The sequence below is a fragment of the Quercus robur genome, chromosome 4 (assembly GCF_932294415.1).
Source record: "Quercus robur chromosome 4, dhQueRobu3.1, whole genome shotgun sequence".
NCBI classification, from domain to species: domain Eukaryota; kingdom Viridiplantae; phylum Streptophyta; class Magnoliopsida; order Fagales; family Fagaceae; genus Quercus; species Quercus robur.
The window spans coordinates 72001566-72073654 of record NC_065537.1 but is presented as its reverse complement, the minus strand read 5'-3'; the positions used below and the strand labels follow the sequence as shown (position 1 = coordinate 72073654).

At 36.8% G+C, this 72089-nt stretch overlaps 4 protein-coding genes and 1 pseudogene across 5 annotated transcripts in view; 4 read left to right on the top strand and 1 right to left on the bottom strand.

The window, feature by feature from the left end:
- The window catches only part of LOC126723590 (uncharacterized), a 3121-nt gene extending 78 nt beyond the window's left edge, over positions 1 to 3043 (top strand). Inside the window, exons 1-7 of the mRNA XM_050427157.1 lie at positions 1 to 257; positions 451 to 537; positions 647 to 889; positions 1527 to 1691; positions 1801 to 1854; positions 1961 to 2107; positions 2472 to 3043. The exon at positions 1 to 257 is cut by the window's left edge and continues 78 nt beyond it. Of these exons, the coding sequence (XP_050283114.1) occupies positions 69 to 257; positions 451 to 537; positions 647 to 889; positions 1527 to 1691; positions 1801 to 1854; positions 1961 to 2107; positions 2472 to 2834 (1248 nt within the window). The 5' untranslated portion in view covers positions 1 to 68 and the 3' untranslated portion in view covers positions 2835 to 3043. The remainder of the gene's footprint in view (positions 258 to 450; positions 538 to 646; positions 890 to 1526; positions 1692 to 1800; positions 1855 to 1960; positions 2108 to 2471) is intronic.
- Positions 3044 to 6599: 3556 nt separating this feature from the next.
- LOC126724540 (probable LRR receptor-like serine/threonine-protein kinase At3g47570) lies at positions 6600 to 7799 on the top strand (annotated as a pseudogene).
- Positions 7800 to 25517: 17718 nt separating this feature from the next.
- On the bottom strand, positions 25518 to 28475 carry LOC126722533 (receptor-like protein EIX2). The gene has a single exon (XM_050425685.1). The coding sequence runs from the start codon at positions 28473 to 28475 to the stop codon at positions 25518 to 25520; it is 2958 nt and encodes a 985-aa protein (XP_050281642.1).
- Positions 28476 to 41299: 12824 nt separating this feature from the next.
- LOC126723589 (uncharacterized) lies at positions 41300 to 44256 on the top strand. Of its 2 annotated transcripts, XM_050427155.1 has the most exons (4): positions 41300 to 41854; positions 42945 to 43124; positions 43201 to 43592; positions 43682 to 44256. In XM_050427155.1, exons 3-4 carry the CDS (start codon positions 43203 to 43205, stop codon positions 44192 to 44194), a joined length of 903 nt encoding a protein of 300 aa, XP_050283112.1. In that variant the 5' UTR covers positions 41300 to 41854; positions 42945 to 43124; positions 43201 to 43202; the 3' UTR covers positions 44195 to 44256. The 2 variants fall into 2 exon arrangements, with proteins under 2 accessions (XP_050283112.1, XP_050283113.1); XM_050427156.1 differs by having other exon boundaries at positions 42945 to 43592.
- A 25612-nt stretch (positions 44257 to 69868) lies between these two features.
- On the top strand, positions 69869 to 70787 carry LOC126722531 (probable LRR receptor-like serine/threonine-protein kinase At3g47570). The gene is made up of 2 exons (XM_050425684.1): positions 69869 to 70202; positions 70690 to 70787. Exons 1-2 carry the CDS (start codon positions 69869 to 69871, stop codon positions 70785 to 70787), a joined length of 432 nt encoding a protein of 143 aa, XP_050281641.1.
- Positions 70788 to 72089: the final 1302 nt, after the last annotated feature.

The window sequence follows — 72089 nt, the reverse complement described above, 5'->3', positions numbered from 1 at the left end:
AGGGGATGACCAAAGCTAGCTATTACACCACAAATCCGCCACTTGATTCGAATATTAGCTAGTCACTCATGGCTCTTCCTTGTGGAAGTGGGAGGAGGTGGACGAGGGCAGTAAAGATGACATTCTGCTTGTTCTTTCTCATACCAATGTCATCGGTTGGAAATAGAAACACTAACACCATATTCGATAAGAAACAAAAATTGGAGGTTCAGCAGCAATTGAAGCGCCTTAACAAGCCTGCTTTTAAATCCATCGAGGTTATTAATCACTTCATATAACATGTTTGTGTTCTATATTGTATTTTCAACTTAGTCTTAGAAGAGTCATTCACTTTTGTGGGTTGTGGTTTCTTCATAAGCCCCATGTACAATACCAGTGTAATTTTATTACAACACTGTGAATTTAGACTAATATCTATGTATGTGTGATGAGAAAATGTATCTGACACAGAGCCCAGATGGAGATATAATCGACTGCGTTGATATCAATAAGCAACCAGCTTTTGATCATCCTTTGTTAAAAAATCACACAATACAGGTAACTAGTTTAATTAAGTAAATTTCATTTGGTATCACGAATAATTTGATACTTATTGTATGTATGGTATGGGCTGGGTTTGCATTGGTATCTATGCCGAATGCAATAGATGAGACCAAGTTCTTACCCAGAAGGGTTTTCATTTGATGAGAGCAACGGCGTCTCTTCAAACTCCGAGCCCAAATTTACTCAGCCATGGCACTTGAATGGAAGGTGCCCAGAAGGAACCATTCCCATAAGAAGAACTAAAGAAGAAGATTTATTAAGGGCAGGCTCTATAGCAAATTATGGAAGGAAGAAACACCGTTCCATCCCTAGTGCTCAATATAGTGCCGGTCAAGTTATCCATGAGGTACTGTTTAATTTTTAGGACAAGAATTTGTTGCAAACATGTTTGTAGGAGTTGCTACAAACAATATTAGGTGTCAACTTATGAAGCCAACATGTGTCTTGGGTCATGTGCTTGTAACATGACTGGCCAAATTTCCCAAATTTCCTTAATCATTGGTAGCTTTAACCATTAGGCATCAACTCCCCTCTCTCTCTATCTCTCAACCAACCCAAGTAAAATATAACCCAACCATCTCTCTCTTTGCTGGTCCCTCTTTCTCACTCTACCACCGTTCACCGCCGTCTTTTGGCAACAAGAGCCTTTGTTACTCATTCCCCTTACCATGTCTCTCATGATCTTGGGTTTAAGTTAATGGATGGGTTTTGTTTTACTTGGGTTTAAGTTAAGTGTTATCTATGGTTAAGGGAATTTGGGGACTTTGGCTGGTCATGTGACAAGCACATGACCCAGGACACATGTTGGCTTTATAAGTTGACACCTAAACATGTTTGTAGTAACTCCCACAAACATGTTTGCAGCGAATCCTTGTCCAAATTTTTAACCAATATTATTAATAGGTTTGAGCTCAATGGTATCTACTATAATGAAGGACTCAAATCGACATTCACAACCTTTATTTTTGTGGTTGAGTTTCTAGTATGCAGTGCTTAGTGAGCAAGGAGATAAGTACTATGGAATGATGGCAGAGATGAACGTGTGGAATCCCCATACCCAGGAAACAAATGAGTTCAGCTTGTCTCAATTTTGGATGACAGCTGGTAAACATGGTCAAGATCTTAATACCATTGAAGCCGGCATGATGGTATATATAATTTCATCATCATCTTTTCTCTTAGGCGCATGCTAAACAATTAATTACTAATAATTTTCCTTTTTTTTTTTTTACAAAATTATTTTATGTGGAAAAACAGGTCTACGAACATCTTTATGGAGATAACAACACTAGACTCTTCACGTATTGGACTGTATGTGTTTTAATATTTGACTTCTCTGCCAGCACTAGCCATGTTTATATATACTGTTTCATTTTTGAAAAGCGTCTTTTAAAAAAAAAATTTATCATCGCTGCAGGATGATTCATATCAAAACACAGGTTGCTACAATCTGGCGTGCTCTGGCTTTGTTCAAGTCGACAACCAGATTGCGATGGGTGCAAGCGTCGCCCCTTATTCCAACTATGACGGTACCCAACGTTCAGTCAAATTCTATGTTTGGAAGGTAGTACAATGTTTCAATTTAATTACTTTATCAAGTACTTTTACTTTTTGGATACACATAGTAACAAATGTTACAGATATGTTCGAGTTTCTTCTGGTTTTAGTTGTAACAGTGTATATTTGAAATTCTTATTTCTCAGTTTATGTATTTTTATATACAACTTTTTAAATTTAAAGGTTTAATTTTTTTTTTCTATACACAATTTATTTTTACCTAACTTATTTTTTAAGACGGTGAATTTAAGTGTCCATGTTGTTCTACACAAAAAGATTCATTTTTTTTTTTCTCTTTCATTAATCTTTACACCTTCATTTATCATTCAAAATATCACGGACTGATTTGCATGACATGTGCAATGAGGTAGGACATTAACGGAAAAGGAGACTGGTGGATGAAAATTGCGGACAGAGACTTTGGATATTGGCCATCTTCCATATTCTCGATCCTGTCTGATAGCGCTTCATCAGTTCAATGGGGAGGAGAGGTGATAAACTTAATGCAAGATGGGCAGCACACCACAACACAAATGGGCAGTGGCCATTTCCCTGAAGAAGGGCTTGGCAAGGCTAGTTTCTTCAAAAATCTCAAAGTTATTGATGGTTTAAAAACTCTCACGGGTCCTCGGAACAGTCAAACAATCATTACGAATCCCGCTTGCTATAATCTCATAAATTCTGGAGACTCATTTTATTTTGGTGGTCCTGGTAGAAACCCCAATTGTCCATGATCATTTAGATTATTGTTTCAAAATAAGGAGAAAGAGGGAAACATATGAAGAGGGGAATCATTTTCTTGTTTTCTTCATGTCACTCCAAATGTACCTAAAAGCCATATGTCATATGAAACTCTCTGATTCACTAATATAAAAAAGGTTATTCTATGGAGTAGTAAAATTTTAAAAAATTATCTAATTTAATATGGTGGAATTTAAGATTGTATGGTATAGTATATATACTCATACTTTTCTCCATTCCAAATAAAGAGTTCCCATCCTCTTCTCCATTCATTCTATCTTCCTTGGTGTGCTTTGAGATTGTGTCTCTTCCATTATATGTGGTGTATTAGTGTTTGGGAATGTGATTATGTAAAGGCCCACCAACTTCAAAAACATGGTATCAGAGCTAATAGATTTGTGGTGAGAATGATATTTTCCAACTAGATGGAATCATTTTAATTTTCATGGGTTACCATTTTTTTTTTTTTTTTTTGATAATTGGATTATTTGCAAGTGTTTCTCAAATACCAAAATGTGTTAGATAGTGGTAAGTGGTAACATGACCAAAAGAATGTTAAAGGGCATGTGAGTGTCCCAAGAAGTTTGGGATGAATCTGCTTATGCAATCTATTTGACCAATTTTTTTCTCACATAAGGATTGTACGAGGAAGAACCCCACATAGCAAGCTTGAAGTAAAAAGAAACCTACAATTTCTCGCTTATGTTTGTTTAGAAGCATTGCATATGTGCATGTACCAGATCAAGAAAGGTCCAAGCTTGATAATTATAGTGAGAAGTATGTGTTTATTGGTGTGATCCAAGCTCTAAGGGTTACCAAAAATCAGCTGGGATGTGGAATTTGATGAAGAATGCATATGGAATTGGAGCACTCAAAAAGAAATCCATAATTTCTTTTTATGAAGTAACAAACCTCATATTTTTTTAAGGGAGCAAACCTCTGTTTAAATCAATGAAATTCATAATTTTGATTACTTTTTAATGTTAAGTCTTTGTTAACATTATTTTATTTAATAAATTTTTTAGATGAATTTTGAAAATCCAATAATTGGATTATAGAGTATTTTATTCTTAATAAACATACCAAATTACTTATCAATAAGATGTTATGTACTACCATTCATAAAACAATCTTGTATATAATATTAAAATAAAAAATTGAAATTTAAACATTTTTAAATTAGATTATTATTATTTTTCAAACCAATATATTTTGTAAGCATAATACTATATAAAAGGAAAAACGCATATAAAAAAAAAGCATTCAATAAAAAAATTATAAAATTATGTAATATTAAGTATTAACTAATTAAGAGTTTACACCGTATCTCTTGATGTGTCTAGCTAGGGTTTAACCCTCCCTCCCATTGAAATATTTTTAAAAAGAAAACAAACAAACAAATTTGTTTTGTTTTTTTTTTTTTTTTTAAAATAGGGAATTTCAACCTATAACCACTTATTGAAAATTACCCTTATCATTAAGCTGAAACACCCATTAATTTTTCGTTTTGACGGGAATTTGAACCCTAAATTTTTTTATTTGATTATAAATATTTTTAATAATTGAGTTAACTAGAACTCATAACAAACAAAGAATTTAGTGGAACTTAATCCATCCTCATGTTTTAGTCCTTGTTATTAATTAATGGTGCTATGTTTTCTATACCAAAATTCCGCACTCGTGTTTGATTGATCACTAGTGAGAGCAACCCAAGCAATCCTGACTTTTTAGCCATTTGGCCCATTATTCCAAGTCTAAGTCATTGTAACTTGCAACTTACGACGGCTAAGCAAAGAAGAATAATGAGACCAGGAAGACCTGTCCATCTAGATGGACAGACTTCACTTGCAAGTTGCAATAGCTTCCAAGTTCCAACAATAACAAATTGGTCCCAATGCATTTGAAAATGGGCAACTCATGACTGGACAACAAATTGCTCATGTACATCTTTCTTTTTTTTTTTTTTTTTTTGGGTGGTCGTGGCAAGTTTGAAATTGATTATGGGAATGTATGATGCAGGGACAAATTTTGCCCAATGCATATACATTCACAATATATAGATTAAACTCTTTCAAGCTTGATGCATGCATAATTTTAGTCATAGAAGAGAATTAATAAATGGTAGCACATAAAGTTGTAGAGAAAATCTTTAGAGAAGACGACCAAAGGTGTCACATAGAAATCAAACTAGATAACGCTTCCTAAGGCGCCTTTATTCTATGCCTAGAAACATTTTGGGATGGGTAAATGCTAATCTAATGTGATGTTAAGAACTAAGAAGCACCATCATTTTAAATTTTAAATAAGGCATGAGAAGAAACAAGGAGTGAAATAGTTTCTTTGGGAACATTCCATCATCTCTTGGAAATTTAACTGTGTTGATGATAAACTTGTATTTATATAAGAATGATCTTTAAGGAAAAATCCCTCTAACTCTAGGCAAGTGCCAAAATTTTGTTTCTTTTGAATCTTGCTAATAACAATCTCATTGGTTTAATATCCCCACAAGTTATTCGTCCCTCATTCTCACTGGTTGTTTTAGATTTGTCTAGCAACCAATTCATTGGTGTCCTTCCTATGGAAATCAGAATTTTAAAAAATCTAGAATTTTTGAATATTTCTGAAAACATGTTGTTTGGTAAAATTCCAGCAAGTCTTGGAAGTTGTGTAAAGTTAGTGTAAAGTTGTGATTTACAAATATATATTTTGTTGGCTTTTATTTCATGCCAAATTTGATTATAAGTTTATTCAATCTTTTGTATCCTGTATTTATTGTGGGATTTGATTGTAAGGATTGTGTGATAGAGAGAGAGAGAGAGAGAGTGAAGACACAAGCAATTGAAGCTAGAAGATTTCTCGCGAGTATCTCGCGACTAAGCATCCCACGAAGTGAAGCATGTGCCTTGCACATGACTGGAATGTGAAGAGTCAGTATAGATAGAGACAATTGTATTTCACGAGTAGCTTTTGAGTAAGGCCTTCCCACAAAACACCCGCGAAACATTCTGTTCTACCAGACTATACTATCTGATACACACTTTTTGTACCCACACTATTTATACCCTCATTACCCACAAATGTTAAGGAGTGCTTCTGAGAGAAAACCTTAGCCAAACACCTTGAGAGTTAGAGATTATCATACCCATATATCTCTACACATAAGCTTGTGGATTTCCTCAACTCCTACCTCTCCAATTCCATACCATTAAGAGGTTGATAGCCTAAACACTTACCACACCCTTTTAGAGTGTCCAATGAGGTTTTGGTACTGCTGGAAAGCATTGGAAGAAGCCAAGGATGACAAATGCAACATGGAGCTTGTTGAGGGATCTAGAGAGCTAGACAAGACACGGTTCCAAGAAGCCTTGTTGGAGTAGGAGCTTGGAGGGCTTAGGTACAGCAGGTAAATTAGGCTTGGAGGGTGTCTTACTAACCCATGTATCCCAACTGATTATCTAGTGGATCAATTACCGCTTGGAGGGCGGCGGAGAGGTTTTTCGCCGAGTTCTTCGGCTTCCTCTTCGATAACACATCTGCGTGTTATCTATGTTTGCATTCTTCTTCCCTACTCTTTTACATTTTATTTTACTGCTATGTTTATATGAATATGTGTTAGAGTAGCTTGTTTGTTTATCCGCTCGCATTTACACTATTTTGCACTTAGAATTAAGTTAGTGTAAAATCTATTGAGCCATAACTTTGATTTAGGGGTCTAAACAGCTCTTGTGTTTTTAATACATTTTTGAGCTTTCAGTTATAATTTTTAGACATAAGAAGAAACCTCTTCCAAGGGATCATTCCTCTGTCTTTGGGATCATTAAAAGGTCTTCAAGAATTAGATCTTTCTAACAATAATTTGTCAGGCCAAATTCCAAACTTTTTGAAGCACTTTGTCTACTTGAAATTTCTCAATTTATCTCTCAACCATTTTGAGGGTGAGGTGCCAATAGAAGGAATTTTGAAGTACAAAAGTGAAACCTTCATTATGGGAAATGATAAGTTCTATGGGGGTATTCCTAAATTTCAGCTTCTTAAATGCAAACATGAAAAATCCAAGAAGAGTAAGTTGACCCTTATGTTGAAGTTAATAATCTCTATATTTTTTAGGCTTCTGGGAGTAATTTTGGTTGTGTCACTTATACTTCTTTCTTCTTTAAGAAAGAAAAGGAAAGAAAATACCTCTAGTGATTCAAGAAAATTTCCATTGAATGTGTCTTTCCAATGCCTCTTAAATACTACAAATGGATTTTCTTCTACTAATTTAATTGGTGTGGGTAGCTTTGGGTCAGTGTATAAAGGAAGTCTTGATCAAGATCGACACATAGTTGCTATCAAGGTGCTCAACCTTTCACGCCATGGAGCTTTTAAGAGTTTCAAAGCTGAGTGTTAAGGCACTAAGATATATTAGACATTGAAATCTTGTAAAGGTGCTCACAACATGTTCAGGTGTTGATTATAGAGGTCATGATTCTAAAGCATTGGTATATGAGTTCACGGAAAATGGTAACCTAGAAGAATGGTTGCATCCAACACCAAGAGTAGATGATGCTCATGAGGAGAAAAGGAATTTGAGTCTTCTTAATAGATTGAATATCGCCATTGATGTTGCTAATGCATTGGATTATCTTCACAATCATTGCCAAACACCTATTGTTCATTGCGACCTCAAGCCTAGCTATGCTCTTCTCGATGATGAATTGATTGGACATGTAGGTGGCTTTGGCCTGGCAAGATTCCTTCTCAATGATACTCAAGATTTTTCTTCTAATCAATCAAGCTCCATTGGGGTAAGAGGAACAATTGGTTATACTCCTCTAGGTGAATATCTTTATCATTTCTTAATTTTAATTGTCTTTTTTCCCATTAATTATTACTATAGTTTTGAGCATGAAAGATGGTTTTATAAGGGTGCATTATAGTTAGGAGATATATGTGTTGTAACAAAATGTTCCATTTCTCTTTATCTTTTTTTTTTTTTTTAATTACATGTCATTGAAAAATATCATTTAAAATTTGTATGATTATGTAGCCCCCCCCCCCCCCCCCCCCCACAAAAGAAAAAAAAATTTTTTGGATGAAAGCATGCTCATATTACAGTATATATAATGTTCAAGTGCAGAGAATGGTATGAGAAATGAAGTGTCAACATACGGTGATGTTTACAGCTATGGTATATTATTGTTAGAGATGTTCAGTAGGAAAAGGCCAACTGAAAACACTCTCCAAGATAACTTAAACCTTCATGACTTTGTTAAAGCAGCTTTGCTAGAACAAATAATTCACATTATAGATCCCATTCTTCTTCAAGAAAGAGAGGATGAGGAGACAGTAATGAATGAAACTCGCAATGAGGATCAAAAAAAGGAAGTACCAAAATTCAAGAATGCTTGATTTTGATACTTGAAATTGGGGTTGCCTCTTCCAAGGAATTTCCTAGAGAAAGGATGAGCATCTGTACAGTTAGAGTTGAGCTGCATTCAATTCGAAAAGAACTTATTGGACGGAATTAGTATCACAAACAAATAATTCAAGATACAGGTAAAAAGAGATTAGTATTTGTTATTTTAAACTGAAAAGAGATTAGTACCATTGTTGTGGTTTCCTCTCACTAATGCGTTTAAAAGTTATCCTAGTTTGAGTTCTCTTGTGGATTATTGCAGGTGGCTTTGGAGGGGAATCCCTCACATAGAAGACAAACATTGGTTTAGGAAAGTGAATAGATGTACTGATGCATTGTCTGCTTTGTGGAGAATAAAAGCTGGCGATTTAGTTTTTTCCCCTTTTCTATTAAGACTTAAGACTGTTGTTGATTTTTGATAATTTGGTGGACATTAGTCTTCCCCTTGTATCTTATGTTTAGTACCACTTGATATTGTAAAGGTCATTCTGCTATATTTACCTTGTTCCTTCAGTTTAGTACCTCTTGAAATTTGAAAAAGTCATTCAATAGAATGAGAAATTATAAGGTCCTCATGGTGAACAAGTGATGTGGTCCACCATTCTAATAAAAGACGTCCACTTGTTTAAAATTGTAGAGTTTTAAATAAAAACTAAATACTGACTCAGCAATTTTAAACATTTTGAAGTATTTTACTGGAATAGTGGACAAGTGACTTGGTCCACCATAAGGATTGTATAATTTCTTTAAAAGAATAGCAGTAACTGTATTAATGAACTAATTCACTGGTTACAAATGTCTCAAGGAAGCCAATTACTTCCTCCAACCAGACTTGAGGCTAACCTATCCTATTTGCTAACTGAGTTAACGTAATAAAATTCGATTAATATTCTTGTCATATTCCTTGCCAGTTGTGCTCCTTAGTCCTTAGGGCTGAGCTCAAATCACGTAGGGTATTCATTTGGGCTTGGGCCTCTCTGTCAATGACGAGGCCTCCTGATGCTTGGATGGGCCAAGTCCAATTGGGCCTTCAAACCGACCTATTCCCCCACAGTAACTTCAACTTCTTGTGTATTCATAGGTTCCAAAGTCTCAATAAGATAATGATGTTATCATCGAAAACACCACGTGGAGCTTCATTCCCAAGCCATTGAAGCCAATATATCAACACCGATAGCGTCTACAAGGTCAATCAAAAAACATGCACTAATTTCTTGATCTCTGCCGCCATGTCATGCCTCAGTTGCTCCTATTCGTAACACACAATACTTCATCAAATTCCAATTATTTCATCCAATGCTCACATGTACCCCAAAAAAAAAAAAAAAAATGGTCCTAGAAGAGTGGTATTTGGCTTTGAAATTTCCTCCAGTTATGTTATTTTATAAAAGCGGAATTTCCGCTAATCATCCACTATATTATTTTACTAAAAAGAAAAAGAGACAGATACCTCCATCAGCTGTCTCATGTGTGGTATACTTTAATTTGGATTGCTATATATAAAAGTATGGTATACTATGTTATAAGACCAAGGATTTGGGGGCTTTGTATCACTTAGGGGTCAAGAAATTGCCTAAGTAACCTATACTAGAGTCGGTCCTGTGAATTAAAATAATTGTTTCCTAAGATAAAGTTCATTATATTGGATTCACAATTTATATGAGATGATGTAGTATTAATTTTAAAGTGTGTTCGGGGGCCTTTTTCGGTTGCCCAGTCACGTGAAGTCCATTGGAGGGATGACCTTACTAGGCCTGGGTTCTGTTTGGGGAGTTGCATCCGGAACTCAACATTGGGCCACGTGGTCCAATGATTACCGACGTATTTTTCAGCCTACAAAACCATTAAAGCCAAAGTCTAAGAATCACAATAGTGGTCGAGTAAATATATATTATGCATTTGATATGATAGCTTTGATTAGTAGTTGTAATAACAGTTGAAATAAAGTAGTGTTTATTTAGAGGTAAAGTAATCATGTACTCAATGATGTAAATTTAAAGATATGGAAGCAAAGTCACTTATCTTTGTATAGTTTATAGCTCTAGTTGTGTAGCATCAGTGAGCTGATAGGATTCCAACAGAATGCCAGCCGTAGAGGCTAGTTAAGCTTACTCCTCTTATCATGTATTTAAATGAGTTTAAGCCTTGGTTGATAGTTGTAATAGTAGTTGGAATAAAGTAATATATATTTAAATGTGAGGTAATCATGTACTCAATGAAGCAAAGTCACTTATCTTTGTATGGTTTGTAGCCCCAGCTGTATAACGTCAGTGAGTTGATAAGATTCCAACAGAATGACTCCAGCGGTAGAGAGGCAGTTTGCCATGATGACTTCAAGATTAAAGAGGAAAAATGGGTGCAACTGGAGGGAGAGAGAGTATGCCCAGCTATGTAGGGGTTGGTTAAGCTTGCCCCTCTTATCATGCACTCAAATGAGTTTTTCTCTTGACAATGCTCTTTTAGTTGTTGTGAAGTTATGAATAGTGTTGTCTTCCATGAGAAGGGCTTTTGTATGAAGTATTTGTGCCTTCTAAAGAATGGCTCTATGTAAGATGGATTTGTGCCTACCATGAGAAGGGTTTTGATATGAGATCTTGGTGTCTTCTAGGAGAAGGGCTTTAGCATTAGAAGTTTATGCCTTCCATGAGAAGGGCTTTTGGTATGAGTGTTTGATATCTCTTGAGAAGCGTGGAGATGGTAAAAGATATAGATGTTTTATGGGATGTAGTATTTGTAATATGTATGATATATGGAAGTATGAGAGATATGGAGGTTAAAGATAGTAAAAAAAAAAATGAGATTATAACCGCTAGAGAAGTTGTAGAGATTGCTTTCCAAGAGGAAAGATTTTGTAAGAGAAGAGTATGGAGATGTGTTTAGGTATTTGGAGATAGGAGAAGTAAGATAGGTGTATTTTCTGAATATGGAGAGTGAGAGAATGAGTATAAGAGGGGTAATAGTGTTGTAGTGTGTTTAGTAATGTTGCTGGGATTTACTACTGGGATTTTCTGCTAGAGGATGTATGAGAGCTTATGAAGGAATTTATGAGCTAAGAGCTGAAAAGTTTAGTTCCTCATTTAGAAACTAAAAAACTCAGAAGCTCATATCTTCATTAAGAGTTTAAGAAGATTAATAGAGGGAGAGAGAATAGAGAAGTTTTATGAGAGAGTTGTTCTTCTCTGTTGGTGTTCCTCTTTGAGGTGTTGATGAAAGGTCCCCTTTAGAGTTGAGTTTAAGGGGGTTTTTTAGCAAAGAATATCAGCTAAAATTTGTCTCAACTAGCAATGAATTTTTAGAAAATCCATCCTAAGATTTGGCCAAAAATGGTATGTATAGGTTTAAGGTGTTCTTGCCGTTTTGGGTAAGAGCTGCTAGGGAAAGAGCAGCAAAAAAGGAAGGTATTTTGGCAAGAAAAGATAATTACTTTAGTTGGTTTTGGTTTTAGCCAAATGTGAAAAATCAATAATGCTAAGGCTGCTAGGTCAGCTGTTACATCTGTTCTGAAAAAGCTATCCCAACTGTCAAGAAAAGATGTGACAGCTATCATGAGACAGCTGTCACAAGATAGCTGTTGCTTTGGGCAGAAGTAGATAAGGTCAGCTGAGTGATTTTAGATTACTGGATAGGACATTCAGCATTCATTTCATGGATTTGGCTGAAAATGGTAAGTTCTCTTTTAAGGGTATCTTGCTATTTTGGGTATAGTAGCTAGTTGCTGGGATTTCAGCATTAAATGACTGATGATATCACTTCCAGCCAAGTGTCAAGTGCTAAATACACTGCTGGGGCTCTGTTGGAAATGTTTCCTTTTTTTGGTGTTTGTGTTTTTGGTCCAAGGTTCTATTACAACACATTTTTAGCAAGTAATAGAAGGATTGGTTGAAAGTTAATGAAACTTTAGAGATTTAGTCAAGGCCTCATTGTGTTGTGACATAATCTTGGTGAGTAAGAAGACTATTTAATGCTCTGCTTTGGCAGTTGGCAGAGACATATATGGTCTGATTGTGGCAGACAGCAGTTGGGTATTAGAGATATTATGAATATTTTGTATATAGTTGGAGATTAAAGATAGCCAATCAAATTAGGCCATGTGTTTGAGTTGGATTTTAGTTGAAAGTAGTAATAAGATTTATAGAGAATAATATAATGAAGTTTCTAAATTTGTATAACAACAGTTGGGGATTGAATGAACAGTTATTTTGTTAGCATTTAGATCACTGGGAATATTAAGTATTTGTCATATGACGAATGTTAAGTTTTAGGAAAAGAGCAATGGGGAGTCTTATCATTTTAAGTGCTATGTGACAAGAGATGCTTACCATATGTTACCCACTACACATGGACTCGTCAGAGTTCAAGGAGTTTAAGAAGACACACCAAGCAACATGTTTCTTTTATCAACTTTGAATCACTGGAGCTTTATTAAACATACCTCTTGGCCCTCCAAACCACAACTCCCAAAGTTTCCCCGAAGAGATTCATGAGCTTGGATCATAAGCCGAAGATGAGATGACGTACCTTGGGTTTTATTGTCATTTTGTGTGAATATGGGCTTTTGTTGAAAAAGCCGCTTTCCATGAATATGAGAGAGGTAATATGGGCCATGAGTTTTGATTCATTGTGTGAGCCTAATCCATATGTTGATGTTGATGATATCATGGGTTATTATCACAATTGATGAAAAGTAAATGTGGACTATGAATCTGTCTCTTGAAGTAAGTATCTCATGGGTCATGTGAGCCAAATCCATGTAGTTGAATGAAATATGAGCTTATTTTGGGCTTTAAATAGTTTTACCCAAATAATCAATAATATGTTGATGTGGCATAGGTTGCTAATGAAGTAGTGCCACGTGGGGCAAGAAAGAGTCCTCAACAAAGTGTTGAATAATTTTGTACTTGCACACTTATACCAAGTTATTCTCATTTGCAACCTCTATCCATGTTGGATGAATCACTTGCATAAAGTCTAATATCTCCATTTCAAGTTATTATCATTTGGTCAAAGTAAAAATGTAAGAATCATATAATTTTCTAAATTACGACTATTTTGCAAAGTTCTTCTTGAAAATCCAAAATCAACTTTTTTTTTTTAATATATATATATACACATTTATAGTTAGGTAGAGGAATCTAAATCCTAGTTATCATGTGAGAGTTTGAATAATTGTATATTAAAATGTGTATAATAAAGTACAGGGATATGTCTTACATATAAATAGACAAAGTGTGTTGTACAAGTAACCTACAACTATAGACCTAAGCCCATTGATTTATACTTTAACATTATTCTAACAATTGGAAACATCAAAATATGTCAATTGAGCTACAAGACTTTTGGCAAAAAATTCCATCAAATTTTCTTCTATTATGAACATGCATATGAGATTTTTTATCAAAAAAACTAAGGCAAATTACACTCTACCCACTTGAGGTTTAACCAAAATTTAAGTTACTTACCTGTGGTTTGAAATTTGATATTTTACCTACTTGAGGTTAGCTCAATTAGATTTCTATAACCCATTTCCGTTAAAAAAAAAAGCTAAATATGTGATTTTGCTCCACTTTTATGTCTCTCTCCTCAAAAAACACAAAAAACATAAAAATACAAGATCAAAAACTATCCATCAAAACACTTGCATTATAGAATTTCAAACCACAGGTAGGCAGCTTAAATTTCAGCCAAACCACAAGTGGGTAAGTTGTAATTTACTCAAAAAATTATTTATCACTCAATTAGATAAACTCTTTTTTTTTTTTTTTGGTATAATTTTAAAGTAATTATATTATAAAAAAAAAAAAAAAAAAAAAAAAAACTTAAACAGATGAGAGAGTTATTATTTGTTTTAATATTTTGATATTTTGTAAGCATAATAAGATATAAAGAGGTTACGTAATCCACCAGTCAGGGAAAAAATTCAATAAGAATGATGGGACCACGAAGACCCGTCCATCTTGATGCTGCACCAAGCCACCAAGTCTTTGGCTAGAGTACAGAAAACATCAACTGTTTCTAACAATAATAGGTTGGTACTAGTGTATTTGATATTAGCGGATTCACTATGATATCAGACAAATTGAAAGAAATGGTTGGGCATAGGGCCACTATTGTGGTACTATAGGCAGCATAGTGGCCCTATTTCAGCCCTATTGAAGCATAGTGCAGTAAACCAATCAAGTTGTTCACAAACTGCTCAGACTTGGCATGATAAAAAATCCGTTCATATTTGTCTATTTATATATCAACCTAACTTTGAACCTTAATTTTAGTAAATATCAACCAAATAGAAAATATCAACCACGCATTTGCAACCAAAGCTTATTTAAATAAGTTTTATGTTCAATTTGCTAAATATGCTAAAATATATGTGGAAGCAAAAACATAAAATAGTGACATAAGAACACACAAGGGTTTCATGATTTAGCTTAATGGCTTACATCTAAGGAGAAAAACCTTTAAGGTCTACATCTTTGATATATTAGTGTAGTACAAATTATATATTACAATGAGCTGCAACATGGGTATATATAATAGGCTACATCCTAGACTAACCATACACTAAGTATGGTTAATAGACTTGTAGGACAAGTATAAGATTTGGCTTGTACACAAAATAGAATTGGGCTTGGGCTGATACTATTAGGCTAATATATCTCTAACACCCCTCCTCAAACTCAAGGTTGTGAGGATCCCCTGAAGAAGCCTTGAGAATGCCTTGAAACAATGAAAATAACCATGAAGATGCCTTGAAGAAGCCTTGAGAATGACCTTGGAAGAGACCGAATGAATCGAGCACTATGAAGAAGAACCATGCAAAAGAGGAGGAGGACATCTGAAGAATGCCAAAAGAAAGTGACAAAGGTTGGAGAATGGCGACATCAATAACCAAGAAAGGCTATATGATAGGTTTTAATTGGGGAACCTAAGGTTTTAGTCTTTTAAAGCTATTTAATAACCTAATTATTCACTCAGTATGTGTAGTCCACCATCCATGCATGGTACTACACCAAATAATTACGATGTGAAATTCCTTGAGGGGCTCTTACTCCAATTTTGATCCTATTTCACCTATTCAATGATGTCGTGGAAGCCTGAAGAAAGTACACATGATACTCTCTTATTAGGATAGAAACCAAACTGTTAGTTTCTAGTAGTAAACCTCAAACCCACATGGGGTTTCCTTGAATCCACAAGGAGATAAAAATTGGAATACACCAGAAGAAAATTTAACAAAATGTCTATGTTTATTGATAATAGTCTGATCTGCCTTTGATGGCTACAAAACATATAAATACTGAGAAAAACATCTAAAACCCTAATTTGCACTAATTACACAATTAGGTGACAAAATACCGGAACAAAATTGAGTTAAATGTAGAATCATAAACTACTGATCTTAAGAGTCGTCCCAAAACAAACGAGACATTATTCTGACTTTTAAACCAAAAGTTATTAAGGAAAAACAAATATTACTATAAATAGCAAAAATACTATTTTCAGGGCCTTAACGAAGGAATTCGCCTAAATTTTGGCAACAGAGTCTGAATCAAAATGTCGTTTCCCTTTAGCCTACCAAATTTCATGCAATTCCAACATTGTCGCCCCAATGGCCTCTACTGGCACCCCCCTTTAAGCTTGCGTTGTGACTTCTTACGCCCCTACTGCTCCAAGAAGGCATGCACTATCTATTCTACATCAATCTCCCCCACTTGAAAAGAACTTGACCTTGAGTTCCCATTATCTGGTACATCAGGAGAATGATAATCATACAAGTCAGCAACGTTGAAGGTATAAGAAATGCTCATGTCTAGAGGAAGAGCAACTACATAAGCATTGTTATTGATCTTCTTAGTAATCTAAAATGGCCCATACTTCTTGTCCTTCAATTTGTTGTGGGTACCAACAGGAAATCTCTCCTTTCTAAGATAGAGTAGCACTAAATCCCTAACATTAAAGATCTTCTCATGCCTCTTCTTATCAGCAACTTCCTTGTACTTGGCATTTGTAGCTTCAAGTTTCTACCTCACTTCCTCTTGCATGGCTTGAATACAGTCAGCCATATTCTCTACTACTTGACTCGCTCTTGGAAGCTCAGGTAAAGGTACCAAGTCCAAAGCATGTTTTGGGGGCACACAGTAGATGATCAAATGGAGACTTACCAGTGCTTCTGCTGACTGAGTTGTTGTAAGAAAACTCTACTTGGGACAATGCAAGATCCCACTGCTTGGGCTTCTCGCCTGAGATACAACGGATCAGATTCCCCAAAGTGTGATTAACCACTTCTGCCTGGCCATCAGTATAAGGATGACTGGTGCTGCTATAATTCAAGGAAATGTCAAAATGCTTCCACAAGGTCCACCAGGAGTGACTAATGAACTTGGTATCCTAGTGAGAGGTGATGGACTTTAGCACTCCATGCAAATTCACAACTTCTTTAAAAAATAGATTGGACACTCAAGTAGCATCTGAAGCCTTCTTGCATGCTATGAAACGAGACATCTTCAAGTACTCATTAATCGCAACAAAAACAAAATCAATACCTCGTTGGGTTCGAGGAAGACCTAGTATAAAGTTCATAGATAGATCCTCTAATGGTGCTTGCGGAACTAGCAAAGGCATGTATATATAAATAAGTATTCTAAGATTGACCCTTGGCAATTGGCAGATTGAACACTTCATCACATGATTTCCAACATCCCTCTTGATTTGTGGCCAATAATACCACTCTTCCACTAGTACTATAGTCTTATCTTTGCCCACTTGTCCACCCAAACCTCCATCATGCAACTTCCTAATAATCTGCTTCCTCAATGAACTTTTAGGGATGCATAATTAATTATCTCGAAAGAGGAAACCATCCTGGATATACATACTATTGACAGCAGTATGAGTTTGTTGACACTTACCCCAAATATCTCAAAAATCCTCATCATTCTTATACAACTCTTTGAGGCAATCAAACCCTACAACTTCAATAAGTAGAGTGGTCAACAAAGATGCTCGCCTGCTGAGTGCATCTACCACCTTATTAGTGACATAAGACTTGTGCTTCAATGTGAAATGGAAGCGCTATATATAAGCTACTCACCAAGCATGCATCCGGTTAATGCTAGCTTGACTATTGATGTGCTTTAATGCCTGATGATCTGTATATAATACAAACTCCTTCTGAATCAGGTAGTGCTCCCAATGCTTAAGAGTCCGTACTATAGCAAAGAACTCTAGCTCATAGGTTGACCATTTACTTCAAGCTTCATATACTTTCTCACTGAAGAATGTTACTGGTCTGTTGTCTTGTGAAAGAACAGCCCCTATTCTGATCACAGATGCATCACACTCCACTTAAAACACTTTATTGAAGTTGGGCAATGCCAAAACTGGAGCGGTGCTTAACTTCTCATTGATCAAGGCAAAACTCTGTTCTACCTCCTTCCCCCATGAGAACCTTCCCTTCTTTAGACACTTAGTAATAGGGGCCACTATGCTACTAAAATCTCAAACAAACCTTTGATAGAAGGTTGCTAGCCTATGAAAGCTTTGCACATCACTCATTGTCTTTGGGGTTGGCCATTTTCTGACTACACGAACCTTGTCCCCATTAACATGAATCCTATCCACACTGACCACATACCTTAAGAACAGCAACTTATCAGTCAAGAAAATGCACTTCTTCAAGTTGATATGCAACTCATTGCCTTGCAACACCGCTAATACTTCTCGCACATGTTTATAGTGGATTGCTTCTGTCTTACTATAAATTAGGATATCGTCAAAATAAACTACCATAAACTTTCCAATAAATGGTTTCAATACCTAATTCTAAACTTCATGAAAGTGCTGGTAGCATTGGACAATCCGAAAGGCATCACCATCCACTTAAACAACCTCTTCTTTGTCTTGAAAGCTATCTTCCACTCATCTCCAAGTCGGATCTAAATCTGGTGATACCCACTCTTAAGATCTAGCTTTGTGTAACACTTGGACCTACTCAGCATATCAATTATGTTGTCTAGTCGGGGAATAGGAAATTGATACCTAACTGTGATCTTGTTGATGGCTTGATTGTCCACACACATACGCCAGCTCTCATCCTTCTTTAGTGTTAATAATGCCAATACTATACGTGGACTCAATACTCTCCCTGATCTGCCCCTTACTCAAAAGCTTATCCATCTGCCCCTGTAGAATTTGACCCTCTTGAGGATTCATCCTGCAATATGGCAGATTTGATAGAGTAGCTCTAGGAGCTGAATCAATGCAATGCTGAATGTCGTGTATTGGTGGCAAACCTACAGATAGCTCTTTTAGAAAAAGTTCTTCAAACTCCTTGATCAATGGTTGAATTACCTTAGGTATCTCAACAACCTTCTTTGGCTCTCCATCTGTCACCCCTACAACATACACCTGTTTCAACTCCTTACACTTACAGTCAAACTCATCCTCATTGTTGACTATGAAAAGTGATGGCTTCCCCTCCACTTTAGAAGTTTTTGGTACACTGCCTTCCTTAATAGGACCAAGGACAATTTTTCTGCCATTCCTAAAGAACAAATACACATTATCCTCACACCTATGAGTAGCATCTACATCATACTACCAAGGTCTAGCCAATATTAAATGACATGCATCCATTTCAACAACATCACAAACTACTTCATCTACATAACATTTATCCATAGAAAAAGTAACATGACATCGTTAAGTAACAAAAGTTCCCATACCTTTCTTAATCCAACCTATCCTGTATGTAGAGGGATGCTTTTCTGTCTTCATTCCCAGCTCGGTAACTAAACTCTTCGACATGATGTTCTTTACACTGCCACTGTTAATGATCAAATCATAGGCCCTCTTACTGATGGTGCATCCTGCTCGAAAAATCTCATTCCTCTAATCACCGTAATCCACCCTCAGTGTGAGCAACAACCTCTGAATCACCAAAGACCTCCCTAATGGCATGTCTTCCTTGTCTTCTTGGACCTCATTGGGATCATAGGCATATGGATCAACATCATTATGCATCTCTTTACCCTCTTGTTCACCTTTTGCCTCACCCTCTTCTACCACCACTAGATTCACTACGGCTTGCCTAGGGCAAGTACTAGATCGATGTCCCTGTAGCACTTATTCCTAGTTGGCCTAGCATAGGGGTTGGCGTTCGCTATCTGCTGGATTGCAGAATCTGCTACTGCCACTGTGGACTGGTTGACCCGACTACTCTCCCTAACCATGTTTTGTGATCATGGCATAAACATGGGCTGTTTACCTTTGTTGGTAGTGGAACTAGATGACTCCGCATTGCGGTGGAAAATTTTCAAACGTGTCCTAAGATGCTGATATTCTATTTTCTTGGATAGGATTACAGCCTCATTTAAAGTATATAGGGTCTGTAAGGATACCTGATCTCGGATGGAAACTTGCAATCCATGTACAAATCTGGATATCCATTAATCTTCAATTTCCTCTAAATTATTGCGATTTGCCAACCTATCAAGCTCCTCCATGTACTCATTAACTATCTAAGTACCCTGCCTGCAATCTTGGTACTGTCTAAACAACTCCTGCTAGTAATCTAATGGTAAGAACAGATCTGCCATTAATCTCTTCATCCTCCTCCATGATCGTTTCGAAAGCTTTTGTTCACGGGTACGGTTTAATTAAACATGATCCCACCAGACAGATGCTCCTCTCTTCAATTCGTATGCCACCAAACACTTGTTTGTCATCTACAGTATATATATATATATATATATATATAATCAAAAAACTTCTCCACCTCACTGACCCAATCTAGATACTCTTCAATGAAGACATTAGCATTCAAGGATGGTAACTTTACTGTCATCCGATAGTCCCTCTGCTCCTGATAATCTCGGCCAATATCCCTTGCAAAACCATGATGATTCCCAAGGACTCTCTCTACATACTCTTTTTCCTCACTATTCTCTTCATTATAGTCTTGCTACTTGTTCCGATTTGGACTGTGATGCGGAGGGCCATGCACTCGACTAGCTATCACGTTGTTCTTTGTCATCACGATTAGGGTTTCGGTTAAGCAGGGTGGCAAGTGCTTCTCGAATCTGGTCTAGAGTATGTTGGGTTGAATCATGAAATTGTTGATTTTCATCACAAAAATCAAGGAACGCATCCTTAGTGAGGACTGGGTTGTTGACGTCATCACTACCGTCATTATTGTGGTGGTCACTATCTCGCTGGTTAGCCATTACACCAGGGTAAGTCAAGGCTTTGATACCAATTGATGTTGCGGAAGCTTAAGGAAAGTACACACGATGCTTTCTTGATGGGATAGAAATCAAACTATTAGTTTCTAGTAATAAACCTCGAATCCACGAGGGGTTTCCCTAAATCCACAAGGAGATAAAAACTAGAATCCACAAGAAGAAATTTTGACAAAACATTTGTGTTTATTGATAATAGTCTGGTCTACCTCAGATGGCTACAAAACATATAAATACTGAGAAAAACGTCTAAAACCCTAATTTACACTAATTATGCAATTAGGTAACAAAATACCGAAATTTACCAAAAATGGAAAAATTGAGTTAAATGCAGAATTATAAACTACTGACCTTAAGGGTCGTCCTAAAACAGATGAAACCTTATTCTAACTTTTAAACTAAAAATTATTAAGGAAAAACAAATATTACTATAAATAGCAAAAACATTGTTTTCGGGGCCTTAACAAAGAAATTCGCCTAAATTTTGGCGACACTCATGGCTTTCCATGAGTCTGGATCAGAACACAGTTTCCCTTCAACTTGCCAAATTTTATAAAATTCTGACACTATCACACCCGATGGCCTCTATTGGCATCCCCTTTGAGCTTGCATTGTGACTTCTTGCGCTCCTACTGCTTAAGAAAGGCATGTGCTATCTTATCTACATCAATCAATAGGTTAAATCATCTTCTACAGGAAATACAATATATCAACAATAGTGGCCAAAGGATGACCAAATGGCAAGAATTCCAGTCTCAACCCCTTCAATAATTCTAGGTCTAACTGTGTACTAATCAAAATTCCAAAGTCCAAATGCATGTACTTCATCAACCATCCACTTTGTTATTTTCCAAGCACGTATGTAGTACTTCATCAACCATCCACTCAGACTCCCCCGTGATGGACTTTTCCAACCCATTTTCAAGACCATGTGTGGTACTCCATCAACCATCCACTTTGTTATTTTCCAAGAACGTATGTAGTACTTCATCAACCATCCACTCAGACTCCCGTGATGGACATTTCCATCTCATTTTCTAAAATACTTATAACAAGGATTTTACTAACGTATGCCCTAAGGGTGTTTGTTAACAAACCATATTAAGAAACTTTTTATGAAAAATTGTCAAAAGTCTTTTATCTCAACTGATATATATATATATATATATATATATACACACACACACAAAAATAAATCTCTATATGATCATTAATATATTGACATAAAATATTAAGTTAAATATGTCATTTGAATACATAAGAGTAAATTGAGACTTAAATAAAATATAATTAATAAATTCAAATATTGCTGTCAAGAGTGTTTTGTTCAACTAGTTAACATCTTTTTGTTTTTCCAACGGAGTCATGTAAGGGTCGAAATCACCCCCTTCTTTGATTATTGAATTGTCAAAAAACAAATCAAATATAAAAATAATGTTGTTTTATTATGAAATTTGTTTTCAAGAGAATAAAAAATGAAAAATCATGTACGTCTATAGGTGCTCTTACTCTAAATAAAACTTAAATATTATTTTATGTGTGTTTATATATATATCACTCATAGCATTTAGTGTTTTATTTGTATTTTTTATTTAAGTGGATCTATCTGAGTAAGAAAGATTTTTTTGTTTGTAGAAGTCAAGATGGCATATCTTAGGGGAGGGAGGATAAACTTATAAATGTAGTAACGTTATAGAACTTTCTTATCAATTAGACGTTATCTACTACTCAATTCATAAACTCATTTTTGTGTATAATTTTAAAATAAAAAATAAAATAAAAAAAGATTGAAAGTTAACTATTTTATAAATCAGATAATTATCATTTTTTAAGTTCTTGATATTTTGTAAGCATGAATAGTGTAAAGTGATAATGTAATATTAACAAATTTCATGAAGTTATGTAATATTAACAACAGTAAGCGGTCAGAAGAAGTTTTATTGCTTAGTTGACCACTTGATGTTTTCCCTCTCCTGTAACTATCAATTATCAACTTGATCCATGCTCGCAGCCAAGCATTCCTGATTTCTTAGCCATTTTAACATTGGTTTAAGCCATTTCTTGTCTTCGTCGTTGTAATGGCATGGCTAGAAAATAAAAATGATGGGACCAAGAAAACCTGTCCAACTCGATGCGGTCCCAAGTCTTTGGCTACAGAAACTTCAACTCTTTTTCGGATTCAGTAGGCCCTTTTTCTTTTTGTTTTTGTTTCCTGCTAAGTTTGAATTGATTATGGTAATGTATGATACAGAGACAAATTTCGCCCACTGCGTATTCACTCACAACAACAGATTAAAATTTTTAAAGCTTTATGCATAATTTTAAATACAGAGGAGAATTAAATTAATATGGCGAAATTATACTATTAGTTCCTGAAGTTTATCTTGTATGCACAATTGGTTTCTCAAGTTTCAAGTGAGCACAATTGGTCTCTCAAATTTTCAAAATGAGTCATTTAAGTCCTTTGGTTAACTTCCATCAGTAGTATTGTTGAAGTGGTTAATGAAATAATGACTTAACATTTTTTAAATGATGTGACATTTGTTTTTATTAAAAAATTACAGATTAAATTTTTAGATTTGATGCATAATTTTAACCACAGAGGAGAATTAATAAACCCTATGACAGAAAGTTGTACGAAAAATCCTTAGATAGAAGACGACCAAAGGTGTTACATAGAAAACCAAACCGGAACCAAATTCCTTTTCCATCACAGTAAATCACGGCAGAAGATCTGTACTGACTCCTTGTTAAGTCATTAGATTAGAGTAATTTATTAGACACCCATCACTTCCACCAGCTAGCTTTCAGCAAGGCAAAAGTCTATTTTGGAATCTTCCAGTGGTCTAGCCAGCCAACCAGGGGAGAAAAATCTTGTAGCAATCTCACAAATAATTATACTTCAGTTGTTAATTGTTACCATTATCAAAAAAATAATAATAGTAAGTAAATATTTTTCTTTTTTATTTGAGATGTTATTATTTCTAAGTTATGGCCTTCATTCCATGATGATTGCTCTTATTATTATGTTAAGCACTAATCGGTTTTTAGTATAGATAGAGTTCGTATTCTAAATATTATTCGATGACATGAGATTTTACCAACTATGCTAATTGGAACACGTGTTAATAATAATAATAATAATAATTTTGAGTTTTGAAGTCAATAATAAAAAGAAAAGTTATACTAGTAAATAGTAGCAACGGCATAAGTTAATTATTAACTAACTATTCATGCATGCGATGAGACTTTTTTTTTATTTATTTTTTTTTATTTTTTATAGTGTCATAATTTTTTTTTTTTTGAGTAAAGATGATAGAGTCATAATTTTTATTATATATATATATATATATATATATTTTTTTTTTTTCTATTTTGAAAATCTAACAGTAGAGTGACCCTATTTTTTAGGCAATATTTTAGTTAGAGTTAGAATTATATTTTTACCGGATTGTCATTTAATTTTTTTTCTCTATTTAAACATAGGGGTGTAGGGGCATTTTTGAACAAAAAAATGGGGAATCCAAACTGAGAAAGCCCCTTAAATAGTAGTATAGATTCTATATTTAAAAAATCATCCGTGTAGTGTGTAGTATGTATAGTTGCTGTAAACTACCGTAGCTTCGTCCTTGTTCACCATAATGTTTAGTATAATGCATGACAAAAGAATAATGTTACAGTTATCACAAACTATTTTACAACAGTAGCGGAGCCAGGATTTTAGTCTAGAGAGGGCAAAATTAAAAGAAGATATTAAAAGTGGAATTAATCTAAAAAATATTAATCAACAATAATAACAAAATAAATAAACAATTGTAAGCAAATATGAATATATTTCATATTATTAAATTAAATAAACAAAAATAGCCAATTCATAGCTACTAAAAACTTTACAAACTGATGGAGTAAAAATGTGATTAGTGTTACTTAAAAAATATAATGAATACATGTTTGAAATTATATTTTGTAATTGGTGACATGCCAATTTGTAAGACATAAGTAGTAAAATTTATAGTATCTCTAGCATCATTCAAGGATAAAATGTTGTGAAAAGTATCATAAATAATGAAAATAGTGTAAATAATGATAAATATATATATATATATATATATATATTGAAATAGGTGCAAGTTTCATGTAGGACAAGACAAAGCATAGTTTGGTGTTTGAGAACTTTTTTTTCCTTTCTTTTTCCTGTGTCAGAGTCATTTTCAACCAAGTAGAAGTCCTTTTTTTTCTTTTTCTTTTTTTCCTCCATGTCAATAAGTAATTGCTTTAGACTACTAATGTTAGAAAATTTTAGGAGGAGTCAGGGGGGGCAGGTGCTCCCCCTCGCCCCCCTCTGGCTCCGCCAATGTTTTACAATGTTTTTATAATCTATTAATGTGATAAATTATTAATAGTTTTTATTTGTGCCCATTATCAACATCACTTTTTTACATACTAATAACCACTTATCACATCGGCAATTCGTAAAAAAATTTATAAAATAGTTTATTTTCCATTACAATGTAGTTGGCCACAAGTGAATGCTCAAAAAATATTATAGAAGTTCAATTGAACATGTAAGATTCATCTTGTGTTTGAAAGATTTATTTATTTTTCATGTTTATCAATGTTCAAGTGAGGAGAGAGAGAGAGAGAGAGAGAGAGAGAGAGAGAGAGAGAGAGAGAGGAAAAGAAATGGATCAAACTGAGAAAAATTATACAACTAATTACTCTTAATTATTATAGTGAGCTATCTATTTATACTAATCAAAATATCACGCCTGTGCTTTTTCATTGATACAACTACACAACTATCTATGTTACAACAAACAAACTAACATAACTTAATCTCTAACAGAGTACTTCTCCACGTGCATGAACTGAAAAAACATGTACTGTAAATCATAGGATCTGCAAGTACTGGGACTTCCACATGATAATGAAGCAAAACTGCACCAATAAATAATAAAGAGAAATTAAAAAGAAGAAATGAAGTCACAAAAAAGAAGCTACAAAGTGATTTCTTTTTTTAATTACCTTCAATCTTTGCGTCTCTATGCTTCAATCTTCCCTTGCAAACGGGCCATATTAACTTTGATAGCCACAAAAAGCCTATCTTTCTTTTCATCAACAAAATGGAAGTAAGCATGTCTCCAAGACTTCTTTATCACCAAACTACCGCAAACAATCCAAAATCCCACAATGAACCCCAATATAACACTTACATAGAACCATAACTTTTCAGACCTGAATTCCTCATTGTCTTCATCTACAGCTTTTGTATCCCTATCACTTGGCAATAATGAGCAATTTGTTATCAATGGAGGCCCGCAGAGTTTTGGGTTACCCTCATAAATGGATGGATCAATGAAGGTTTGAAATTGGTTGGCTGATGGAATATGTCCAGAGAAGTTGTTATATGACAAGTTCAAATGACTTAAAAAGGTAAAAGAAGACATACTTGGAGGAATGGGATCTGAAAGATGATTGCATGAGAGGTCAAGAGTTTCTAAACTATGCAATGCTCCTATATTCTCTGGTATCTTTCCGGTCAATTGATTCCATGACAAATTTAAGGCAGATAGTAATGAAAGCTTTGTTAGTGCTTCTGGAATCTCTCCGGTTAGATTGTTTCTTGAAAGATCTATAATATTCATCAAGAAAATTTGGCTGTAATATTCAAGTTGGGTACCCTTTGCAGTCAAATCCATATGCTCCAAGTAGGTTAGTGGAAGAAGTAAACTTCGGATTGGTGATGTACGATATTCGACCAAAGATTTCAAACCAGCCAAATTGCCCAAACAAGCAGGTATAGATCCTGAAAAATTATTATGTGCAAGGTCCAAAACATGTAGATGAGCGAGAAAACACAATTCTTCCAAAATGGGTCCTGAGAGCATGTTTCCTTGTAGGCGCAATTCTGATATTGAAGGTAGCCTTTTTCCAATCCATTTTGGCAAAGTCCCTGAGAATCTATTACCTCCAACATCAAGTGCATATAAGCTCAAGCAGTTTTGCAAGGTGGAAAAGAGATCTCCAGAAAAATTGTTGTAGCTTAGTTGCAGCCAAATAAGAGTAGGCAGTGAGCACAATGAGGTTGGGATGTTACCCAATAGATTGTTTCGCGACAGATCAATGGCCGCTAAATTTTGCATACTCATCCAATGCCTGGGGATGTTTCCAGATAAAAGATTGTTCGATAAATCAACAAACCACAAACCCGTCGGCCCAATGGCCAATGAGGGGATACTACCATTTAGAAAGTTTCCTGCCAGGTCTAGGGCGACCAAATTTTTCATACGTTGGAAGATGTTTACTGGTAATGGTCCAGAAAGAAGATTTTTCCTCAATAAGAGATATGACACACTAGGCCACAGTGGGAGTGAACCAGTTAAATTATTGTAACTTAGTTCTACCCACACAAAAGATAATGACTTAGGAAGGTCTCCCCTCAATTGGTTGTGAGAAAGATCTAAATGCCAAAGCAAAGAAGAAAAATTCCACAACCAATTTGGTATTTTAGCTGAAATTGAAGAGTTTACAAGGGAGATCTCAAGAAGATTCTTCTGAGTTTTGAGCCATGCCGGGAATGCAGGACCCAATTGGCAGTCTTTGATTTGGACATTTTGGAGACTAAAAGGGGGAGTCCAATCATGTGTCACATTGAGAAGTAAGGATTTCCTAGTTGATGACAAGGAAAACCAAGTTAGTTTTTTGAGATTTAGGAAATGAGTTTCAGTCATGGTACCTTCCCAAGAATTACTGAAGAGATCCAAAGTGCTCAATTCAATAAGTTGTCCAATAAATTCTGGGATGGTTCCGTTCATCAAGTTGTAAGAGAGATCTAGTGTCTCCAAACGTGATAAATGTTGTATACTTGATGGAATTGGGCCTGAGAATGAGTTGTTGGTGAGATGGAGCTCTCTTAAATGTGTAAAATACCCCAAGGAATGAGGCAAAACACCACTAAGTTGGTTTGATCCCAAATTTAGTTGTTCTAGTCTATGGTTGCGACATCCGGATAATGCTTGGATAAATTCAGTTATTGGGCCACTGATAAAAATATTGAACGACATATCTAAATTCTTCAAATTGCATAGGCTAGCCCTTGCTATGTTAGGGATGGGGCCTTTTAGATCACAATAATTGATCCTGAGATTAATGAGGGCAGTAAGATTAAACAACCACGGGGGAATAGAAGAAGAGTTGAAGCCATTATTTGAGAGATCAAGGACCGAAAGGGACGTAAAATTCACAAATGGAAGAGTTTGAGGGAGATGATGAAGACCACAACTTGACAGATACAACTCTGATAGTGAAGGAAGCATATTAACAATGTGCAGCCAATGAGTTTCTGCTTTGCTAAGGACTATGTTTTGCAAATTCAAGTATTGTAAGGAAGAGAGATTGGTGAGCCAATATAGATTTGAAACCGAAAGAGTTTTGTCAGAAAATTGAGAGGGAATGAGATTAAGATAGCTCAAATTTGTTAAATTTCCAAGACTGGGAGACACTACTCCAGAAAACATTGTAAAGGAAAGATCAAGGTATGTCAACTTCTTGAGAGAGCCAAGGAAATATGGGAATGATACTCCTTGGAAATTGATGTTGCTTAGGTTTAAGTAACTCAAATATTTCAGATTATGTAAAGAAGGATCTAACTTACCACTCAAACAATTAGGCTGATCAGGAGTATATTGGCTTCCTCCTTCAAAACCACATAGATTTGAGCTTCCAAGATCAAGCTTTACTACGTTGCTCGTTTGATTGCTACAACCTATGCCTTCCCAATTGCAACAATCTTGACCCACCCAAGAAGAAAGCCTATTGAATGGATCCTTAAGACCTTTTCTGAATTTTTGAAGGGCTTCTCTCTCTATCTCAATGCAACGCACGTTGGCATTTACAGCAATAGAATTGGATGGTACAGCGTCAAGTGAAATAGATTCGGTTATCAAAAGAAGGTAAAGAAGATTAAGAAGAAGTACAAAGGTGGTATTCATGTTGGCCATTTTCCCTTATCTCCTTACAAGGATCGTTGTTATGGATGCTTATTTATAAGCATGCGGATTGTCTATTAACTTTTCTTTTTTTTCACTTGAATTATTGGTACTTAGAATTTGCAGGATATTGTTTATTATAGAACAGTTTTGTTTAAGAAATAAATATAAATTAATTTTGTTTCTGTTTTACTTGCTAAATTATTAGTCTTCTACTTATATCAATGGATACTATATTGTTAAAAAAAACATTTGTTTTCTGAGTGAACAAGCAGTAAAAAAGGAAAAAATAAATAAATATATATATATATAAGAGGTTATATGAAATTAAATAATGTCTTTTATATTTTGTTATGCTTTTCATTAGAAACACACACGCATATATAATTACATTTGAATAATAAAATAGATGATAAAAATAAAACAAAAAAATTTATTTTTTTCAATGGAACAAAGTTTAAGTTACATGAAGAATGTACATCGATTGGGATTAAGTTTTTATATATGAAAAAAAAAAACCCAAAGTTTCTAATAGATTATAAAATAATTTAAAACAATAAATAATAATTTCCTTTGAATTTCTTGAAACTTTTGATAATTAAATTTTAATCAATGTAATGATTTTATTTGAACAAAATTTAGCTACAAAATTGGTTATAGCCTAAGGCTACAACTTCTCAATAAACTAAACATTACTACATATTTTGAAAATCTAATCATTGAATTATATGTTCTTTACACTTTTAATACACATGTCAAATTTTGTGTCAATCTAATATTATTATATGATCTATAACCTTATATTTTATGCATAATCTTAAACTACAAAAATTAACAATTAAAACAATTTATTGATGGAATAGTTATTGATCTTTAATTTTCTTGAAATTTTGCAAGTATGAAGGATATAAGAAGAAGATGTAATCCAATGGTGAAATTCTTAAAATTCACCTTCAATAAAAAGATCTTGAGTAAGTTTGTAGCCTTAGGCTACAATCAATTTTGTGGCTAAATTTGTCCATTTTATTTTATGTAAAACTTCGGTTCACTTAAAGTAAATTATCTTAGTAATTTTTAATATAATCACTTGACAAAATTATAGCATATATACCACATAATGCATGCACGATCTGTAAGACCTAACTTAAAAAAGATTTCATTCAAATAGATATAACAACTGAAAAATTGGAGTGCAAAATATAACACATTTGATTCATTGCTAATTGCGAAGCCATGCCATGCATGAGATCCATGAAAAATGATGGTACGATCATCTATTTTGGCACCACGCACATAATTCAAATTTTTTATTTATTTTTTCAAAACTCACCAAACAAATACTATAACTAAATAGAAAAGACACTAGCATTTATTCTTTAAAAAAAAAAAAGACTCACACTATATATATTAGCCCTACCCTCTTCTTTTCTTTTCTTTTCTTTTCTTTTCTTTTTTTTTTTTTTTTTTTTTTTTTTTTTTTTTTTTTTTTTTTTTTTTTAATAAAGGGAGATGTATGTTAACATGTGCATGTGTACTTAGTATTATGTCTTCCAACAATGGATAAAATATATAACTTTTTTTTTTTTTATAGAAAGTTTCAACTTATATTATCCATTTCTAATAATAGTTCTTTATCATTAGATTAAGACACCAATTGATTTTTAGTGTAAACGGGGATTGAACCCTAGATCTCTTATTCAATCATCAGAAACTTTACCAATTGAGCTAACTGGAAACAACTAAAATATATAACTTCTAATTACCCAATTTTGTTTTTTTCTTAGCCTTTTCTTCTTCTTGTGCAATGAATAAAACAATACCTATTTGTATTCTATTATGTGTATTTTATTATAAAGGAACCTTTTATTTATGTTTTTATTCTTTTTATTTTCATATTAGTATTTTGATTTTAAAATATACTTAATAATAAAGTTACTTAAAGTAATTTTTTTTAAATATTAATATACTTATAACTAATCACATGAAAAAAAAAAATTATGTGTTTTGATTGAGTCACATCAGACAAAGACAAGATGCATGCAGTATGCCCCCAACATTTATTATTAAAAAAAGATATTATTGCAAATAATTAAACTAATATAAAATAAATAATATTAATAAATACATATAAAAAAATTGGTACTAGAATTTAATGGAAGTAGTATTTCTTAAGCTTTTTGAAACTTTCAATAGAGTTTCCTTTATAGCAACCATGTTATTTATTTTAATGTACTTATCATGCCATATTACATATGGAGAAAAAATTGAAACATAATAATAAAACGGGAGAGGAAATTGAAACATAATAAGAAAACAAGAGAGGCATCCACTTAGCACAACCAAAACCAAAATGTAAAGAACACCGTTGTTAGGGACATATTTTATGTAATTGGCTAATCCTTTGACAAAATGCACTTTACTTATAATTGGGTAGATCTAGGATGTGTTTAATACTGCAAGAAGCAAGTGTTCAAGTTAAGTATTGAAGTCATGCAAATCTAACCAAGAAACAAGTGAAGAAAGTGCTGTTCATTAAAGCTTGATAAGAGTCTCGACAGAATCCTTTCTATCGAGATTTAGTGTTGAAGATCAACAGATTCTCGACATAAGCTATATCTATTGAGAATTATGAAATCAGAAATTTCAGATTTGATTTTCAGCCAATGCTTATGTATTTGTGTAGGGTTTCTTTTCTCACAACTCTAGACATATATAAAGATTATTTTAAAGGCCGTCGCACATGCATTGTGTGACTGAGGCAGAAATTGACCTAGTTCATCATTCTCTCTGAAGAAACTATTGTGTCTTTACGCCAAGCGTTTTGTGACAAAGGAGCTTCTTGATTTTCATTGTTGATTAAGTAAAGAACTTTGCAGCTAACATCTTCTTCAAGTTGGTGGAGTTAGTCACAAATTGGGATCCGTGCATCATTGGTTAGTTACGTACTATACTCCGTGCATCATTGGTTAGTCACATATTGGGATTCGTGTATTGAACGGAGAGATTGCCGCTATAATACAAGTCCAATTGGGTATTAGGGTAAGGGTTCAATTGTAGGTTAGTATTTCAGGATAGGCCAAAGGGTTTAATAAGATTTCTTATACTTATAACCGTTTGTGATTGATAATAGAGGATTCTTGAGAGTGGTGACCTTAAATTTACCTGGTAGGGTTTTGTTTCAGTGGTTTTTCCTATTCCTAAACAAATCACTTGTGTCAAATTTATTTTTCACTGCATTTAGTTTAGTTGGTGATTTGTTTGTGCTACCATGCCATTACATGTAATTGAATCTAATTAATTAACTTGGGTAATTAATTAATTTGCAAAGGGTTAATTCATTTTAACCCAACAAGTGGTCAAAGCAGGCACACTCTGATTAGGTTTTAATCTTTGTCGTGTGATCCATTGATCCCTATTTATCATGGATAGAGGACAATCTCTTATTATACCTCCTTTATTTTATAGCACTAACTATGCATATTGGAAAGTACGCATGAGAGCCTTCTTGCAGTCTTTAAAAGAGAAAGTATGGCAAGCTATGGAGATTGGCTGGACTAAGCCAAAGGAAGTGCTGGCTGATTGGGATGATGTAAAGATCAAAGTGACAAACTTCAACAGCAGAGCACTAAATGTCATTTTCAATGTAGTCACGAATGAGGATTTTAAGAAAATATCCTTGATTGAAACTACAAAGGAAGCATAGACCATTCTCCAAACAACCTATGAAGGAACTAAGGCCGTTAAAGATTCCAAGCTTCAAAGACTTACCACAAGTTTTGAAGAGATCAAAATGGAAGAGGATGAGTCATTCGATGAGTTCTATGCCAAACTCAAGGACATAGTCAACTCAGCCTTCAATCTTGGGGAAACTATTCCCGAACCCAAGGTCGTAAGAAAGGTGCTAAGGTCTCTACCTGAAAAATTCCATACCAAGATCATTGTCATTGAAGAATCAAAGGATATTGACTCGATTCCTTTGATAGAGTTGATTGGCAACTTGCAAACCTATGAATTGGGTTTGACTAGACTTGGGAAAGGAAGCAAGAGTAAGAGCATGGCATTGAAGGCCAAAAGTAATGAGATTGATGGGTCTTCAGATGATTAAGATTCCAAGATGAAGTCACACATCACTAGGCAATTCAAGAAGTTCAATGAAGAATGCCAATTTGAAAAGTTTTGACAAGGACCATAAGCAATCTAGTTCTTCTCAATTCAAAAGTCAAGATAGATAGAAGAAGGATACTAAGGATGGCGATCAGTATACTATTCCCTTCAAAAAAAAGTGCTTCGGATGTCAAGGTTTTGGACACATGAAACAAGAATGTCCAACATATCTCAAGTTGATTGGGAAAAGCAAGGCTTTTGCTGCTACCTTAAGTGATATCGAGCCTGAGACTGAGTCAGATGACAGTAATAATGAAGGAATCTTGAGTGCTTTCACTGCCACAGTGGATCCTACTGAGGGGATCGTAGAAGTAATGGATGAAGAAGAGGACTTGATGGAATCTAAGTTTGAGAAGAAGGATGAATAAGATGACATCCATACAACCTATGCAAAATTTTACAAGGTTTCTAAAAAGTATGAGAAACCGTATAGGCTAGCCACCAAGAAGCTGAGCGATGTGGAGCTAGATCGAGAGAAGCTCTCTACCAAGGTTGATGAAGCCAATCAAACCATTGGAGTACTGCGATTTGAGAACAATTTTTTGGCTGAAAAGACTAAGAAGCTTGAAGCGGAGCTGTTTCAAGTCAGAGCTCAATTTGAGAAGACTTCCAATACAAAGCTCAATGAGATGTTAAGTTTTCAGAAAGCTGCTTCTAACAAAATCGGTTTGGGGTATAAATTCTCTTCTCCAAATATTTCCTCTTCTAGTAAGATTGTTTTTGTTTCACCTACTAATGATAATGATGCTGAAAATAATGAAGCTAAAACTGAAATAGCTAGTGAGAACTTAAACAAGGGCAAATCTATTCTAGGAGCACCCCCTAAGGTTGAAAAGAAAGAGACTAGAAATCCTAGCAATAAGAAGGATAATAATAAAAAGTCTAAACCAAAGAAGTCATATTTCTGTCATCATTGTGGAGCTTTAGGACACACTTGTCCAAATTACTATAAGTGGTTAGCCACTCAACAAAGCAATAGTGTGTCATCATCTGGTGGTCAAGGTTAGATCCCACCATCTTTAGGTCCTCTTGGAGATCTTCTCAAGGCCCTCATGTTCCTTTCGAACTTGAACGATTTCAATTCTTTCCTCTCTCCTTAGGATCAAAGGTTCACACAAAGGAAAGGTCCTTCCAAGGTGTGGAAGGAAAAAGGCTTAGAGTGATTCAATTGCTTTTTCCTCTCTCTCCCTTTATTTTTGCATTACTTGTTCATTTTGTTTTCTTGTTTAGAGTCAGTCTAGTTTTATGCTTTATGTGTTTTCTTTCATGTTTTTGTTTTGGTTGTTTTCAGTTTTTCTTTACTTTGTTTTTCATTAAAAAAAAAAATTGAAAAATCAGAAAAATACAAAAACAATGTGTTTGTGTATATTGGTACTTGTGTACCTTGGATGGCCTTTGAAACAAAGTTTCCAAACTTTGTATCTCTTGTAGCTTAGATGAGCATCTCAATGCACAACTAAACAAGTGAGCTTTGTGGCTCGTGTTTGTGATGAATATGATTAAGATTGTTTCTTATATCTTATACTCATATCACTCTTTTTGACGGGAAGAACTAGAAAATCCTAAGAGAAAGGCATAAATAGCCATCTCACCACTAAAGGCGGCCAATCATGTATAACATCTGTGTGCTTTGGCATAGCAAAATTGTGATGTTTTGGCTTACATAATTGGATATTTCTTCTCTCTCTTATATGCTCATGTATGATATGTTCAAAAAGAAAAAAAAAATATGCAAAGAATATAAAAGCAAAAAGAATCAAATGCTTTTAAAAATGGTTGCAAGTGTGTTTCTAGGAGATGTAGGAGTTATAAAATGCACCTTGAAGGTGATAGTCCCCATCAAGCAATTATGCTTATGTGTGAGTGTATTAAGATGTTCTCATATCTCAAATCGTCATAATATGAGAAACTTGTGCACACTTGCTATGTTTTCACACAACACGTATACTCTTTGCTACTTTTGATACACGTGCAGATACAATGTGATTTGGCCATCACAAGGAATACATGTGTTAATATATGCTCACTAAACTGTCTTAACTTGTTTTTGAAATATAAAATTGGTTAGACTTATTTTGTGTGTGTGTGTGTGTTTGGATCTATGGATGCTTTGCATATATGTTGAGAGATGTTTCGAGAGCTTAACATGTTGATTGGATCTTTGGTTGAGTTGTTTGCTTGTTGCATTCTCCTTGCATTTTTCCTCCTTGAAAAACTCCTTTTCTTCAAGCTCGATGGCTTCTCAACAGATCCTCGACAGATTCCTTTTCTATCGAGCCTTCTATCTCTTTTCTCGATAGATCTCGACAGATTCTTGATCCATCGAGATTTCTAGGTTTCTTCTCCATAGATTCTCGATAGCTTCTTCGATCCATCGAGCCAAATTTCTAAGCATTCTATTTGCTCGATAGATTCTTAACATATTCTCGATCCATCGAGACACTCTTTTGCCATCGACAGATCCTCGATAGCACCTTGACAAATTCAATTCTGTCAAGATTTAGTGCTCAACAAATCCTCGATAGAATCTTTGATCCATCGAGCTATGTTTTCTATATATAGCTGAGATGCGATTTCAGTTTCACTTTTCTCTCTTCCCTCTCGACAAATCTCACTTCTCTCTTGCCCCAAACACTCTTCTCTAACTCAAAACTCCTCACCCACTTATTCTTCAGCCTAGATCAAGCCTAAATCTCTTGGTAAGTGTTCTTAATCCCTTCATTTACATGCATTCATGCATTTTAGACCTAGGTTTTGGGTTTTTGAGATTTTTGTAAAATGTTTATGTTGGGTTGTGTTGATTTGTTGATATATGATCATGCATTGCACTCTCATTACATTATAACAATGTTTCATGCATTTTAGAATTGTGTGCTTGATTATTGTTTTTGAGTGCTGTTAGATTTGGATTGGGTTTATCCATGATGCTTTTAAATTCTCATATCACATGTTCATGCATTTTTCATGCATACTTTCTTTCTTTTCTTTGCTTTTCTGAACTTGTCTCTCTCTCCCAAATAGACTACGCTATGGCACCTAAACAACATAAATCTACTCTGACTCGGAATCTTCTTCAAGGTTTCAGGTCTTCTTCTTCTGATCTTCCCTCTCATATTCGGTTCTGTGATGAGAAGGTCCAGTTGGACTTCTTTGAGAACTTCTAGAAATGTGGTGTTCATCCGGAATGCCGGGTTATTCTATCAAACTTTTTCGACACTCCTCTCCCTGAAGTCATTTGGACTCAGGGTTGGAAATCTCTACTTGAGAGACCCACGAGGTGTCCTATCGTGTTTATATAGGAGTTTTACTCCAACATGCACGACATTGATACCTTTGTGCCTCAGTTTGTTACTACATTCCAAGGTATACGTATCATAGTTACTCTAGATCTTATATCCGAGGTACTACACGTTCTTAGGGTAGCGCATCCTGACTACCCTAATTGTGATCATCTTCAGACTGTGTCCAGAGATGTATCACCGTGATAAGCTCATCTTTCCTTCGGCTGTCGTGTGGATCCTTCAGCATTTCTCCATTCCTATTCCTCTCTCTCCTCTCTTCACCACTATGGGTGCCATCAGCATCAGCTCTGTCCAGCAAAAGTGAGGCTCAGCTTCGATCGAAGCGGCCACACATTGAGACATTCGATCCTACAACTCCTGCAACTCCACCTTCTTCGACTCCGTCTTCTTCCACTCCTTCCTCTTCCGCGGCTAGTGGTGTGACCCTTGAGGCCATCATGGCACAGTTTCAGCGGATGGAGGCTAACTTTGGTGGTCGTCTTGATTATCTCACAAATGAGATGTGTCAGATGAACACCCGAGTTTGTCGCATTGCCCGTAGAGAGGCTCGCATGGTTGGCTTTGCTCCTTCTCCCTCTCCTTCTCCAGAGGTCTCGACTAATGATGAGGATGATGCTAGCTCTTCTGGTGATGACGAGATGACGACCTCTCAGTGACTTACCCTTTGTCATTCGTGACAAAAAGGGGAAGTAGTTTTCGGATTAAGAGTAGTCTTATACTTAGGGGGAAAGTTAGTATAGGACATTTTTTTTTTAGGGGGAGTGTATATCTTTTATAGGGATGCAGTGAGGTTTACATGTATTTTCTTCTTTCTCTTCTTACATTAGCTTCTTGTATACCAGTATTGTGACCATTTATTACATACATTGTACTTTATTTTTATATATATGGTGATGATGTATGTTTTTATTCACCTACCTCTACATGTGTTGTTTCTTTTCTATCTTTATACACATGTTTCTTTATGTACGTAATCTTTATTTCTGTTTCACACATGATGCCTTAATGAGTCTTGTTTAAGTGTTTCAGAAAAAGACAAGTTGTGAAAGTCTACCGTGTCATGAACTCTCTTCTTGCAAAGTTTTTCAAGAGTTTATGTTAGGGTTAGATTTGTTTTGTAATCTAATAAGTGGTTATAAGTTTAGTGATTTAAGACTTCTCTCATGATTCATTTGTTTGTTGTGGTTTTATCACAGATTGCCAAAAGGAGAGATTATTAGAGACATATTTTATGTAATTGGCTAATCCTTTGACAAAACGCATTTTACTTGTAATTGGGTAGATTTAGGATGGGTTTAGTACTTCAAGAAACAAATGTTCAAGTTAAGTATTGAAACCATGCAAATCTGACCAAGAAACAAGTGAAGAAAGTGTTGTTCATTAAAACTTGACATAAATCTCAATAGAATCCTTTCTATCGAGATTTAGTGTTGAAACTCAACAGATTCTCGACACAAGCTATATCTGTTGAGAATTACGAAATTAGAAATTCCAATTCTGATTTTTAGCCAATTCTTATGTATTTGTGTAAGGTTTCTTTTCTCACAACCCTAGACATATGTAAAAATTATTTTAAAGGTCGTCGCACATGCATTGTGTGACCGGAGGCAAAAATTGACCTAGTTCATCATTCTCTCTGAAAGAAGCTACTGTGTCATTGTTGATGAAGTGAAGAACTTTACAGCCAACATCTTCTTCAAGTTGGTGGAGTTAGTCACATATTGGGATCTATGCATCATTGGTTTGTCATGTACTGGAATTCGTGCATTAATCGGAGAGATTGCCGCTACAATACAAGTCCAAATGGGTATTGGGATAAGGGTTCAACTGTAGGTTGGTATTTCGGGATAGGCCAAAGGGTTTGATAAGATTTCTTATACTTGTAACCACTTGTAATTGATAATACTAGATTCTCGGGAGTGGAGACCATAAATTCACCCGATGAGATTTTGCCTCGATGGTTTTCCCCATTCGTAAACAAATCACCTGTGTCAAATTTAATTTAGGCTGCATTTAGTTTAGTTGGTGATTTGTTTGTGCTACCACACTTTTGCATGTTAAATTGACTTAATTAATTAACTTGGATAATTAATTAATTAATTTGCCAAAGGAGTCAATACATTTTTGGCCTATCAAGTGGTATTAGAGCGGGAACACTTTGATTAGGTTTAATCTTTACTGCATGATCCATTGACCCCTGTTTGTCATGGATAGAGGACAATCTCTTATTATACCTCCTTTATTTGATGGCATTAACAATGCATACTGGAAAGTAAGCATGAGAGCTTTCTTGCAGTCTTTATATGAGAAGGTGTGGCAAGTTGTGGAGATTGGCTGGACTAAGCCAAAGGAAGTGCTAGCTGATTGGGATGAGGCCAAGATCAAAGCAGCAAACTTCAACAACAGAGTATTGAATGCCTTATTCAGTGCGGTGACCAATGAGGAATTTATAAATATATCCTCAACTGGAACTACTAAGGAAGCATGGACCATTCTCCAAACAACTTATGAAGGGACTAAGGCTGTTAAGGATTCAAAGCTCCAAAGGCTTACTACTAGCTTTGAGGAGATTAAGATGGAGGAGAATGAGTCGCTTGATGAGTTCTATGCCAAGCTAAAGGACATAGTCAACTCAGCCTTCAATCTTGGAGAACAGATTCTTGAACCCAAGATTGTGAGAAAGGTGTTCAGATCTCTGCCTAAGAGATTCCATGCCAAGATCACTGCCATTGAAGAATCAAAGGACATTGACAAAATTCCTTCGACGGAGCTGTTGGCAACTTGCAAACCTATGAATTGGGTTTAACTAGAATTGAGAAAGAAAGCAAAAATAAGAGCATGGCACTAAAGGCCAAAATTAATGAGACTAATGAGTCTTCAGATGATAAAGATTCCAATATGAAGTCCTACATCACTAGGAAATTCAAGAAATTTATGAAGAATGCCAATGCGAAAGGATTTGATAAGGACCATAAGTAATCCAGTTCTTCTCAGTTCAAAAGCCAAGACAGAGGAAAGAAGGATGTTAAGGATGGCAGTCAATACACATGTGTAGTAATGGTACACTCTTGCCTTCAACTAAGGCTTATAAGGTCTGAGTGGGGCACATCTTTCTTGGATGTGAGAGTAAGTCTCAAAAACTACTCACGTCACTTGCAAAGAACAAAGCCGTGTGGGTCCTTCGGCCCCAAAGCGAACAAAATGCTTAAGGGTGGATCCTCCCCCACAATTATGTTAAGACACTAATAAGTTTTTGGTATAGATAAAGTTCATATTCTAAATCTTATTCGATGACATGAGATTTTACCAACTAAGCTAATTGGAACACGCATTAATAATAATAATAATAATAATAATAATAATAATAATACTGATGATGATTGATGCGCAACGAAAATTCATTCCTAGTCTTTTCTCGTCCATAGGCGTCGTCCAAGGAAAAGACAGGAAGAAGGGAAATCCTCGCCAAGTTCAACCTCGTCCGTCCATCCTCTAAGGACGGACGAGGTTACTACACTATGAACATGTCTCCACCGAGTGAGAGAAAATGTACCGTCGCTAGTCAAGCCCAACCGTTGTGAAATGCAGACTTGAATAATCTAACTTCCACAGCAGTTATGGAAGTTACCTCCGAGCCTTTTGGATTCCTCAACAATAGAAACGATTACCAAACAAGTAATCGCTCCCCGCACGCTATATAAACGCTCGCCAACGAAAGAGTAAGGGATTCTGATTCTGAGACTTCCAATTTACTGAGAATCACAAAAAAAAAAAGGCTAACTTTATCATCAGAGGGTTCTTGGCCGGCTTCCACTGATCTCCTCTGATTTTTCTGTTTGTTTTCTCAGGATTAAGTCACAAACTCATCAAGGCCCGAGACTTTCAGCCCACTGATATCACAGGATTCATCAATGATAATAATAATTGCGGGGATGAGGGCACAGGATCATATATTGGGCCTTAGGCTTAGTCCGAGGATGTTGAATGGTCCGAGGAGGAACAAATAGTCATTAGGGGTTTCAATTTAAAGTCTCATAAGTGAGGAACAAATGGAAGGTGGTCCGAGGAGGAACTCCTCCTCGGATATGATGAATGCGGCTCAAATATCTATTCCAACAATTAGAATGACCCTCCAGAAAGCTCCAATGATAGGGACATGCCTCATTAACATACGGGAAGGAAGGAAACCCAAAAAATATCTAAGGAAAAGCTGCTACCACCTCATTAAATGCATTGCAACTACTTTTCTGGCCGCATTTATGTGGAAAAGACCTCAGAACAGTGCTACCTTGGCTACCATAACTCAAAGAAAGCCAAAGAGGGTGTCTGATGGGATAGGTACTCAAGTAAGGGCTTAGACGATCAACAAGTGTAGGATCAAGATGATCCAAAGGGAGTTATATAATGTGAGAGACCCTCCATGAGAAAGGGATTGGAAAAATAGAGAGAGGGATTGGAAAAATAGAGAGAGAACACTATAGTAATCATTGTTATTAATTTCGTTTCGTTTCGGCCGGAATGGCCAGAAAATTTCGTATTGGTATGCAAACTGGAATGGCACACCCCACTGTTCCACCTCGGATAAAATTCTAGCCTATTCTGGTGTGTTTCGGGCATTCCGGTTCATTTCGATGAAATCTGGCCAAAATGCAAGATTCGGCCGGTACATGTTCAATAGCAAAAGATGAGAATGTCAAGAAATTTACACAGAGTAATAGACCCGAAGGGGCATCCTTGGAGCTGAACAAAGCTGGGAGAGAGAGAGGAGATAAGAGAGACAAGATGAGAGTATCAGACTTTTTCAATTGGAGAGTATGGTTGTGATGAGGTTTTGAATATACGGTTGTGATGAGGTTTGGGATGTGGGAATATTGGGATTTGGTGATAGATGGGACTTGAAGAGAAAGATGAAAATAGGGGAAGAGAAGACCAAAACACGTGAGATAGAAGAAAGAAAAAAAAATGAATCAAAAGATATGGTAGCGGTTGGGTCAGATAGAGAAAATGAATGAATAGTGAAAATTAAAATAATTATTTTATATAATTAGATTAAATTCATTATTTTATATCTATATTCCACTTTTTGGAATGGATACTGATGGAACACAAATCCGTCAGTGAATGTGCAGATGGAATCACCCGTGAGGCGTGAAGGTTTGCTCGTCGAGAGACACCGGTGTGGCGCCTGCCACAAAGTCTCCGATGCCAAAGTTAGGATCACAGGTAAACACAATAAAGAAAAGAATAGATAGTTTCAGAGTATTTTTGCATATATCCCCTTCTGTTGGTTGTGTGAGAGTTTTATACCTGAGCCCATCAGGGCTAGCCGTTGAGGCTGTTAATGCTTTCTTTTGTAACGCGCCTGGCCAGTAATGAGACTTTTAATAGGCCCTCCAACGGTCTTCTTGGTTGATTTGGTAACTGCTCGGATCATTGATTGATCGTATTGAATAACTCTTTGCCTCGTCGGTGATGATAGCTTCCTTCGCTGTTTCTGCTCACTTCGTCATGGATGGTTCTCTCGTCAGTAATGTTATCTTCGTCAGCGGTATGTAGAGTTGTCATTCCCGTCAGTTGCCCCCCAGGTTCTGGGGTCGTCGGTGACCTGTCATGACGATCACAGAAGCTGAAAAGTTTTTCTTGTGACTCTTGGGGTTCTGTTCCGCCTTTAATGTTTAGTGGCGGCGTTACACGCAATCATGGCCACGTGGCGCTTGATGGTCTGTGGAATTAATGGCATGACCCTTGGGTTTCCCGCTGGTTTTTCAATCGTTTTTTGGCCCACATTTAAAACTTCTCCTTTTCAACTTTTCGTTTATTTCTCAGAGAGCAAAAGCAAACCAGTTTTTTAGAGATACTCTGAATATTGTGGCTTCCTTCTTCTCCGATCTGCCTTGTGCTGCTTCTGCCGTTCCGCCATTGGAGGTATGTTCTTCTTTCCTTTTTCTTTCTTCTTTTTCTTCTTTTACTGTATAATTTCTGATTTGCTATTCCCTTTTCGCTTCTATTCTGGTGTTGGCTTTTGCTTTTCTTTTGGGGTTTCAGTTTCGTGCTTTGTTTTCCTTTTGGTTTCTGTATTTTCCATGGTTGATAGCTTAGAGGTTAGGACAGCTTGCCCGTCGATCTCCTTCCTTTTTGCGCGTCTAGGGGGATCTTTGGGTACTTACCCTTTTTTGGAAAATTTTGTGTACGAAGGCAATAGTCTGAGTGTCGTTTTGAGTGAGTTGTTACCGTTGCTCCGTCAATCGCTAAATTGGTTTGAGGGTTTAGGAGGGAGAAGATTAATGTCTGAGGTTAGGTCTAGTGACCTCGAGACTGGGCTATCGTCCAGTGGTGGCCCGGCTGAAGGAGATACCGCCGTTTCTGGTTCTCGAGAGGTTAGGGCTTTTTATGCCCTTAGGGAGATTTGTGGTCTGGATGACGAGACCGTGAATAGATTTAAGGATAGGTTTCAATTTCCGTCTAGGGTTCGTGTTCGTCGTCCCAGGGAAGAAGATAGGGCTTGTCACTTCTTTCCAGGCGAAATATGTTTTTATGAGTCAGCCTTCACCTGTGGGCTTAGGTTCCCCGTCCACCCGTTCCTGATGGAACTTTTAAATCATTTTGGTATAGCCCCTGGACAGCTCATGCCAAACTCGTGGAGGATCGTCATTAACTGTATGCAAATATGGTTGGCCTCCAACGGGGATATGATCAGGATAGGTGAGCTCACCTACCTGTATCGTTTGAAAGAGTCTAAAGAGTGGGGATATTACGAATTAGTCCCTTGGGAGAGAAAGATTAGAATCGTCAAGGGATTGCCTTCGTCATTCAGGTATTGGAAGTCGCGCTTTTTCTTTGTGTCTGGGGACGACTTCGAGACCCAATCTAGCAGTGATTGGGGTGATATCCCGAGGTTACTCCGTCGGTGGGGAACCCCGACCTTAGGTGCGTCAGTATTTCTCCCCGTTGTTTCAATCTTGCCAATTTTCAAGTTCTGATCTTGCTGACTTCTTTGTTTCTTTGTTTGGTATAGTTAAGAGACGGCCTGGGCTGAAGAGACGATATAAGGAACGTATAGAGACCGCCATCGGGTACGCTGAGACGATTGAGAGCTGGGACGAGCTGGTTGACCCTCGATCTCTTGCGTTTTACAACCTTGGTCCTGACCCATCTCCTTTCGTTCTTCGTCAGCTTGGCATTGAAGGAAAAAAGAGTAAGTTTTAACTTCGTCAATGCTGATTCATCTTCTGTACACTTAAGCACTTCTTTGACACACTTTCTTCTTGCAGAGATGACGACCAAGTTTAACAAGGACATGTATGCAAAGATGAGGTCAAAGAAGGACGAACCCCTGTCCAATTTGGGGAAGAAGACCGTGCGAGTTACCGGGAAGGGTTCTGCCTCCATCCCGCTCAGCATTGTTCCTTCCATAGCCTCTGAAACGACGAGGACTGCCTCCCCGACCGCTTCAATAGAAGAGATTCCTACTCCTGGCTCTAAAAGGCCGCGCGTGGTTGGCAAAGGAAAGGAGAAGACTGATACTCGTCCGTCCACCATATGGGATGACGAGTCTTTGGCTGTGGAAAGAGCTCACGAGGTCGTTACTTCAGCGGACTTGAAGGCTCTATCTGACTTGTCCTTAAACGATGTGGCTTCCCGTCACGTCCACAAACTGGTCCAGGTTCGGGTTCTTCCCTCTTCATCATTTCTTTTTTTTTTTTTTTTTTTTTTTTTTTTTTTTTTTATAGACGACTTCATAATTTCCTCCAGGTGTTGGGAGAGAGTATCCATATCACTGCTGAGTACCTCACTCAAGGGGCCAAGGTGGCGTCTCTGGCGACCCGGATGGAGGCTCAGGAGAGGGAGAACTCTGACCTGAGGACGAATCTGATTACTTCTATGGACGAGGCCACGACACTGAAGGAGAAGGTCAAGGTGCTGGAGGACGACCTCAGAGTTGAGCGCGGGTTGACTCAGGAGAAGGACGAGCAACTTCAGGCAGCCAAGGAGAAGCTAGTGAACATCGCCGCTCGATCCGTGGAGGCTTTCCAGACCACTGATGAGTACAACACCGTGCTCTTCAGCTGGTATTTTAAGGGATTTGAGCTTCTCCGGAGGTACATGATCAAGCATCCTTCCGGAGTCAACCTGGAGAGCCTGGATTTGGAGGAGGTGGACAAGGAAATGGCCCTGGAGGAGGCAGCTTCGTCTTCTGCCCCCGGTGATGATGTTCCTGAACCCGTTGCTGACGTGCCGGCCAGTGAAGGCACAACTGATGCTTGACTCTACTTACTTAGAAAAATATTATTGTGGGTGCCCGTCTTGTTTTTGGGCTTTTCTTTTTTTTTTTTTGTAAATCTAATTTCAAAACAATTTGCTTTATTTTGAAAACAATGATATCGACCCAGTGTTTATGGGCTGGAATGAAGCGTACTTACTTTTCTTCTGGCTGGTTTACATCCGTCCGTACTTTTTGTGCTTTGTTAATTAGTTGTTGATTTAATGCACTGTGCTCTTCTGTGAACTGACTCCTGCCATTCGACTTACGTCCGTCTAGACGGACTCTTGTCCTTTGTTCTTTTAACGTCAGTAATTTACATCCGTCAAGGCGGAATTTTATTACTTAGTATTTTAACCATAGTATTATGGTCTTCAGTAATTTACATCCGTCAAGGCGGAATCTTATTACTTAGTCTTTTAACCATAGTATTATGGTCGTCGGTAACTTACATCCGTCAAGGCGGAATCTTGTTACTTAAGTCTTTCAACCAGTGTTATGGCCGTCGGTAACCTACATCCGTCAAGGCGGAATCTTGTTACTTAAGTCTTTTAACCATAGTATTATGGTCGTCGGTAACTTACATCCGTCAAGGCGGAATCTTGTTACTTAGTGATTTATAGGCCTCATGGTTGACCTGTACTGCCTGCGCAAAAACATTGAATGAATAATACTTTTATTAACTTCAATAACGAGTGCATTCGTGTGTTACATTTACTCATGGTATTTCTTTAAATGCTCAATGTTCCAAGGACGAGGGAGTTTTCGTCCGTCCATAGTTTCCAGATGGTAACTCCCTTGCCTAGAGTAATGAACGACGCGATATGGCCCTTCCCATGTAGGGCCCAGCTTCCCTTGAGTCTGGTCTTTAGTAGCTATAGTGACTTTGCGAAGGACGAGGTCCCCTATGGCCAGCCGCCTGAGTTTGACCCTCTTATTGTAATACTCGGCCATTTTCTTTTGATACTTTGTCATTCGACTGGACGCATTGTCTCTTATTTCATCCAAGCAATCCAGGTTGAACCGCAGTCCCTCGTCATTGAGTCCCTCTCTGAAAGCTCCTCGCCTGATGCTTGTTACTCCAACTTCTACTGGGATCACTGCTTCTGAGCCGTAGGTGAGCCTGAAGGGTGTCTCTCCTGTCGGGGTTCTGGCTGTAGTCCTGTATGCCCACAAGACATTAGGCAGTTCTTCGGGCCAGGCACCTTTTGCTTCGTCCAGCTTGGTTTTGATTATCTTGAGCAACGTCCTGTTTGTTACTTCCGTCTGTCCATTTGCCTGGGGGTGTCCCGGGGATGAGAATTGATTCTTGATCCCGAGGTTCGAGCAGAACTCTCTGAAGCCTTGGCTATCGAACTGCTTCCCATTATCGGATATGATCGTCAAAGGGATCCCGAACCTGCAGATAATGTTTTTCCATACGAAGCTCCGGATCCGAGCCTCAGTGATGGTTGCTAGAGCCTCTGCTTCAACCCATTTTGTGAAATAGTCAATAGCAACTAGAAGGAATTTTACCTGACCTTTACCTTGGGGCAGAGGACCGACGATGTCGATTCCCCATTGCACGAATGGCCATGGGGAGGATATGGTCGTCATCTTCTCTGCTGGAAGCCGTTGTACATTCCCGTACCGCTGGCATCTGTTGCATCTCCTGACGAGGTTAGCAGCATCCCCCTGCATGGTTGGCCAAAAGTACCCCGCTCTTATCACTTTGTTTACTAGGGATCTGGGGCCGGCATGGTCGCCACAGACTCCTCCGTGTACCTCTTCTAGGATGTATTTGGCCTCGTCCTCGTCGACGCACTTCAGGTAGGGCATAGAGAAGCCTCTCTTGTACAAGACGTCATTTAGGATCGTGAACCTAGCCGCTCTCTTTCTGAGGTAAGTGTCCGTCTTGGAGGTAGGATATCAAGGGCGTCATCCAGGTGTTTGTGCTCTGGGTGGTGAGCACTGCCACCTCCTCAATACTTGGGCATTTCTGAATTTCTATTGCCATGTCTGCGCTTGTCATTCCTGCTTCTGACGATGCTAGTTTCGACACTTCGTCAGCTTCAATATTCTGGTTTCTTGGTATCTGGGCGAAATCCACTGTGTCGAACTCCTGAGTTAGCTGCCTTGTCAGTTTAAGGTATTTCTGCATCCTTTCCTCCTTTGCCTCGTACTCTCCACTGATCTGTCCGATTACCAGCTTTGAATCACTCTGGATAAGCAAGTTTTTGGCACCAAGAGCTTTTCCAAGCCTCAAGCCCGTCAGTATTCCTTCATATTCGGCTTCGTTATTGGTGGCTGGGAACTCCAGTTGAACTCCATATTTCATCACTTCTCCGTCGGGGGTGGTTATGACGACCCCTACTCCCCCCCTCTTTTGGGCTGACGAACCATCTGTCTGTATTATCCATTTTCCAACTACGTCGGTAGTTCCTGCTTCGTCTGGAAGAGTGAATTCAGCGATGAAGTCAGCCAGGGCTTGCGCCTTGATGGCTGCTCTTGGATGGTACTCGATGTCAAATTGACTGAGTTCGATTGCCCATTGGACCATTCTCCCTGCTGCTTCCGGTTTGTTCATTGACTTCTTGATTGGCTGGTCCGTCATTACGAGGATAGGATTTGACTGGAAATACGGTCTGAGCTTGCGCGAAGCTACTATAAGTGCGAACGCAATCTTTTCAATTCTTGGGTACCTGAACTCAGCTCCTTGAAAGGCCTGGCTGACGTAGTACACCGGGAGTTGCTTCTTGCCTTCTTCTCTAATCAAGGCTGCGCTGACTGCCGACGCTGATACTGCCAGGTACAAATATAGGTTCTCCCCTCCTTTAGACGGGCTCAGGAGAGGTGGACTGCTCAGATATCGTTTCAACTCTTGGAACGCTGCTTCGCATTCGTCAGTCCAAGCAAAGGCCTGCTTGAGGGTTTTGAAAAAGGGCAAGCATTTGTCTGTGGCCCTGGAGACGAACCTGTTTAGAGCTGCTATCCTTCCCGTAAGTTTTTGTACATCCTTGACGGTTTTGGGTGAAGCCATGTCAATGATAGCTTGTACCTTCTCTGGATTGGCTTCTATTCCTCTCTGGGACACCATGAATCCCAGGAATTTTCCCGAGGCTACCCCAAAAACACATTTGCTAGGATTTAACTTCATCTGGTGTTTTCTCAGGGTTGCAAAAGTCTCCTCCAGGTCGTCCAGATGGGCGAGCTCTTCCTTACTCTTGACGAGCATATCGTCTACGTATACTTCCATGTTCCTGCCAATTTGTTGATTGAACATTTTGTTTACCAACCTCTGGTATGTAGCTCCAGCGTTTTTCAACCCAAAAGGCATCACCTTGTAACAATAGAGTCCCTGGCTGGTGATGAAGGCGGTCTTCTCCTGGTCTTCTTCAGCCATCTTTATCTGGTTGTACCCTGAGAAGGCATCCATGAACGTCAACAACTTGTGTCCAGCGGTAGAATCCACGAGTTGGTCTATCCTTGGTAGAGGGAAGCTGTCCTTTGGGCATGCTTTATTCAGATCAGTGAAGTCTACACACATTCTCCACTTTCCATTTGGTTTCTTTACCAGGACGATGTTGGCGAGCCATTCTGGGTAGTATACCTCTCGGATGAACCCTGCTGTCAATAGTTTGGTTACCTCTTCTGCTACTGCCTGATTTCGCTCTGGAGCGAAAGTTCTTCGTCGTTGCTGAACGGGCTTCTTGTTGGCGTCCACATTTAGTCTATGCTGGATGATCCCTGGAGATATGCCTGGCATGTCCTCGTGACTCCATGCGAAGACATCAAGATTCCCTTTAAGGAACTTTATGAGTTTCACTCTCATCTCAGGGCTTAGCGTCGTCCCTATCCTGGTTGTCCTGTCCGCATTTCCTTCTACCAACTCTACTGCTTCCAGGATCTCCATTCTGTCTTCCTCTTTTTCTTCTATCGTCCACGTGTGGTTCTCCTTTCTTGCCAGTACGGCCTGGTAGCACTCCCTCGCCAGGACCTGATCTCCCTTTACTTCACCTACACCGTCGTCTGTTGGGAATTTCACCTTCAAACAGTATGTGGACGTTGCTGCCTTCCATTTGTTTAGGGTAGGCCTCCCAATGATGACATTGTAGGACGAGGGGCAATCTACAACCAGGAAATCTACTTGTTTGGTCAGCTGCAACGGATAGGTCCCTGCTGTTACCGTCAGAGTCACTATACCCCTGGGGTAGACCCTGTCTCCACTGAAACTGACAAGCGGAGAGTCAAACGGACGGAGCCTTTTTGGATCTAACTTCAACTGCTGGAAGGCTGGGAGGTAGATGATGTCCGCCGAGCTTCCGTTATCAACAAGGATCCTTCTGGTATTGAACCCTTCTATATTCAGCACTATGACCAGGGGATCGTTGTGAGGCTGTTTCACTCCCCTGGCGTCTCCTTCATTAAAGGACATATCTTGGTATGTTCGTCGGTACTTGGACGGAGGAACAGCGTGGACGCTGTTTACCTGTCTGTGGTATGCCTTTCTAAGCGACCTGAATGACCCTCCTGAGACTGGTCCTCCCGTGATCGTGTTTATCTCCCCGATCACTTTGCGTGGAGGTTGGGACGTATGGTCGTCATCCCGAATGAAGGATTCATTTTGGGTCCTGTTGTCGTCTCTGAACTTGTTATGTTCTCCTTTCTTTACAAATTTCTGCAATTTTCCTTTCCGTATTAACTCCTCTATTTGTTCCTTCAGGTCTCTGCAATCTTCCGTGTTGTGGCCGTGGTCTCTGTGGAACCGGCAATACTTGTTCTTGTCACGTACGTTGGGGGACGAGTGTAATGGCCTGGGCCATTTGAGATGATGCTCGTCCTTGATCTGCGTGAAAATCTTGTCAACAGGCATAACCAATGGAGTAAATTTTACCTGACGAGGATTTCTTTCATCCCTCCTTCTATTCCCGTCATTGTTCCGACGTTCTGGTCTGTCTCTCTTTTGCCCTCTGCGGTCGTCTTCCCGCTTGGGCTTGTCTCCCAGCCTCTCGGTATCTTTTATGGCAGCTAGAGCGTCTTCCGCGTTCATGTATTTTTGGGCCTTCAGGAGCATTTCAGCCATTGTCTTCGGGGGGTTTTTGGCAAGAGAGGCTACAAGATCTCTGGATTTCAACCCTGCCTTGAAGGTCGTCAATTGCACCTTGTCATCAGCTTCGTCCACCTCCAGAGTTTCCCGGGTGAATCGCTTGACATATGACCTCAGAGTCTCCTTCTCTCCCTGTCTTATGGTGAGTAAGTAATCTACTGGTCTCCTTGGGCGTTGTCCCCCTATGAAGTGACGCAGGAAAGCGCTGCTTAGCTGGTCGAAGTTGTCTATGGACGAGTTTGGCAACTTAGTAAACCATTCTCTTGCTGCTCCTTTGAGAGTTGTAGGGAAGGAACGGCATAATATCTCGTCAGGTGGTTGTTGAAGGCCCAGAGTCGTCTTAAAGGTATTAAGATGATCCTGAGGGTCCTTGAGTCCGTCAAATGGTTCTAACTGAGGCAGGCGAAACTTTGACGGCACGGGGCAATCAAGTACTGCTGCAGTGAAGGGTGAATCTGTAGCCCTTACCATCTTGTCTACACTCCGGTCTGTCTTTTCCTTGATGGCGCTCCTTAGTTCGTCCATCTCTTTCCTCATTTCCCGAAGAAGATCTGAGTTTTGTTCGTCCGGAGTAGTTGGTCTCCGGGGGGTTTCCCTCTGTTGGCTATCCCCCTCTCCCTCCGTGTTACCCTTGGACCGGTTTTCTTCCTGTTGAGCTTGTTGAACCTGCTGGAGTCGCAGCTTCATTTCCTGGTTCTGCCTGGTGAGTTCCTCAATGGTGGCTGCCAGGGCTTGAACTTGCTGGGCCAAGGCCGTTGAATCTGGGTTGGATTCCATCTGGATATGGTGAATTGATGGAAACTACGTTTTCGACTATAAATCTGAAAACTCGTCCCCACAGACGGCGCCAAACTGATGGAACACAAATCCGTCAGTGAATGTGCAGATGGAATCACCCGTGAGGCGTGAAGGTTTGCTCGTCGAGAGACACCGGTGTGGCGCCTGCCACAAAGTCTCCGATGCCAAAGTTAGGATCACAGGTAAACACAATAAAGAAAAGAATAGATAGTTTCAGAGTATTTTTGCATATATCCCCTTCTGTTGGTTGTGTGAGAGTTTTATACCTGAGCCCATCAGGGCTAGCCGTTGAGGCTGTTAATGCTTTCTTTTGTAACGCGCCTGGCCAGTAATGAGACTTTTAATAGGCCCTCCAACGGTCTTCTTGGTTGATTTGGTAACTGCTCGGATCATTGATTGATCGTATTGAATAACTCTTTGCCTCGTCGGTGATGATAGCTTCCTTCGCTGTTTCTGCTCACTTCGTCATGGATGGTTCTCTCGTCAGTAATGTTATCTTCGTCAGCGGTATGTAGAGTTGTCATTCCCGTCAGATACTTTTAGGTTATATATATATAATTTTTTTTTAAGGAGTCCGAAACACCCTAAAATGGTATGCTGAAATAATCCGGTACCAAAATATTTCGTTTCACTAGATAAACCAAAATGGGGTCCGAAACGGAATTAATAACATTGGTAGAAATCTAAATTGTCTTTGAATCCAATCATGATCAATTTATACAAGTGTGACCTCCTCGGACTGAAAGTCCATTGATATCAGAACCTCTTTTTGTATTTGATTGTCATTCAATCCAGTACTCGCCGTTGTTCAACTCATTAGGGCCTAGTTCTTTGACCCACTCTCTACAAATTTATTATACTGGGCTCATTAGACCAAAATCTCATACATCTTGGGCTTGGGCCGTAAATCGTGTCCTTACAATAATAATAATAATAATAATAATTTTGAGTTTTGAAGTCAATTAAAAAAAAAATTTATATTAGTAAATAGTAGCAAAGGCATAAGTTAATTATTAACTAACTATTCATGAGTGCGATGAGACTTTTTTTTTATAGTGTCATAATTTTTTTTTTTTTTTGAGTAAAGACGATAAAGTGATAATTTTTATTATTATATATATATATTTATATATATATATATATATATATATTTTTTTTTTCTATTTTGAAAATCTAACAGTAGAGTGACCCTATTTTTTAGGTAATATTTTATTGAGAGTTAGAGTTGTATTTTTACTGGATTGTCATTTAGTTTTTTCTCTACTTAAACATAAGGGTGTAGGGGCATTTTTGAACAAAAAAAATGAGGAATCTAAATTAGGGAAGCCCCTTAAATAGTAGTATAGATACTATATTTAAAAAATCATCTCAAATAACTTTAACCATATAATATATACTTATAAACAAAAAAGTATTTATAAATCATTAATATATTGACTTAATTAATATAAATATATCATTTAAATACTTAAGAGTAGATTCTTAAAAAATAAATAAATAAATAAATAAAAAAAGGCCTTAAGGATAAATTGAACTTGAAAAAGACAAATATAATCTATAAATCGAAAAACAACTCTCTTATTATTAAGAACTTTTTTGAGTGGTATTCGGCTGAGTTTACTTCTCTTATTATGAAGTAACAAATCTCAGTTCAGGGATGAAGCCAGAACTTTGAGTTAGGGGGAGCAGTTTTACTGTTAAGATTTCAACCTCTAATTTTGCAACTTAGCTGTTGAGATTTTTTTTTTTTTTTGGTAGGTAAGAACAAAATTATTTTTGTTTAGAATTTTTTTTAAAGGGCAAGGTTATTTATTTTAGATAAAATTAGTTAATTGAGCTTAATTTTGTTTTTAGTTTTACTCGTAATTTTTGTTGTTGAGCTTTTCTTTTTCTTTTTCTTTTTTTTTTTGGGGGGGGGGGGGGGGGGGCTTGTATATTTTGTTTTAGATTTTAGATCTATAAATTTTTTTATGGCCACTAAAACGAGGAAAATGCTAGCGCTGCAAGTTTTTTATAAATTATTTATGTAATAAGTGGTTACTGGTAAGTAAAAAAAATGATGTGAGTGGTGTGCCCATATGCGAACCAATAAGAATTTGCTGCCAAAAAGGTTTGTAAAAATGTTATAAAAAAGTTTGTGAGTATAGCATTACTCTTAAAAGAATCAATGATATGATTAAAGGGAAATAAGATGTAATTTTATAAAACAAAATTGCTAAAATTAATACACATATATATAATAATATTTTTTTAAAAAAAATTTAGGGGGGGCCATTGCCCCCGCTAGTCCAAGGGTAATTCCACCCATGCCTCAGTTTAAATTAATGAAATCCATAATTTTGATTAATGTTAAGTCTTTGTTAACATTATATTATTTAATAATTTTTTTAGATTAATTTTGAAAATCCAATAATTGGATTATAGGGTATTTTATTCTTAATAAACATACCAAATTACTTATCAATAAGATGTTATGTACTACCATCCATAACACAATCTTGTGTATAATATTAAAATAAAAAATTGAAATTTAAACATTTTTAAATGAGATATTTATTATTTTTTAAACCAATATATTTTGTAAGCATAATATTATAAAAAAAGAAAAAAGCATCTAAAAAAAAAAAGCATTCAATAAAAAAAATTATAAAATTATGTAATATTAAGTATTAACTAATTAAGAGTTTATGTTGTATCTCTTGATGTGTCTAGCTAGGGTTTAACCCTCCCTCTCATTGAAATATTTTTAAAAAGAAAACAAACAAACAAATTTGTTTTGTTTTTTATAAATAGGGGATTTCAACCTATAACCACTTCTTGAAAATTACTCTTATCATCAAGCTAAAACACCCATTAATTTTTGTTATTGACGGAGATTTGAACCCTAGATTTTTTTATTTGATTATAAGAATTTTTAGCAATTAAGCTAACTTGAACTCACAACAAACAAAGAGTTTAGTGGAACTTAATCCATCCTGGTGTTTTAGTCCTTGTTATTAATGTTGCTATGTTTTCTATACCAAAATTCCACACTCATGTTTGATTGATCACTACTGGAAGCAAGCTAAGCAATCCTGACTTATTAGCCATTTGGCCCATTCCAAGTCTAAGTCATTGTAACTTGTAACTTACGATGGCTAAGCAAAGAAGAATCATGAGACCAGGAAGACCTGTCTATCTCGATGTTGCACCATGTCTGAATCGACAAACTTCACTTGCAAGTTGCAATAGCTTTCAACTCTCAATCTCAATCATTGACAACAATTGCATCATCTCAATCCCAGAAGACCAGTCCTCGTTAATTACCCTTAATTCACGTATCACTTCCACCCGCTTGCTTTCAGTAAAGCAACCCAGAGTCTATTTTGGAATCCTCCACCCAAAGTCCATCTTGATGTCGCCCCGAGTCTTTATCTACAGAAACTTCAACTTACCCGATTCAATAGACTTCACTTGTAATTAATAGCTTCCAACAATCATAAGTTAGACCCTGTGCATTTGAAAATGGGGGATTCACTAAAAAGCAAATTGCTCATCTAGGTCCCTTTTCTTTCTATTTTAAAATGATATGAAACTCTTAATTTTGTTAGATTTAGAAAATAAAATTTAACTTCAAAATAAAATCTAGTAATATTAAGATGTTCGTGTTCTGTGTAAAATTTTGAATCTTTAGAATTACATCTCTTTACTGCATTATTCTGTCTTTTAATAAAAATATAATGAATTGATGATAAAAGTGGTCATTATTTTGCAAAATAGCACTCAATGTTGGCTTCGAAACCGCAACTCCCACAATTGTGGGGAATTCAAGTTGAAAGTTCAAAAGCGTGTACAAAAACACTTTTGAACGTTTAGACCCCCAAAAACCAATTTAATCAACACACGCAATATGTTAAACAACTAGTGTGCGGAAACTTAACATATGCTATAACATGGAATTGATTAAACAACTATCTAAGCCACAACAAAATAAACCACAGCAGATAATGTAAAGGCAGAGATAGAGAGGAAGGAAGATGTAAACACAGCGATAACACCAGATATGTTATCGAAGAGGAAACCGAAGACCTCGGCGAAAAACCTCTCCGCCGCCCTCCAAGCGGTAATCAATCCACTAGAAAATACAGTTGGGATACAAGGACAGCAATAGACCCTCCAAGCCTAATCTACCCAATGCACCTAAGCCCTCCAAGCTTCTTGCTCCAACGAGGTTGCGCCGAACCTTTTTCTTTTCTAGCTTTCCGGATTCCGCTACTACACCGTAGCATCAACCAATGAAGATTGGCTCCTTCCTAACTGCTTCCCAGAACTCCAAACGTCTGTCTCACAAAGATGATAGTGGTGAGAACCAGGTTTGGTATAATGCCTCTCAAGGATTTGACAATGGAGAGGAAGAGAGTGAGGGATTTTGATGAGACTCTAAGGTAGAGATTGTGGGTGAAACAATCTGGTTTTTCTTTAGGGTTTCTCTCTCAAAATTCTCTCTGGAAGCTCTCTTTCAATCGTGGGTTAAAAGGGTATTTATACTGGAGTGGAGTGGAATGCGAAACGTCAGGTTTTTCCAAAACAGGGGTGGCTCGCGGCTTGACCTCGCGGCTTGACTAAGTCGCGAGTTCCAGTCGCGAGTTAACCGTATGGCCAGTTGTCCTGTTTTGTCCTGTAGTGCTCCAGCTAGCATGACTGTTCATCTTCCAGCATGCTTGGCACGTGTGCATCTTCTGGCGGGTTGAAGCCGCGAGTCCACCCGCGAGTCCCAGCCGCGACACTCTGTTTTCTTGCACACTCTTGAGCAATCTTCACACTATCTCACTCACTACCCTTACAACAATCCCACCTAAATACAGGGTTACTAAATGCTGAATTACAAGCAAATTTGGCACGGAATAAAGCCAATTAGATGGTTGAATAAATTCAACCTTACAATCTCCCCCTTTGGCTATTCCGTGACAAAACCCTAAAACAGACTCTAGACTTAACATGTGAGTTGGGAACAGTTGATCAAAACTCACTCACACCTAACTCTAGAAGCTGTGAAGCACTTGAATCATATGAACAAAAACTCCTGAAACACAACAATACACCATGATCATTGTAAGCAGAAAATTATAAATGCATATGAAACAGGCAACATGAGATCAAGCAAAAATGGAGTTAATAAACAAACCATGGCTTGATCAACCAAGTGAACACCACAAGGTAGTGATCACAGTGTTCATTCACACTTGGAATGAACACAAGGACATACAAGTTAACAAGCACAAGGCAAGACACTTGTATGTTCAACACTCAACCAATGCATAGCACACAAGGCATATGCATCTAGGAACAATCCTACAAGGGCACAAGAGTGACAGTACAACAATCACAATGCAGAACATTTCGATTAAAGTACTGATTTCAACATAGCATAAAGGCTGCACTTAAGCATGGTACATACCACAAGGCCTACAAACTATGCATAAAACAAAAACCCTGAAAGCTTACAAAAGCATATGGGTACAAAGCAACAAATACCTGAATAACATCATCAAACATATATAAAAGTTTATCCAAGAGTATATGAAGAGAGTTAGAAACAGTTATACACCAAAACACAGTAGAAACAGTTATACACCAAAACACAGTGTATCAAAACCAAAAGAACCATAAGTTTAGAAGATAAGACGAAAAACAAGACAGAAGTATGTGTGTGTGTGTACTCCCCCTATCACTATGCACACTTCCCTTTGAACTTTTCTCCCCCTTACTGAATGCTCTCCCCCTTTTTGTCACGAATAGCTAAAGACTCTCGTCCAACTTTCGTTGAATCTCATCTAGCTGATTCTCCATAGTCTCGAGGCGCATTTGGACATGGTTGTTTATGGAGTAGAGAAGTGCCACAAGCTCATCAACGCGTTTCTGAATATGCTCAAGAACACTGCCAACTCTGTCAGTATGAGAAGCAGTTTGTGCTTGTGGAATACCAGCCGGTGAAACTTCAGGAACATCACGAGATGCAGATGTGGTATGTGCAGGTGTCTCTGAGTCAGGAGCAAATGAAGGAACCGGAGAGATGTGAGCACTTCTTGGTGATTTGGAGGAGTGACTTCTGCTCGCTTGAAGAGTGAACAAAGAAATGGGGCGTTGACGAGTCAACATTTTACCATCTGCAGGAGGAGTAATGCCTGCACTAAGGATGAGCTTCATGACGAGACTGCAAAATGGAATGATTCCTCGAGCTGTAGATCGACACGCGGTCTTCCTCAAGTTGTAGTAGATGTGAGCACATATATCAATGGGGGCTCCGGTAATGAGATCATACAGAAATATAGCTCTCCCAAGATTGATGAATGTAGTGTTGGACAGTGGGTAGAGATTGGTGAACATGATCAACTTCAGTGTGGTCAACTCAGGTGCAAACTTTGCGGTGCTGATGGAAGTTCCTGCACTAGACACCTCATGATCGTGTCCTAGGATTTGTAGAATTTCCCCAACCTCTGGATTTCGTTCATCATAGGGAGTTAAATTCACATTCTGAGGTCTGGTGATGCCGAGAAGATCTGCGATGGAGTCTGGGGTAACACTAAACTCTGTTCCTCTGACCCAGAAAACGAGGACAGGTCCAAGATTAGATGCATTGGAGAAGCATTCTTTTACCAGCTCATCCATTGGATCATCAAAGTTTCCGAACAAGTTTGCCCAGTCTCGTTTCTCAAAGATTCGAGGGATGAATGTAGTCCCTAAGGTGTTGAACTCTACTACCCGCTCCACTATAGTTGTTGACTTGTCAAACACATTTGAGTAGGCGTGTGAGTTCAGGGGAACTCTGAATCTATCCTCATTGGGATCTTGAGATGCTTGAGATGATAGACGAGTCCTTTTAGCAACTGGGGATGCTGATTCGTCAGCAACAATGTCTTTACCCCTGGAAGATCGACGAGACATCTGCAAGAGAACAGACCAACAGAAAAGAACCAAGCAACAATACCCCACAAAAGATTGTCAACAAGATTCAGTAAAACCAATATTTCAATGTAGAAACTCAGACTGAAAAAAATACAGACCCAACCAAACCTTCCAACAATACACAGAAACACAAACTAATCCGTGCATCAAATTTTGGTAAAAGTGCACCAAGAAGAAGAAATACATCACAACTGTCATTTAGACAGGTTAACATGACCATGATATGCAATAGGAAACAGCATTTGAATCATTTTGATCAAATAACATAAAACACTCCATCAGAGACATGAGCATGGGGAAAATATTTCAATCATGAAGAAACCAAACATCCACACATCAATATTCAGGCAAGTGTAATGAGTAAGTCACATAAGCACCAAACCCATTTCAGAAAAGATTCTCAGATTCAATAATCAGCAAAAAATCAAAACAATGAAAAACACATTGACTGCTCAGCATGAAAACGGGTGAGAACAATATCAAAACAGGATACTCCATACCCATTACACATAGAGATAAGAATAACGAACACAATACCAGTCCAAACAGTAACAGAAATATGCAGGAAAAAGAAACTGAGATTGAGAAAGCAAAACCCATACCTTTTCTTGATGATTTGGAGAAGAAACGAAGCACCAAAGGGGTTTGAAAAATGGATTCACGAAGAGTTTTGGGAGAAAACAACAGTTTTAAGAGAAGATGAACAGTTACAAAAGTTCGAGGGAAAACTGAAAGAGGTTTAAAAACTGCTCCTGTTTCTGCAAAACACGCGATTTTCGCGACTGGTTCAAGTCGCCATACAATCGCCAGCTCAAGCCGCCAAAGCACTCAAGAGGAAAATTTTGAAAAATTTTTCTAAGTGTTTTTCGCGACTGGAAGGTCTACCCGCGAGTGAGTCGCGAGCTGAGCCGCGAAAATCTCTGAGTGAATCTCGCGACTGGACCTTCCACTCGCGAACAAGTCGCCAAAACTGACCAGCGAAGATGCGACTGAGGCTCGCGACTTGACACACCCGCGACTGAGCCGCCAAAACAGGGCAAAACTGTATTTTTGAAATTTTCAGATTTTTCCAGCAAAACACTTTCCAAAAACACCTAAAACACTCAAAAATCTTTTTGTGCTTGAATTAACAAAGATTGAGCATGTGAAAACACATTTTATCAAGTACAATCACACAAATGAATATGGCATTTATCGAACATAAACTTGTGTGTTGTGTGTGGATATCAACAATGAGATAGTCCTTTGTCTAATGTGAAGCTTCAATGATCAATTCAACCAAGGCATACACAATTAGCACTAGATCATGTGACCAATCTCAATTATAGAAATATGAATATATGACTTCCCACACAACTTGATAACATAACTTGGAGCCTTTCATTTGACTCCACTTTCAGCCATAACATTTGATCTTTTGAGGCAATCATCTCTCATTGTGAGAGGTATAGACAACATTTTTCTTTGAAGAACAGGCCTTTGGCCTTTTTGAAAGAAATTTCACTTTTAATATAAGGTCGCTTACCCTTTTTCCTAGTCAAATACTAGAATGTGCGACAGGCTTTTGCAGCTCAATATCTCTTTTCATTTGGAGATTTACATTTGGTGAGCTCTTTTTAGCAAAAAAATAAAAAGTGGGAAGAGATATAGACACAAGTCTATGCATGTTTCAAGATCAACATAACCATTCACTAATCATTCATGACAAGTTTGAAGATCTATTTACAACAATCACATAGATTTCAAGATTTTTCCCATAGTGATATGAGTGCATGAAGACAAGCAATGCTCGAAAATGCACAAAGCCATTAGCACAAAGGTACAAGGCAAAACGAGTCTTAAGACAAAACTCAACAAAGTCGATCAAGCTTTTTGATTTTCAAATTTTTATGTAATTTTTGGATTTTTGACTCAAGAAACAAAAAGATTGATAAAACACAATTAAGAAATATTCACAAGAAGAATAATCAAACAACCAAGAACAAACACAACAAGCATACCAAACAAACATAGTCACAAAGCATAGGAAGTATTAATGCATGGACATGTTGTAATGCTTATGCATGAGTACCCCTTTTCACCCACACGTCACTTGCGTTTGGGGTGATTTCCTTAAAGGATTGGGTACGGGAGTTAGGGCTTTCAAACCTTCGTGAGAAGCTTTCCAAGCAGTTGGTGAATGCACCAATCATCTTCATCATGTTCATCATTCCGGGATCTCCATTTTGCTCTCTAGGTTGATCCCCTGCCCAAGTTCTCCTATCAATTCTTGGTCCTCCTGACCTTTGAGGAGTTGCACTGTTCTTTGCTCTCAGCTTTTGGCAATTTGGTCGAGTGTGCCCTTGAAGTCCGCAATAATGGCACACATACATTCCTCTAGGACCTCTTTGTGGTCGAGGACGTGACTTGGCACGAGATTCAGACCTGCCCACATACTGATTACGATGATTCAGCATCCGTTGGTCCACCACATTCTTTTTCTCCTCCACCTCGAGCTTCACATCAATAGGGTCAGCTACAATTGGATCTTTGGCTTTGACAAACTTCACTTCTTTAGTGACATTTCTAGTTGAGCTACTTCCTCCGGTAAATCCCAGTCCGGATTTGTCTGAAAAACTCTTCTGAGATGATATAACATCATCTAGCTTCTTGGTGGTGACCCTCTCTATTTTTGCATTTGCTTGAACAACCTCACTTTCAAGAAATCTCACTTTAGTGTAAGCTTCGGAGAGCTCACCATTCAAAGTTTCAATCTCGCATTTGGCCTCCTTATACCGGATTAGGAGACTTTTGTAGTCCTCCTCAGCCTTCTTCATCTTTCTCACAGCAGCCTTGGCCACCCTTGTGTATTCACCAGATTTCTCCAAAAGTGAGTTGTAATTTTCTTGAAGAGTAGCTGTGCTTTCTTCTTCTTCAGCTTCTGATTCTTCAACAATTCCTAGTGAGTCATCCTCACTATGTTCTCCAAGGTCTTGAGCAAGCAAATTCAATTCATCCGAAGACTCATCATGAGCAATAGTCATGAAAGCTGAATAGTTCCCTTCTCCATCACAGCTTTCTTCAGATTCTGAGTCAGACGAATCTGAGTCACTCAGGGTCGTGGCATACACCTTGCCTTTCGACTTCAAGTAATTCGGACATTCCCTCTTAAAGTGTCCATGCCCGTTGCATTCAAAACAAGTGACACCTTGTGTGGATGGGGATTCTTTTCCATCTTTCCTGTTGAAATCCCTCTTCTCCCTTCCAGAATTTTGGAATTTTCTCTTATCATCAAATTTTCCATTGTTTTTGAATTTCAAAAACTTTCTGAAATTTTTAACAAGATAGGCTACATCCTTGTCAACCATATCCTCTCCTGACGAGCCTTGATCTTCCACCTTCTCATTAGTGGTCTTTAGAGCAAGGGATTTTCCCTTCCGTTGATTTGGCAGCGACATCTCATAGGTCTGTAGAGATCCAACCAGCTCCTGTACCTTGATGTCGTCAAGATCCTTGCTCTCTTCAATGGCTGTCACTTTAGCACGGAAGCTTTCCGGCAATGATCGAAGGATCTTCCTTACAATCTTAGAGTCCTCCATCTTCTCCCCCAAGTTAAACTTGCTGACAACCACTTCATTTAACTTCCCATAGAACGAGTCGAAAGACTCATCCTCACTCATCTTGAGCTCCTCAAACCGAGTGGTCAGCATTTGTAACTTGGTATCTTTCACCTTCTTCGTGCCTTCATAAGTTGTTTCCAGAATCTCCCATGCATCTTTGGCAATAGTAATGTGAGAAATCCTGTGAAATTCATCTGGAGACACACCACAGAAAATAGCATTTAGTGCTTTACTGTTAGCATCAGATGCAGTAAGTGCTGCCTTATCCCATGTGGATTTGGCTGCTTCAGGTTTGGTCCAACCCATCTCAACAACATCCCACACGGATTCATCAATAGAGCATAAACAGGCTCTCATACGAACCTTCCAAAATGCATAATTACTTCCATCAAAATATGGAGGTGCATTAAGGGATTGAGACCTATCCATCTCAAAAAGAAAGGGAGTCAAGGATCACACAATGGTAATGAAACCAAACAGATGTGTACCCGCTCTGATACCAATTGAAAGTTCAAAAACGTGTACAAAAACACTTTTGAACGTTTAGACCCCCAAAAACCAATTTAATCAACACACGCAATATGTTAAACAACTAGTGTGCGGAAACTTAACATATGCTATAACATGGAATTGATTAAACAACTATCTAAGCCACAACAAAATAAACCACAGCAGATAATGTAAAGGCAGAGATAGAGAGGAAGGAAGATGCAAACACAGCGATAACACCAGATATGTTATCGAAGAGGAAACCGAAGACCTCGGCGAAAAACCTCTCCGCCGCCCTCCAAGCGGTAATCAATCCACTAGAAAATACAGTTGGGATACAAGGATAGCAATAGACCCTCCAAGCCTAATCTACCCAATGCACCTAAGCCCTCCAAGCTTCTTACTCCAACGAGGTTGCGCCGAACCTTTTTCTTTTCTAGCTTTCCGGATTCCGCTACTACACCGTAGCATCAACCAATGAAGATTGGCTCCTTCCTAACTGCTTCCCAGAACTCCAAACGTCTGTCTCGCAAAGATGATAGTGGTGAGAACCAGGTTTGGTATAATGCCTCTCAAGGATTTGACAATGGAGAGGAAGAGAGTGAGGGATTTTGATGAGACTCTAAGGTAGAGATTGTGGGTGAAACAATCTGGTTTTTCTTTAGGGTTTCTCTCTCAAAATTCTCTCTGGAAGCTCTCTTTCAATCGTGGGTTAAAAGGGTATTTATACTGGAGTGGAGTGGAATGCGAAACGTCAGGTTTTTCCAAAACAGGGGTGGCTCGCGGCTTGACCTCGCGGCTTGACTAAGTCGCGAGTTCCAGTCGCGAGTTAACCGTATGGCCAGTTGTCCTGTTTTGTCCTGTAGTGCTCCAGCTAGCATGACTGTTCATCTTCCAGCATGCTTGGCACGTGTGCATCTTCTGGCGGGTTGAAGCCGCGAGTCCACCCGCGAGTCCCAGCCGCGACACTCTGTTTTCTTGCACACTCTTGAGCAATCTTCACACTATCTCACTCACTACCCTTACAACAATCCCACCTAAATACAGGGTTACTAAATGCTGAATTACAAGCAAATTTGGCACGGAATAAAGCTAATTAGATGGTTGAATAAATTCAACCTTACACAAGTCCCACACGGCACTAACTGATAAGGGAATATCTCATCCCATTAAACACGGGCAAAATGATGGAGAATCATTGCCCATTACTGAAGGATCTGAAACCGCAACTCCCACAATGCACGTGCACACTAATTGTGGGGAATTCAAGTCCCACACGGCACTAACTGATATAAGAATTTCTCACCCCATTAGTGCTAGTTTAGCAACGGCAGCTCCCATCAATCACGTGCACAACACTGATGGAGATTCATTACACCACACGGCACCTAGGGAGGGCAATCTGGTAAGTGTTCCCATCATTTACGTAGAGGAGGCAAAGCCAAGCGCTAGGTACGTAGCAGAAAAACCAAAAAAACAAACACAAGAAATAAATGCACTCCACAAGCCTAAGCCGAAAGTACAGGACAGCAAAAAACGAGCAACGTGGACAAAGATTGAACCAAATACAAGCTCTATGGTTGAAGACTCAAATGGTGGGGAGGGTGTTGGATGAAAAAATAAAAGCGCTCAATGCTTAGCCATTTTAAGAGAGATATTTAATAATAATAATACCTATTCATTGAATAAATTGGGTCCAAATATGAAAATATAAATTACTTTTATTATGTTCTCATTCTCTTATTAATCATATTAAAAATATTTTTTTTCAATTTGGTTATCAAACGGGATAAATTACCGCTTCAAATCATTTTACCACATGTTAAGAAGAAAGAAGACTAAAGAAAATGGTCATGTTTTCTTTTTCAGCAAAAACAAAAGAGTTAGTTGAGTTACAAGACTTTTGACAAAATTCATCAAATTTTCTTCTATTTTGAACAAGCGTATTAAATTTTTTATGCGTACGCAGATTATTTACCGCTCAATCAAATAAATTCATTTTTTGTGTGTAATTTTAAAGTACAAAAAATATTGAAATTTAAATGAATGAGAGAGTTATTATTTGTTTTAATATTTTGATATTTTGTAAGAATAATCCATATTATCTATAACAATATTCCCCTATTTGATTTTGAACTTTTTAAAGGTAAAAGATATACCCTCATCCAGTAACCAATGAGTCAATGACTTCTCTAACAAATGTTTTAGGATTATGGTCAATAGCAGTGCTTTTAAATAGCTACTAAAGCATGTATTCAAAAAAAAATAAAAAAAGAGCTATATCGACACATTCGAATCGCCGTTACAGACTATATTAAAAAAAAAAAAAAAAAAAAAAAAAACATATAGTGGCACTTTCAAACCACCAAGATAGCTTGCTTGAAACTGTCGGGACCCTATACCGGCATTTTTCAAACTGTTGGTGTAGCTCACCTAGGGCTATTGTCACACTTATTGGCTAGTGATTGAAAGCACTAGCATTAGATTTTCAAAATATATAGTCATGTTAATTTATTTAGTGAGAATTGTAGCCCTACAACTTAGTTCGTAGCCAAAATTTGTCCTTAAATTTTGGTCCCCTTAACAATATATTAGGTCCTTACAAACAAAAAGAAAAAGCCTAAGAAAATTTTTATCTAACCAAAATTTTGAAAATGATGTAACTTGCAACATTGATAACATGACTACTATGCAAAGACTTTAAAATAAGAAAATTTGTCAAAGAAAATTGTAAGACTTAATGTATTTCTCTGTGTGTGTGTGTGTGTGTGTGTGTGTTTTTTTTTTTTTTTTTTTTTGGGTCAATATATAAAATTTTCTTTATTAAATTTTGTATAATTTCAGTAGTTTAATGACCACCCTAGAAAATATTCCTGGAGTCGCCATTGGCCGTAACCTTTGCTGTTGATCACCATAACTTAAGATTACAAAAATTTGAAATTTAAACATTTGATTGATGATATTGCTATTGGTCTTTTATCTTTTAGAAATTTTGCAAGCATGGAAGATATAAGAAAGAAATGTAATCTAATGGTGAATTTATTTATTGCTATATATTTACTAATAGTCTTTTTTATAATATGCATTTTTACATAGAAAAGAAAAACATATTGATTGCCCTAATTTATTTTCCAAATTTCTCGAAATTCCCATTATATTGCAAACTTTCTTGGGTCCAAACCCTAACATTCCATTCATATAAATATGTTTAAAATTATGGATGTAAGTGAACCAAGCCGTTCATAAATAGCTCAAACTTGGATTTATAAAAAACTTGGTCATATTTGTTTGTTTATAAATGAGTCAAACTTGAACCTTAATTTTAGGCTTGTTTAATAAACAAGTTTCGCCCCTGCCCACCAAAAACAAAACAAAAACAAAAACAAAAAAATTGTACATAAACAGGCTTTTAAACAATAGGGCTTGATAAAATACAAGACCAGTGTAGGCTTTTTTATGGGTTTGGTAATGAATTTGTTATGATCTTGAAAAATAAACTCATATCTTATAAACTATTAATCTCACAATAATTACTTTCTTATTTTATATTTGAAATTGGTCAAGAAATACGCATTACTTGAGAGTGTTCGTTTTTAGATCCCTGTAAACTAGATTGTTTAGCCTAGTTATGTAACCAAGTGAATACATAGGTTTATTATTCATATCTAGGTTAAAACAATAAAGTCATATCGTGTAAAGCAGCGGAAAATAAAGAACACAATGATATGATCACCTAGGAAAACCAAACCGGTAAAAAACCTGGAGAGGATTTAATCTAACTATCCTCAAGGTAAAAAGCAAATCCACTATAGAGAATCGAAGTTTACAATAAGAGTTAGACCACTAACATCCTATTGCTACCATATGTAAAACTTACTAACACGACCACGTGCAAGCTCCGAATCCACGGACTCTTTCTCTATTAGACCTTTGCAACACAAGCACCCACACTTGTGATAAAAAACACAAACTCTCATGTTTGTGACTCCAAGACCACCCTTGAAGGTTTAGATCATCAGCATCTTTAATGACTAGAGAAGGCAACAACTTCTATAATACCGGATCTTGAGATTCTTCAAGGAATAACACCGGTAAAAGATATGAGAGAGTTTTTTGGGTACAAAACCCTAGATACAAAGAAGGCACATTCTTCTCTCTTTGAAAAGCCTTATTAAAAACGTGTTTAGGGTTTCTTTTATATACTAGAAGACGTAGATCTAAAACCCTAATCCTTTTTGGGCTTGAACTGCCGTTAGGCCCAATTAAAATTCCGCAAATACGACTCTCGATCAATCGAACCAAGCAAACTTTGAAATCTTCTTTCTGTAACTTACTTGTTTTTGAATCTTGATTTGAATCACCTTGAGCATTGTCTAATAATATCTAGAGACTCTAGGATCTATATCTAGACAAGTTTGTGTTCACGATTTTGTCAATTGTTCTAAACTTTTAGAACCTAACAATCTCTCCCTTTTGCAATTCGTGACAAAACTTACATACAAAATGAAATGCTCAAATACAAGAACCCAATAAAATAAAATGCCCAATTCCATCACAAATCCCAATCTAAGATTCCTAACCTAAAAGTTGCAAGAAGAGATAGAAGATCTTGATCAGAATGTACCTGTCTTTCTTGAAACCACTCAAAAGAACACATCACCGTATGTGTGGAAAGAAAGACATATAATCAAGAAGAGATAGAAGATCTTGATCAGAATGTACCTGTCTTTCTTGAAACCACTCAAAAGAACACATCACCGTATGTGTGGAAAGAAAGACATATAAACAATAAATAATCAATTAAAGCAAATAACAAATATGCAAACTAACTCTCCCCATAAGTTAGATACATCAAAAAAATTTATAATCTCCATCTTTCAAAAACAATTTCAACTCCTCCTAAACAAAACCAAAAAAAAATATTTTCTCCCCCTTTCAAAAACAATTCCAACTCCCCCTAAACAAAACAAACAGAATTCCCAAGTTTCATCTATTTCTCCCCCTTTTTGTCACGTATTGACAAAGACAACTCAAACAAAGAGTAAACAGAAAACATACACAACAAATGTCAAGAGAAAATAGAGAGTTAAGGGAACACATAACAATTCAACTCTATAGAAAATAGAGACAACTCCCCCTATGAACAACAAAGGTTAAAAACAAGCTTCTCTCCCTATAAAAATAAGAAAAACAAAACAAGTTTTGGGAAAAACAGTTTTGGGGAAAATTTAGGAGGTGGGGAAAAGTAAAAACATACAAACCTAACTTTAAAAAAATTGACGATTCACTTGAAGAAAAATAATCTTTCTTTCAATATATGCAAGCTTGACACTATGTTACCCATAAACAGATGGTCTTCTGAACTCAAATTAAGTAGAGAAAATATTTAAACAATTATTATCCATCATATCTCAAAAAAAATATTTTCCTCAGTTCACACATAAAAAATAGCATATACTAAAATGTACATAACTCAAAAATTAATCAATCAATTTTTAAATCAAGTTGAGTACCCAATTTAGCAAAGTGTATGCATGTTATGTGTGAAAAAAATGAGAGATATGACTACAAAATTTCAAGATGGATACACAAAAAAAAAAAAAAAAAATGCATGTGAATCCTAAACATAAATGATACATGAAAAAACATTTGGTCAAAAACTTAAAAATTGAAAATTTTTCAGTTTTGATAGGTCGAGCATCAATCGAATACTAATCGAGTCAGGTAGAAGCTAGACTTTAAAAATATGGAAATTTTTGATTGATTGAAAATCACACTTAATAGATTGAAATTCTAGAAAACTGAATTTTTTGAAAAATTGCAAAAGATTATGCAGAAACTACTCAAACCAAGGAATTTCATGAATGAAATGCATAAGAATGAGTTTAAATGTTTTCCAAAAACATGAGTTTTCAACCCAGAACTTCAAAACAAGGTTTTTAATCATCAAAAACAATTTTTACCAACCCTTAAACATATTTTGCATCAAACACCATAGCTAACATAATCTTGGATGGCCAAACTAGATTCACACACAATTTCATGTACTAAGATTAGTAAAGAATAACTTGTGAAGTGTGTGCAACTAGTAACAGCATGAGATACATGTGAGATGATATGTAGATAGTAATCAATCACAATTTCTACATTATTCATCACATAAATTTGAAAGTGACTATCACCTAAAGAGTTACATCATATAACTCCCACATCTCCTAGAAAACAAGCTTGCAATCATGTAATTTATTTAATTATTTTAGCCTTATAGTGTACATGCATTTTTTATTTCTTTGCCTCTTTTTTTTTTTTTTTTAATTATTATATTTTAAGGCTACACCTTTTTTTTTTGTGTGTGCATGTGCTACACTTTCTCGAGCACAAAATCTTACGATATGCGCTAAGGTGTTCATGATTGGCTAGTAAACAGTGGTGAGATGGTTATTTATGTCTTTCTCTTAGGATTTTTTAGTCCTTACAATCAAAAGAATGAGACTTCAAAATCAAGAGCATCTGATTAAAAACTATAAACAACTCACACAAATAAGTATTACATAGCACAAACTAGCAAAGTGCATAAAAATAAGTTCATCCAAGCTAAACAAGGTACATGATCATGAAGTGCAAATTTCATAGGCCAACCTCAACTACACATTTATGATGTGTAATACAAAACAAAAACAAAATATTTTTGGAAATTTAAGCTTTTGAGAAATCTAACCCTCCAAAATAACAGCTTTCATTATGAAATCCCTCAAGAAATTGGTCGTTTACACAAATTGCAATCCTTATTTCTACTTAATAACACACTTAATGGCAAAATTCCTAACAATTTATCTAGTTGTACCAACCATGAAGTCCTTCGTTTTAGTTACAACCTTTTGGTCGGGGAAATCCCTGCAAATTTTGGCACTTTTTCAAAACTCCGTGTCTTTTCTTTTTCCAAAAATAAACTGACAGGAAGTATCCCACCTTCTCTTGGAAACTTATCATTTCTAGAGATATTTTATTCACATGAAAATAATTTCGGTGGGATTATCCCTTACTCTTTTGGCCAATTGACCAAACTTTTACATTTTAGTTTGTTTGGAAATAGCTTATCTGGAACAATTCCTTCCTCAATGTTCAATCTATCTTCACTAGTACTCTTTGATTTAGAATTCAACCAAATCCAAGGGCGTCTTCCATCGAACATAGGTATCACTCTATCAAATATGGAAGATTTATCCATTTCTTATAATCAATTTGTTGGATCTATTCCCGTTTCAATATCTAATGCCTCAAATCTAAATGCACTTGCATTGGATGGTAACAAATTTAGTGGAAAAGTTCCATCTTTAGAGAAGCTGTACAAAATGGCATTTTTTTTTTAATTGACCATAACAACCTTGGAAATGGAGGGGCTAATGACTTGAGTTTTCTATGTTCTCTGACAAATGCCACCAATCTGACCAAGCTACATATAGATGTGAATAAGTTTGGGGGAGAGTTGCCCTAGTGCATTGGCAATTTCTCGACTACTCTAAACTCATTAATTCTAGGTCATAATAAAATATCTAAAAAAATTCTGATAGAGATAGGAAATTTGATCAACTTGGAGAGACTCAACACTGAGCAGGACAAATTATCAAGTAATATTCCCTCTGAAATTGGAAAACTTCAGAAGTTAAAAATTTTGATATTAAATACAAACAATTTGTATGGAAGCATTCCATAATCTATTGGAAATTTAACTCTCTTGATAAAATTGAATTTATACAAGAATGATCTCCAAGGTAACATCCCTTTAAGTCTAAGAAAGTGTCAAAATTTGATTTATTTGGATCTTGTTAATAATTAACAGGCTTAGTGGTTCGCTATCACCACCAATCATTGGTCTCTCATTCTCAACATTTTTTTTTTATAAATTTGTCGACCAATCAATTTACTGGTGTACTTTCCATGGAAGCTGGAAAATTTGAAAATCTAGAAATATTAGATATTTCCAAAAACATGTTGGTTAGGAAAATTCCAACAAGTCTTGGAAGTTGTATAAAACTGGAATATCTACTCATGGGAAGAAACCACTTTCAAGGGATCATCCCTCCATCTTTGGAATCATTAAAAGGTCTTCAATATCTAGATTTTTCCAACAATAATTTGTCAGGCCAAATTCCAAAAATTTTGGACCACTTTGTCTTTTTGCAATATTTAGATCTATCTAACAACCATTTTGAGGGTGAGGTACCAACGGAGGGAGTTTTCAAGAATACCAGTGCAACGTTTATTAAGGGAAATGGAAAGCTTTGTGGGGGTACACATAAGTTTGAGCTTTCTAAATGCAATTTTGAAAAACCTAAGAAGAGGTAGTTGAACCTTACATTGAAGTTAATGATCTCTATCTTTTTTGGACTTATTGGAGTTTTTGTGATTCTGTTACTTCGACATCATTTTCATTTAAGAAAGAAAAGAAAAGAAAATGCCCCAAGTGACGCTGGAAATTTGCTTTTGAATTTATCTTACCAAAGTCTCCTAAATGCAACCAATGGGTTCTCTTCTACCAATTTAATAGGTGTGGGTAGTTTTGGGTCCGTGTATAAAGGAATTCTTGATGAAGGTAGATGTACAATTGCAATCAAGGTGCTTGACCTTTTGCGTCATGGAGCTTCCAACAGTTTCAAAGTAGAGTGTGAGGCTCTACAAAATATTAGACGTTGAAATCTTGTAAAGGTGCTCACATCATGTTCTAGCACTGACTATCAAGGTCATAATTTAAGGCTGTGGTAATGGAGTTCATGGAAAATGGCAACCTAGATGAGTGGCTACATCCAACTCCAAGAATAAATGAAACTCTTGAGGAACCAAGGAGTTTGAGTCTTCTTCAAAGATTGAATATTGCCATTGATGTTTCTAATGCATTGGATTATCTTCATCATCATTGCCAAACTCCAATTGTTCATTGCGACCTCAAGCCTAGTAATATTCTTCTTGATGTTAAACTGATTGGATATGTAGGTGATTTTGGCCTAGCAAGAGTTCTTTCTGGTGCTATCCAAGTTTCTTCTCATAACCAATCAATCTCCATTGGGATAAGAGGAACAATTGGTTATACTCCTCCAGGTAAATATCATTGTCATTTCTTATATTTAATTGTTTTCCTTTTCCCATAATATTCTATTATATTGTAAAGCCTTAAAGGGACAATTTTAACATGGATGTAGTGTAGCCAGAAGAACGAATTTTATATAACTAATTTCTATTTATCTTAAATCTTTTTCTTATTAAATGCCATTGAAAGTTCTCCTTTAATACCAATAGGTTATGTATCTTCTCCTCCATCTGACACAAAAAAAATGTTCACATGACATATATCTAGCCAAACCAGGACTGCTTGAACTAGGACTGCTTTAGGGAAATTAAGCGTCACTACTTACACATAACATCCCAAGTGTTGACATGAGCTTTTCTAGCTAGCACTTTACGGCGGTGTGCTGATCCTAGTTTCATGAGTGTATTTGAGATAACTATTAATTAAAACATGATTAAAATTTTAACTTACAAAATAAGTTATTGATAATTGCTATCTTTTGAATTCTTTTTATTTTAGGGAAAACGTCATTTAGTATAGAGCCATCTTCTGAAGTCCAAAGCTTATTATTTACAATATTGAAATTATCTTCCTTCACTACAGGTGCACAAGGATGATGGCTTATTCACATGGTTGTCATCATGATTTTCTGCTTATGACATATAAGATTGGAGAAAATTATAATCAATCTTATTGCTTCCCTGTTGTAGTCATGTATTTTTGTTTTCTTCTGTATCAAGTATGTTAAATTTTCATCATTAATAAACTTTGTGTTTTAATGTACTATTGAAGATTTTATAGCTAAAGCTTTTTTCTTTTTCTTGTTCTTTTTTTTTTTTTTTTTTGAGAAATTTATAGGTAAACAACTATTCATAATATAGACCCTATTGAATTACAATCTTGAGAAATTTTAGGGCTGATATATGAAGACTAAATTTTTGCATAGAAACATGGATTTTTCCATGCAACCTCAACTATATTTTCTCTTGCCTTCTATTATGTATGTTTACTGTGTACCTTCTAATTGGGTTGTCTTTGTCAATAAGTAACAAAAAGGGGGAGAAATAAATGAAATTTGGAACATGTTTGGAAAATGTTTTTAACTGTTTTTATTTAGGGGGAGATGAAATTGTTTTTGAAAAGGTGAGAAAATAAAAGTTTTTTTTTTTTTATTATTATTTTTTTTTTTATGTATCTAACTTAGGGGTAGAGAGTTAATTTACATATTTTTTATTTGTTGTTATTGCATATTTGTTAATTATTGTTTATCTGTCTTTATTTCCATACATGCATTGATATGCTTTTTTAAGTGTTTTAGGAAAGACAGGTACATTCCGATCAAGACCTTCTGCCTTTTCTTGCAACTCTTGGGTTAGAAGTCTTAGATTGGGTTTTGTGATGTATTTGGGCATTTTATTGTATATGGGCATTATGTTGTTAGGATTTGAGTATGTAGTGTTGGCAAACCAAGACAAAAAGTAAGTCTCATTGAGTTAGAATGGTGTATTTTCAAGTCCAAGACAAAAACTCAAGTTTAAGATGAAAAAATTAAGATGCAATCTAGTTCTCTCAATTGCTCTCAATTGCTATTCGATCAGTCAAAAGTCGCAAATTAGAAAAAATCAGCAAACGTAAAATGCCCATAACTTGACCGTTTCAAGCCCAAATCGCGATCCGTTTTTTACGGTAATTAAAGGACATTATAAGCTAACCCTAGGAGGGTTTTTTAGAGAGAGGAGAGTGCATATTGTGCCTCCAATTGTAGATCTAGGGTTTTTGTACCCAAAGCTCTCTAAAATCTCCTACTAGTAATATTCTTTGAAGAAATTTAAGATCTAATGTTGTAGAAGTTGCTGCATACAAGATCAATTACTGTTGATGGTCTAACCCTTTGGGTGGGATCTCAAAGTCACAAACAT

What these genes read in the sequence shown, in the direction of transcription:
- LOC126722533 (XM_050425685.1), bottom strand. Translation starts at nt 28,475, where the DNA reads ATGGCCAACATGAATACCACCTTTGTACTTCTTCTTAATCTTCTTTAC.
- LOC126723589 (XM_050427155.1), top strand. Translation starts at nt 43,203, where the DNA reads ATGACGACCAAGTTTAACAAGGACATGTATGCAAAGATGAGGTCAAAG. An exon ending in ACGTCCACAAACTGGTCCAG is followed by an intron (nt 43,593 to 43,681) that starts GTTCGGGTTCTT and finishes AATTTCCTCCAG; the next exon opens with GTGTTGGGAGAGAGTATCCA.
- LOC126722531 (XM_050425684.1), top strand. Translation starts at nt 69,869, where the DNA reads ATGGAGTTCATGGAAAATGGCAACCTAGATGAGTGGCTACATCCAACT. An exon ending in AATTGGTTATACTCCTCCAG is followed by an intron (nt 70,203 to 70,689) that starts GTAAATATCATT and finishes TTTTTATTTTAG; the next exon opens with GGAAAACGTCATTTAGTATA.